This window comes from Rattus norvegicus, chromosome 1 (assembly GCF_021556685.1).
Source record: "Rattus norvegicus strain SHRSP/BbbUtx chromosome 1, alternate assembly SHRSP_T2T, whole genome shotgun sequence".
NCBI lineage: Eukaryota > Metazoa > Chordata > Mammalia > Rodentia > Muridae > Rattus > Rattus norvegicus.
The window spans coordinates 208,207,300-208,279,388 of record NC_141534.1 but is presented as its reverse complement, the minus strand read 5'-3'; the positions used below and the strand labels follow the sequence as shown (position 1 = coordinate 208,279,388).

Here is a 72,089-nt window from a genome sequence, read left to right as displayed (position 1 = left end):
TTCTTTATGTGGTTTAGGTATCAGCATAACTGTGGCTTTATAGAACGATCCTCATCTGATCTTGCTTTAGCTTTGGTAGATGACATATATCAAGAAAATAATTATTTTTTTATATTTTCCAGGTTTTGTGGGTACACATTTTTAAAAGTATGTTGTTATGATTATCTGGATTTTGTTGTTTGTCCTTTTCTAGTCTCTAAGTTTACTAAGTTTGATCTTCTACCTCCACCTTTTAGTCATATTTGTGAAGGGTTTATTAATAGTTGATTTTCCTTTAAGATTCAAGTCTTTGTTTCATTGATTCTTTGCAGTTTTTGTTTCATTTCATTGATTTCAGCCCTAAGTTTGATTTTGATTATTTATTGTCATGTACTCCCTTTGCGTGTTATTATTTTCTTTTAGCTATAGGGCTTTCACTCTCTGTTTGCCTTTAAGTTGGTAGTAGGAGATCTCTCCATTTTTTTGATGTAGGTGATTAGTGCTATACACTTACCTTTGATTCTTCCTTTATTGTGTCCCATAGGCTTGGTCAGGTTGAGTTCTCATTTTCATTCAATTCTTAACACTTTTAAATGTTCATCTTAATTTCTGTCTTGACCCAATTTTCATCAGTATTGAGTTATTCATTTTCCATGAGTTTGTTCCTTTATGTTGTTGCTGTTGCTGTTGACATTCAGCTTTAATCCACAGTGATCAGAAAGGATGCTGAGTATCTTTCAGTGTTCTTGTACCTGTTGAAATGTGCTTTATATCTGAATATGTGGCCAATTTTGGAGAAAGTTTCATGAGCTTCTGAGAAAAGGGTATTATTGATTCTTGTTTATGTGAAATGTTTTATAAATATCTGCTAGGTTGATGTGATTCATAATATCATTTAGCTCCAGCACTTCTGTTTAATTTTAGTATAAATGACCTGTCTATTAGAGAGTTGGATATTTAATTTAGTGGGTATTACTGTTCAAGAGTCAATGTGTGATTGTAGTTACAGTGCGGTTTCTTGTACTAACATGGGTGCCCTTGCCCTTGGTACACAAATGTTTAGAATTGCAATATCTTCTTGTTAGATTTTTTCTCTCAGTGGACACATATTGTCCTTCAACATGCCTTCTAATTAGTTTTGGTTTGAATCTATTTTGTCAGATATTAAAATGGCTAGCCCAGCTTGAGTCTTAGTTACATTTGATTGCAATAACTCTTGTTATCCTCTTAATGAGAAGTGGTATCTATTTTTGATATTAAAATGTGTTTCTTTATGGAGAAAAAGGATGGATTCTGTTTTCAAATATGATCAATTAGCCTGTGTCTCTTTGGGGGGGATCATTGAGACTATTGATTGATGGTGAGAGTTATTAATGAACAGAGGTTTCAATCCTGCTTATCTTTCTTGCATGAGTTTCCCCACCTGTTTTGATTTGTACTGTGAGATCATTTATCCCTTGTATGTTCTCAAGTGTGTTCAATCTCTTCATGCTGAAGTTTTCATTCTAATGCCCATTCTCAAAGTGGATTTGTAGATAGATACTACTTAACTTTAGGGTCATTGCTATACCATATTGGATGTTGTAGATAATATTAACATGCCATAAAGGCATATCCCACTATTATGGAATCTAATACTGCAGGAAAAAGGGCTACCCACTCAATTCAGATTATAAATTAGCCAAATTTATTAAAACTGCTATCAGGGTCTCAGTCTCTAACCCAAACCAGAGACACACAGCCTAGAGGCAGGTGAATGAAAGGCTTTTAAAGCTAAAAACCACAAGAAGTCATTGAATATCTGTACAGGCAAGTGACAGAAGCAAAAGAGCTGCTCAGTTCTACAAAGATTAAGCGATCACAGAGACCTTAAAATAGTCCTTGGACATCTGCATAAGCAGTTACAGAAGCCAAAATTTATCAGTAAACCATGATAACAAACAGATGATTACAATTGTAGATTTCTGAGTAGGGATCGAGGAGTCAGAGATATTGAAACTTATCTTCTAGGAACCTGAGTCAGAGACAAATGGCTATTAGGTGCCAGGATGGATGCCTAGCACAAAATGGAGGTTTTTTTTAGCCATTTTACCACCATGATGAGAATTTCCAAATGATGTATTTATGAGATATGCACATGTATATGTATTTAGAACTATTTGTATACTTAGTGTTTGGATAGTTATCAGTTGTTCTATAGGTTATAGTCATGAGATGAATAAAAGAAGAAATGGTACAAAACATGACTTAACAACGAAGCAAATAGTGTCAAAGAAACCAACAGATGAAAAGACCCAGGTAAAAGATTCACAGATGTTACTCTTTATTGTCACCACAACTAAATTAAAAATTACCTAGGAGATCAGAGAGACACCTCTTCCCATGCACATCAGAGTGTTTTTAGAAAGGATTCACTGCAATAGGTGATCCATTCTATGAAGGCAGCACCACCTCAAGGATTGGGGACTAGAAAGCAGCTAGTCAAGGACTGGCTAAAGGTAAAAGGAGAAAGTCAATTGAGCACAGATGTCTTCTTTTTTATGTGTTCTGGGCTGCTATAGTAAGAGGAATCTTTTCTGCCATATACTTCTACTGTCATGAGGCCTTGCCTCATTATAGGCCAAAACAAATAGTCCAAGTGGCTATGAACTGAAGTTTCCAAAACCAAGAGAAAGAAAAAAGTGTTTTGAAAAGATATTTTGGTCCTAAGGACAAAAAAACTAATTAATACAACATACCTGATTTGATTTGATTAACAAGTCCTGGTGTGGTACACCATTTAAGATGAATAAGGAAGTAAGTTGATGAAGAATGGATTTAGTCTGAAAAAGGTACAGAATTCTTTTGGCAACACTTGCTAGATATTCTGACTTTTTTCCATGTAGTTCTCTTTCTATGAATATGTTAGCAGAGGTTGCCAATACACTTCCCATTCCTCTTTACGCCCTTCCTACTTTATTTCTGTTCTCAGAGACTTTTATGAGTCTACCCAGAAGTAATTGGTCAATGCAAAATGGACTTCATTGTGTGTGTATGTGTGATATTTTATTTGTTTTGGTACATCTTTTTGGTCTTTATCTGTTTGAATTCCTTGTAGTTTTGTACTTTGAGAGAGAGAGAAATGGAAAGAGAGAGACAGAAGCACAGAGAGACAGAGACCTGATCGGGTGGGTAGGTAAGTAGGTAGGTGGGCTCTGGAAGGAATTGTGAGGAAGGAGAAAGAATATGATGTATGAATATAATGTATCCTAGCATTTTTGTCTATTTTCTCTTTTTTGATGATTTTTATTTATAATGTGATGTAAGACTTCTACTTTGCTCTTGACAAGTAGACATTTGCCAGGGGCCATCTAGAAGAGTGATTCTGTGTTTCTGCCCCACAACTAGAGTGTCAGGATGCTGCTTGGGAGGTAAAACCCATCCTAAGATAGGGGCCAAATCCCATGTTTCTCTGGGTGAGAAATGTCAAGGGCAAAGGCAGATGCAGAGGCTGTGGTTCTCAAATTCCTGGGTATGCAAAAACCACTGGGAACCTCACAGAGTTGAGAAGAGGGGCAGGCTTGAGATGAGCCCAAGCAGTGGGGGGTGCAGAATCCAGCTTAGCTCAGGGTGATTGCCAGGGATGCAGAGGAACCTTCTGTGGGACACTTAGGTGTGGCTATATATGATGAAGGCTCTCCCTCCTACCACCCGGTGCTCTTTAATGAAGGAGACAGTGCTTGCTTGTCCAAATGGTTTATTTGTGGCAGGAAGGATGTCTGAGAAGGGAACCTTATTGGCTAAACTCTCAAGGTGCATCTAGAAACCTTATTAACATGAGAACTCTGGGTTTCTATGCTACGTGACCAGTTATCATGGTCTTCTTAGTGGTATGTTGTGGTCACATGCTCCAGGATAGGAAACTGGTTGAGAGTGGATTCAAATGTCTACTGTTTTGAATTATGAGGATTGCTGAATTTCCTTAATCTGCTTGACCTTACCAGGTTTTCTGTCTGGTGAGTGTTCCATTTGCTTCACATAGGAGAAGCGATAAACTAGCAGGTCATCTTCCTGAAATGGTTCAACTATGGACTCTAAAGTTATGACAGAATCACTTCTTTAAGCAAGGCTGAGGAGCTTACATGAGAGGAAAGATTCGTGCTATTAATAAGACTTTCATGTTATAATTAAATTTATATAACAATCACTAGATATTTTCCCACCCTTTTGAGCAGATTTCTGCAGAACAATGAAGATGTACTGTCTTGTGTGATGCTATAGACAAATAAATAATTTCTTAATTCTTAATGGTGATCCTATAAGAGGTCCTAAAATTATATTTGTAATTTTTAAGATCTTTTATAATAGGACTTTTATAATAAGTCTTTTTGATATCAAACTTGCAATGAGAGCTCTTCCAGTCTTCCAATGTCATGAGTCATTTGCATCTGAGATGGAAAGTAGGCATTAATAACTTAGAGCACCTAAACCACACCAAGAATGGACAAAAAAGGAAACTTCAGACCAACTTATGAATATCAATGCAAAAATCCTCAAAAAAATTCTTCCAAACAAATCCAAGAACACATCAAAATGATCATCCATCATGATCAAGTAGGCTTCATCCCAGGGATGCAGGGACGGTTCAATAAATGGAATCCATCAATGTACTCCACTATATAAACAAACTCATAGAAAAAAAACACATGATATTTCATTAGATGCTGAGGAAACATTTGACAAAATTAAACACCCCTTCATTTAAAAGTCTTAAAAAGATCAGGAATTCAAAATTTACATAAACATAGTAAAAGCAATATACAGTAAACTAGTAGCCAACATCAAACTAAATGGAGAGAAACTTGAAGCAGCCCCATTCAAACCAGGAACTAGACAAGGCTGCCCACTCTCTCCCTACTTATTCAATATAGTACTTGAATCCTAGCCAGAGCAATCAGAAAACAAAAGGAGGTCAAAGGGATACGAAATTGGAAAGGAAGAAGTCAAAATATCACTATTTGCAGATGATCTGATAGTATAGTTAAGTGACCTCAACAATTCCATCAGAGAACTCCTAAACCTGATAAATAACTTAAGCAGAGTGGATAGATATAAAACTAATACAAACAATTCAGTAGCCTTACTCTACTCAAAGGATAAACAGGTTGAGAAAGAAATGAGAGAAATGACACCCTTCACAATAGTCACAAATAATATAAAATACCTTGGTGTGACTCTAACCAAGCAAGTGTTATGTCTGGATGACAAGAACTCCAGCTGCATATGTAGCAGAGGATGGCATTGTTAGACACCAGTAGGAGGAGAAGCCCTTGGTCCTGTCAAGGCTCGATCCCTCAGTGTAAGGGAATGTCAGAGCAGGAAGGTGGGAAGGGTTGGTTGGATGGGTAGGAGGAACACCCTCATACAAGAAGGGGGAGAGGATGGGATAGAAGGTTTATGGACAGGAAACTGGGAAAGGGGACAGCATTTGAAATGTAAATAAAAATATCCAATAAAATATTTATGTAAAAAATTAAGGAAAGGTCATAAAAAGGGAAGTAATGATTTACTATAGGTGCAAGGACAGAAGATTTAAAAAAAGTTGACTGAGTTTATCTATATAAAACTGCAGGAGTAACTAAGACACAAAAATTATGGTTTATAACTTTCAATAGACCTGTGAGCTTGTGACAGAAAATAAATGTTTAGCTAGATAATTACTCTTAATGGATATGCATGTAAACATTCTATGCTGTAAACTTATTCAATCTATGGTTTTAATTTATGCATAAACTTGTGGTGAACTTTTTACCATGTGATCATGTATTCTGAAAAATGTCCAAGTGTTGAGAGAAAAGGGGGAAAGGAGAACCTGAGAATTTTAGCTGAGCAGTTCCTGTGGAGATAAAACAAATGTGACTTTATTTAATCTTCCCCACCTCCACTGCTATTAAGCTACAGGTATCAATCATCTAAGTAGGCAATTTTTAACCCTCAGAATGAGCAAGAAAGTTGTTATGACTTGTTAGAAATTATCAACAAGCATTCAGTATTGTCAAAGAGTTAGAACAGCCAGAGACTGAGCCCAACTCTGTGTTCCACTTCGACCCATTCCAGGCCAGGCAGGCTCCCAGTGAACATTCATTTAGTTTTCCCAAAGCTACTTGTTGGAAAAATATAATCTTTCCAATATTTGATTGTCATCATTTTCTTAAGCAAGTTGGACTCACATATGTGAATAAATCTTTGAAACATAAATTCTATCTCTGCTCCATAGATTACCTCTTTCTCCATGCCAGCTTTGACTGCCACGGCTTAGTAGGAAGCTATGAAATGGTGAAACTGAGTCACTAAACTTTGGACTTCTCAAGATACTGTGTCCATTCCACCCTACAAATTCCTTTATAAAGTATATATTTATTAGCCATAGTCCTAGAATAAAGTCCTATGTTGTTTTCATGGTGGCATTGGTTAAAAACACTTTGTTTTACATAAATCACCACGTCACCCACTAAAAACTTTTGTAGTCCTGTTATGTAGAATTTTCATTTAGATAAACTTGACTTTTGAAATGGTTTGTGCTTGTCAGAAAAAATCCTTGTTGCTTTTTTCATATTTTACATCTGAAGAATTTTGTTGCTCTGGAGGTTGCAGTAAGTGAAAATGTCCAGACCTTGAATCAGAGAATAGTTTTCTAAAGCAACAGTAGATACAACCCTTCTATGTAGCTGCTCTCAGAAAACATGTTTAGGAACAGCCCAAGCCAGGAGAACAGAATGTACATCTCCACTTAATGGGAGAAAGATGGCAAGAGTTTGCCTAGGGCAATCTTGACATCCTTGTTCCTCAGTGTATAGATAAGGGGGTTTAGGGTTGGGCTGAGGAGTGAGTACAGCACCGAGGAAACCTTGCTTCTTTCTGGGCTGTAGCTGGAAGCAGGACTGATATAGGCACAGAACACAGATGAATAGTACACAGAGACTACAATGAGGTGGGATGAGCAGGTAGAAAATGCCTTCCTCTTGCCCTCAGCAGAACGCATGCGCAGGATACTGGCAATGATGTAGCCATAGGATAACAATGTTAGAACAAAATTGATGCCTCCATAAAAGGCATCTGCCACAAGAGTCATAATGCTATTAACATATGTGGGGCTACAGGAGAGCAGGAGGAGTGGGGGTATCTCACAGAAGAAGTGGATGATGACCTTAGGGCCACAGAATGTCAGCTGTGTCATCAGACCAGTGTTGATAGATGCATTCAGTGCGCAGACGGACCATACACCCATGGCCAGTATCCCACACAGCTGTGGGCTCATCCTAGAGCTGTAGTGGAGGGGACAGCAGATGGCCACATAACGGTCATAGGCCATAACTGTGAGCAGCAGCAGCTCAGACGATGCAGACCACACAAGGAAGAAGAGTTGGGCCATACATCCCTTGAAGGAGATGGTGTTTTCCTCAGACAGTAGACCAACCAGGGCTTTGGGAATCACAGAGGACATGCACATAATATCCATGGTAGCCAGGTTGCACAGGAAAAAGTACATGGGTCTGTGGAGCCCAGTGCTAAAGGTGACCAAAGCAATGATCACAATGTTGCCCATTAGAGCCATTGTATAGAGAGATAGGAAGCAGCCTGTCAGGAACAGTCTTAGACCAGGGTGCTCTGAGAACCCCTGCAGCACAAACTCTGTAACCACTGTCTGGTTGGGACTCAACATCCTCATGGAAACTATCGGGTCCCCTTATATGTCTTTTAGCTTCTGGCACAGCTCGCCACTTCAAAATCTGGTTTCCAAATAAGATTATCTCAAACTTCTCTGTTGCCAGAAAGAGAAGAAGTGGATGTATTTCCTTCATAGACACACATTTTTCTTATTATTTGTATCACACATCTGAAAAAACATACTTTTTTTAGTTTTAGTTGCCCACCTAGCAACTTTCACCTTGTAGAATCAAAAGTAATGTCTTTCCCTCCTTGTGGAATGAGTACAGCCTCCCTCACTCAGTACCTGCCTTTACTTTCTTTCTTTATTACATGAAAATACTGTTCTCTGTTGACAGTGTTGGAATCAATGCTGTATCTCTCCCTAATCACAGCATGTATTTTCCATTGATGGCAAGTTTTGTGTGGGCACACACTCTTGTGCTTACCTGGTCTACTGGCTTCTCAGTCACCTTCTTCCTCTCATCTTTGGAGCAGGGAGTCTTCCACCCATTTCAACTTTGTAGTTGACATCTCTAGGGCCAAGCAGGCATGCATTTTCTGCATTTTATTTACTATAATCTTTTGAATTTTCCTGTGGTTGAAACTGTCCTGACTCTAACAGACTTCAAACCTATCAACCCAGAGAGCATTTCTCAAAACCTTAGCCTATAGATATAATGCACCTCTGTGACTTTCTATCTCAACAAACCATAATAACATCAATGTCAACATACCCACAACTAAAATCATTCCCATTATCTACAGATGGTCCCGTGTGCTTTCAATGGCCATGAATAGAAACTTAGCATCACCTCCCTAGTGTGTCAGGCTGCTTAGTTTATAAAGCACAGTTTCTCTTACCTCTCTCGTCCAACAAGATAGCAACAAACATTTAGGAATCATGTTAACCCTATTTCCCTTTAGTAGAAAAACAGTCATTAGTTTTCATCTATGACTTACCATCTATCTAGCCACAGGTTCCTGGCCATTTTAAGAGTTGTAAGTGTGAGTTCTACACACTGAAGTGAGCTCATCCAGTCCTCAAACTCTGAAACTGTAGATTTCTAAACATAATAATTCATGTTCTGTGTCTTCAGCTGTTTCATAATTTTTTACTTCTTTTCATTTCCAAAATTTCCCTTTTTCTCCTCTATCACCTAAGGACTACAAACTACTATGGCATTTTTATGATAAAAGACCCTCGTTCCCTAGCCCAAATTTACTATGTCTCTCCACAGCCTTTTAGCAAATCACAGGCTTGCTTGATAAAAAAGACACATCTGGCATTACCCATTAGCATTTCCCATAGGTTCCTTCCTGTGTCCATATGTGAACACATTATTTCCCTATCTAAAAACTTGTTAGTGGCAATTATTTGTACTTCTCTGCAAATTCTTTGCTTTTCATCTTCATTTCCCAAGATAGAAGGATGCTATCCCTTTATGGCCAAGCGCATTCACATTAGTCACTGAAGTGTGTTCCTCTTACTGAATTGAGTGGATCTTACCACTTGTACTCTTTGCCCTACATCCATCTTCTAACACTTTATTTTTATAAGTCATATTTTATCTACTATATCTTCTCTATAGTATGGCTTACAGCCTACATTTTTCTCATCTGAGTAGGAAATGTTGAATTTCAAACATTATAGCTGTCTCCATTTCAAACTAGAAATACGCAAATGTTGTATTTACCCTTTGGAACTATGTGGACAATGTCACATCTGACAATCTTTCAAACCCACCAAATCTGACAAACGCACCAGCGAATGTCAACATATCATTTGGTATTGTAATTTGTTCTCCATAATCAGAATTACCAAAGAAATTCCTCAAATGATCTTGGTAGTTTCTGGATCTTGGTACCTTAGATTGTAAAATATCTTCTGATAGAACTAATAATATATTGATGATATTAAATCCCAGTCCTCAAGATTCACTTCCCTCAGAGTGCAAAGAGTGTTAATATTGACCCTAGGTTCACCTACCAGGGAAGATTTAAAAATTATTGAAACCGTAAGAAATTGCTGTTTGATAGAATTATCCTTTATCTATACCACATCAATAGACATCTAATTACACAGATAATAATTGATTTCAAAGTGACATACATGAGAAGAAATGACAGATTACTATAAATAATATGGTAATTTGAGGACCGAAACAAATGTCCACCCACCTAAGACCACATGACCTATTACAAAGAAGTAAACACACACACACACACACACACACACACACACACACACCCCACATTAGAAAAAAATGCCATCTTCAACAAATGGTGCTAGTCAACCTTGACAGTTTCATGTAAAATAATGAAACAATATCCTGTACAAAATTAAACTCTAAGTAGATCAAGGACAACAGTATATGACACAAACATTTATATGACAGAGAAGAAAGTATGGAATATCCTTGAGCTCATTGTTATAGGAAAGAACTTTCTAAGCAGGACCATTGTATGACACGAATTAAGATTATTAGTTGACAAACAGATAAAATGAAACAATAAAGCTTCTGTACAGCAAAAAGCATCATCATTTGAATGGAAAAACAGTTTACAGATTTGCAAAAATATTGCCAACTATACAAATGACAGAAGGCTAATATTTAGAATATAAAAATGATTTAAAAATTAAACTTGAGAGGAAAAATTGCTATTGATCTCACCCTGCTCAGAATAATATGAACTACAACAATAACCTGCTTGACGAGATAGTGGTTCAAATGCTATGGGGTAACCAACCACTTTTACTAAATATAAGCCTCACCTCACTTTCTGGAACCCATACATGTAACTCTTCACAAGGCCAAGTATGTGTGGCTAGATAGGTCATAGCCCACGATGAAAACCTACTAATGTTTTATGCTAAATAGACATGTCAATAACATGACTACTAATTATTTATTGCTATAACCATAGATCAGTACATCATTCAAGTCACATTAGAGAAGCTTCTTCTTGTAATATATGACAATTAACACAAGCATCTACATGTGGTCAGTGTGAACAGATTAAGAAAATTTGTAGTGTGCAGATCTAAATGGAAAATCACACACCTTTTCTAGAGATCAAGAGTTCTTCATGGAAGAGGGAGAGAAACAGAGATTGTAGGAACCAGAGGTGCCATATGACTTCCAAAAAAGAATATTTCCTAGCACCAATGGGGCAGATACACATATGAACTTACAACTATTTTATAGCATACATAAAATCTGTGCAAGGCAGACAAAATCCCAGCATTGAGGAGGAGGTAGGCACATAGCTTCGCTCTTAGTTGAGGAACTGTTGGCATTTGATAGCTCCTGGGGAAGGCAGAATCAGTTTTATTTAATGATATGATCTCTCTATATAAGCCACACTCCAAAGTTAGACCACACACTGAAGAGTAGTTGGTCAATAAAACTGGATCCAACAACTTTTAAAAAAGAAAAATGTTTTTTAAAAATGAGAGAGAAGGTGATGTTTCTAAGAGATGTTGGGAAAAAAGTGAACCTGATTGAAATACAGTGTATGGAATTCTTAAAGAATTAATAAAAATATTATTTTAAAATGACATTATTTAAATATACCGGTCATGTTGGCAATATACCTTTAACCCCAGCTGTTAGGAGAAAAGGACAAAGCCAGGCTAGTGTAAAAAATGACTTCCAAATTGACCATAAGCAACATAGTGAGACATTGTTTCAAAAAGCAGGAAAGTATTTCTCAAAGAAATAATAAGAACACATCAGAGTGATACAAATACTCCCTTGTAGAGATGTAGTCACACTGGCAAATATGCAGAATATGCCTAGGCATCTGTCTAGAGAAGAGGAAATGAAGAACATGTGTCATATATGCTAAAAGTAATATTATTTAACCATTGAAAAAGCACAATACCTTTAATGTATATTAAGATGAATGGAAATGGAGAACAAACTGTGAAGAAAAATAAGCCAGGCACAGAAAGAGATCTATATCTCACATTCAGAAACTAGAAAACTCAATCATAGTAGAATAATGATGTGTAGACATGGCAAAGATGAGAAAGTGTTAAGCAAGAGACATCATTAAGAATCAAATACATTTAGACAGAAAAATAAATTCTTGGGTTCTGCATGTGGAGTGACAACAGTCTGCAATCATCTCTTGAGTATGTACAAATAAAATAAAGAAATGAACTCAGAGCTTTATAAAAGAGAGATGACAAAGTCACAGAAACAAACATTTGCTTAGAATATGTGTTAACATATTGAAATTTCAACCTTTGTCTGCTCAACATATGCAATGGCCTTCTGTTTCAACTAGTGGCAATGGCTAACACCATTAATTTCAGATATTGGTATTCATAATGCAAATTCAGGAGAATATAGAATAGAAAAGCCAGATAAAAACAGACAGCAATATGGACAGAGCCTAAAGTTTAAGATGTGCAAAATAACTGTTAACAATGAAGTTGTATATGTTCATGTGGAGAGAAATGACCTTCAAAGTTGATCTGTAGAAGAAGTTGCACATCTGTGCTAACTTTTAATTACTGTTACTGTTAATGCAGAAGGGTGTATGGTACTTCTAGAATTATGAAGATGTGCTGCATCTTCATGGAAATGGACTACATGAAAGCATTCCAGAAAATGCACAAAAATGTGAAAACCTGTGAAAAAAGATTACTTTCACTTTTAAAGTTTCTTTTAATCAAAGCCTTGACATCTATCTTGAAAATGTTTTAAGTGTGTTAGACCAGAGTTCTGCCAGCCTTGATCTGCAGCAGACAGGGCACGACTAACACCAGCAGGGCTGGGCTGGTGTTTTTAACTCCATGGAAGGTGCAGAACATTATTCATATTTCCACAGTGGACTCTAGATGATAGAATATGGAAATCTCTCTGTGGCATCTACTCCCCTCCTCTGTGAAATGCATGTCCAAAAAAAGCATGTATTTTCCAGCTACTCATCAATATAGATCTTAGATTAATTTAAGTCTGTTGGTTTCATTTTAAAATTAGTATGAGTACTGTGTGTGATGTTGTTTTGATATAAGGAAGAATCATACATAATAAATTCTGTAATTGTGTTAGAAGTTAGACATTCTGTTGTTCATACAATATAACATGGAATTCAACCTTTCTGTCATAATCTGTTCCCTGACCCATTGATCTTTAAACTCAGGACTCATTGAGGACATAATTATGCTGTTTTTGTCTCTGCAGTGATATCCAAACACTTGGACAAATGTCACTTTTATAGTGACACTTTTGCTTTGGAGCTCCACTGTTAGCCAGAAAAGTCACACAGTGGAAGATTAGCATTTACTCACCTTTCCACGTCACAGAGAAGTCAGATGACAGATGGATTCCACAAAAGTGCACACCGAACTGCCCATTTCCCTGAAAGCAGCAAGTCTTTAGTGTCTCTTGGAAGCTCTGTCTCCTTTTTTTGTAGAAGTCATTGGCCTTAGGAATAACTTATGTGTCTGAGACCAAGGACAAATGCTTGTCCTGCTGCCTCCTGGGATAGAAACTCAAGGAGAAAGCTCTTAGGATCAATTAAAGAGGACTCATGGATGCATGACCCAAGCTCCCTATTGGCTGGTAAGGAGGACTGTGGTCAGAGGAGTCACATACCGTGGACAGGAGCATTTTCCTCTCAATACCTTCCCTCTGCCAACCTTGTACATACAAACCCAGAACGACTGGGATTCTCAAATCCTGTGTGGAAGGTCTCATCATGGTATAAATGGACTCCTCTACATTCTGCTGTGATAGCTTCATTTGACTCAGACTTACACGCAATGGGTTTATTCTAAGAACCTTGTACTCTCTACCTCTCCCTTACTATACTCAAGCCTTTCCATATAGAGTTATGAATTAATGTTGCTTCAGCACTTTCATTTTATTTGTTACATTTTTAAGCATTTAAAATATTTATTCAGCCCCATATCATTATACAGACTTAATGGGTTATATTTATTACTATAGATTTACATAAATATATACATGCCATAACAATTGGTAATAACAAAGAGGTCATGCATTTGGATGAGAGTAATTCAAAGCATATGAGAAAGGTCAGAATGACATGTGATCAAATTATAACCTCAAGAATTAAAGACCAAGAGTCACGCTCTGGCATGACAAATACAGAGATGGATGCTCACATTCAACCATTGAACTGAGAACAGGGTCCCAATTGGAGGAGTTAAAGAACATAAGAACAGCAATACCAACCAAACAGAGCTCCCAGTGACTAAACCATCATGTAAAGAATACACATGGACAGACCCATGGCTCAAGCTGCATATGTAGCAGAAGATGGCTTTGGTGGGCATCAATGGGAAAAGAAGCCCTTGGTCCTGCCAAAATTCAATGGTCCAGTGTAGGGGAATGTCAGGGTGGGGAGGCAGGAAGGGGTGGGTGGGGGAACACACTCATAGAAGAATGGAGAGGGGGGATGAGATAGGGGGTTTATGAATGGAAACTGGGAAAGGTGATAACATTTGAAATGTAAATAAAAAATAGTCAATAAAAAAAGAAACTATGCTAAAGTTCAAAGGACACATTGCACCTCACACAATAATAGGTGGAGACTTCCACACTCCACTCTCATCAATGGACAGATCATGGAAACATAAAATAAACAGAGACACAGTGAAACTAACAGAAGTAGTGAAACAAATGAATTTAACAAATATGTTTAGAACATTTCATTCTAAAACAAAATATTATACCTTCTTCTCAGCACCTCATGTTACTTTCTCCAAAATTGACCTTATAATCAGTCACAAAACAAGCTTCAACAGATACAAGAAGATTGAAACAATCCTATGTGTTTTATCAAACCATCACAGATTAAGGCTGGTCTTCAATAGCAACAAAAACAACAGAAAGCCCACACACATGGAAGCTGAACAACTCACTAGTCAAGGATAATTGGGTCAGGGAAAAATAAAGAAAGAAATTAAAGACTTTTAAGAATTTAATGAAAATGAAGACACAACATTTCCAAACCTGTGAGACACAATGAAAGCAGTGCTAAGAGGAAAACTCATAGCTCTCGGTTTCTCCATAAAGAAATTGAAGAAAGTATGCACTAGAAGATAATAGCACACCTGAAAGCTCTAGAGCATAAAAAACAAATATACTGAAGATGAGTAGACAGCAAGAAACAGTCAAAATCAGGGCTGAATTCAACCCAGTAAAAACAAAGAGAACTATACAAAGAATCCATAAAACCAGGAGCTGGTTCTTTGAACAAATTAGCAGGATAGATAAACCCTTAGCCAGACTAGCCAGAAAAAAACAGAGACAGTATCAAAATTAACAAAATCAGAAATGAAAAGGGAGACAGAACAACAGAAACTGAGGAAATTCAAAAAAACTCAGATCCTACTACAAAAGCTTATACTCAACAAAACTGAAAAATCTGGATGAAATGGATAATTTTCCAGACAGATAAAAGGCATCAAAGTTAAATCAGGATCAGATAAACTATCTGAACTGTCCTCTAAAGCAATAGAATCAGTCATTTCAAGTCTCTCAACCAAGAAAAGCCCAGAAACAGATGGGTTTAGTGCAGAGTTCTATAGGATCTTCATGGAAAACCTAATACCAATACAATTCTAACTATCCCATAAAGTAGAAACAGAAGGAACACTACCCAATTCCTTCCATGAAGTCACAATTATGCTTATATCAAAACCACACAAAGATCCAACAAAGAAAGAGAACTTCAGACCAATTTCCCTTATGGATATCAACACAAAAATACTCAAAAAAATTCTCACAAACCAAATCCAAGAACACATCCTAATGAGGATCCGTCATGATCGAGTGGGCTTCATCCCAGAGATGCAGGGATGGTTCAATATATGGAAATCCATCAAGGTAATCTACTATATTAAATAACTGCCCTTCAACAGAGGAATTCAAAAATGGATTAAAAAATGCAGTACATCTACACAACGGAGTACTACACAGCTATCAAAAACAATGACTTCATGAAATTCATAGGCAAATGGAATGAACTAGAAAATATCCTGAGTGAGGTAACCCAATCACAGAAAAACATACTTGGCATGCACTCACTGATAAGTGGATATTAGCCCAAAAGCTCGAATTACCTAAGATGCAATCCACAGACCACAGGAAGCTCAAGAAGAAGTATGACCAAAATTCGGATGCTCCCACTCCTTCTTGAAAGGGGAAAAAATCCACAGGAGGAGATATGGAAGCAAAGATTAGAGCAGAGACTGAAGGACAGAGCCTGCCCTACATGTGGCCCATGCATATACAGCCAACAGAAGTAGATAAGATTGATGAAGCTAAAAAGTGCATGCTGAAAAGGACCAGATATAGATTGCTCATGAGAGACACATCCAAAGCCTGTCCAATACAGAGGTTAATGCTAGCAACAAACCACTGAACTGAGAACAGGACCCCCTTGGGAAGAATTAGAGGAAGGACTGAAAAAATTGAAGGAGCTTGCAAACCCATAAGAACAAAAATGCCAACCAACCAGAGCTTCCAGGGACTAAACCACTACCAAAAGACTATACATGGAATGACCCAGGGCTCCTACTGCATATGTAGCAGAGAATAGCCTTGTTGGGGCACCAGTGGAAGGGGAAGCCCTTGGTTCTGCCAAGGTTGGACCCCCAGTGCAGGGGAATATCAGGGGATGGGCGGTGAGGGGGATGGATGGGGGGAATGCCTGAATGGGGGAGGGAGAAGAGGTAGGGGCTTATGGACAGGAAACCAGGAAAGGGAATAACATTTTAAATGTAAGTAAAGAAATATATCTAATAAAAAGTATATGTTAAAAAATAAAATAAAAAGGAAAAAAAGAAGGCAAATGCCAGCAGCAAACCACTGAACTGAGAACAGGACCCCCGTTGAAGGAATCAGAGAAAGGACTGGAAGAGCTTGAAGGGGTTCGAGACCCCATATGTACAACAATGCCAAGCAACCAGAGCTTCCAGGGACTAAGCCACTACCTAAAGACTATACATGGACTGACCCTGGACTCTGACCTCATAGGTAGCAATGAATATCCTAGTAAGAGCACCAGTGGAAGGGGAAGCCCTGGGTCCTGCTAAGACTGAACCCCCAGTGAACTAGACTGTTGGGGGGAGGGCGGCAATGGGGGGAGGGTTGGGAGGGGAACACCCATAAGGAAGGGGAGGGGGGAGGGGGATGTTTGCCCGGAAACCAGGAAAGGGAATAACACTCGAAATGTATATAAGAAATACTCAAGTTAATAAAAAAAAAGACTAAATGGCAATCAAAATACTGGGAAAAGATCTCTATCAGGTATACATCTGATAGAGGGCTAATATCCAAAATATACAAAGAACTCAAGAAGTTAGACTCCAAAGAGCCAAATAACCCTATTAAAATGGGGTACAGAGCTAAACAAATAATGCTCAGCTGAGGAATATTGAATGGCTGAGAATTACCTAAAGAAATGCTCAACATCCTTAGTCATCTGGGAAATACAAATCAAAAGAACCCTGAGATTCCACCAGTCAGAATGGCCAAGATCAAAAACTCAGGTGACAGCAAATGCTGGTGAGGATGTGGAGAAAGAGGAACACTCCTCCATTGTTGGTGGGATTGCAGACTGGTACAACCATTCTGGAAGTCAGTCTGGAGGTTTCTTAGAAAATTCAACTTTGCACTACCTGATGACCCAGCTATACCTCTCTTGGGCATATACCCAAAAGATGCCCCAACATATAACAAAGACACATGCTCCACTATGTTCATAGCAGCCTTATTTATAATAGCCAAAAGCTGGAAAGAACCCAGATGCCCTTCAACAGAGGAATGGATACAGAAAATGTGGCACATCTACACAATGGAATATTACTCAGTTAGCAAAAACAATGACTTTATGAAATTCATAGGCAAATGGATGGAACTGGATAATATCATCCTAAGTGAGGAAATCCAATCACAGAAAAACACACATGGAGTGCACTCACTGATAAGTGAATATTAGTCCAAAATCTCAGATTACCCAAGATATAATCAGATCACATGAAGCTCAAGAAGACAGACAACCAAAGTGTGGATGCTTCATCCTTCTTAAAAGGGACAACAAAAATATTCATAGGAGGGGATATGGAGGCAAAGTTTAAAGCAGAAACATGTGGCATATATATAAATAATCTCTACCAAAACTAGATAAGATTATGAAGCTAAGTAGTACATGCTGACAGGAGCCAGATATAGATGTCTCCTGAGAGGCATAGCCAGAACATGTCAAATACAGTGGAAAATGCTAGCAGCAAAACATTCAACTGAGAACAGGACGCCTGTTGGAGGAGTTAGAGAAAGGATTGAAGGAGCTGAAGGGGTTTGCAACCCCATATGAACAACAATGCCAACCACACAGAGATTCCAGGGACTAAACCACTACCCAAAGACTATACATGGGCAGAACCATGGCTCCAGCTGCATATGTAGCAGGGAATGGCCTTGTTAGGCACCAATGGAAGGAGAAGCCCTTGGTCCTGCCAATGTTGAACCCCCAAGTGCAGTGTAATATGGGGGGAGGGGGCAGGAGCGGGAGTGGATTCGGAGGGGAACACCCTTATATATGAAGGGGAGTGGGATGAGAAAGGGGGCTTATGTCTGGGAAACCCAGAAAGGGAAATGTAATTTTACATTTGAAATGTAAATTAAAAAAATCCAATGAAAGAAAAAAGAGAGTCAATAAAAAACCCTAAAGCAAAATAAAATAAAATAAAATAAAATAAAATAAAATAAAATAAAATAAAAAGGAAAAAAAGGAGTTGAAGGGGTTTGCAATAATACCAAACAACCAGAGCTCCCAGGGACTAAACCACCATCCAAAGAGTACACATGGACAGACCTATGGCTCCAACTGCATATGTGCCAGAGGATTGCTTTGTTGGGTGCCAGAGGGAGGGGAACCTTTGGTCCTGCCAACGCTGGACCCCCCAGTGTAGAGGAATGTCAGGGCAGAGAGGCAGGAAGATGTGGGTGGTTGGGTGAGGGAAAGGAAATAACATTTGAAATGTAAATAAAAGATCTAACAAAAAAGAAACAGAAAAAGAAAAAATATTTAAATAGGAAAATTTAGCCACATTTGGGGTAGCAGTGACTGAAGAAGTTGAAGAGAAAAAAAACAAACAACAACAAAAAACCCACATTGCTTGTGTTTAACATGTGGCCCGTATATATATACAGCCAGGAACTAGATAAGATTGATGAAACTAAAAAATGCATGCTGAAAGGGACCAGATATAGATCTCTACTGAGAGACACATCCAGAGCATGCCCAATACAGAGGTTAATTCTATCAGCAAACCACTGAACTGGGAACAGGACCCCCTTGGGGAGAATTAGAGGAAGGACTGAAAGAGTTGAAGGAGCTTGCAACCCCATAAGAACAAAAATGGCAACCAACCAGAGCTTCCAGGGACTAAATCACTACTGAAAGACTACATGGACTGACCCAGGGATCCAACTGCATATGTAGCAGAGAATAGCCTTGCTGGGGTACCAGTGGAAGGGGAAGCCCTTGATCTTGCCAAGGTTGGACCTCCAGTACAATGGAATATGGGAGGGGAGTAGTAAAGGGGATTGATGGGGGAAATACCCATATGTGGGAGGGGGAGAGGATGAGGGATTATGGACAGGAAACCAGGAAAGGGAATAACATTTGAAATGTAAGTAAAGGAATATATCTATTAAAAAATGAAAAGAAATAGATATGAAATTCTCTCAGCAGAATACAGAAGAGTCAATTTGCATCATGATGAGAACTTGTGTACAGGGTATGAAAACACTAAAGACATTCTGAGACATTCATGAAGAGGTTTGACAGGGGGAGGTACAGAGAAGGAACTGCTCCTGCAAACTGTATGCAACTCCCTAACCACCCTCCTACACACAAGTCTACAGGGAGCTTGGGTCATTTGGTCACGAGTCTCCTTTAATTGATCCTAAGAGCTTTCTTCTTGAGTTTCTTTTCCCAGGAGGCACCAGGACATATACTTGCCCTGGTCTCAGAAATGACAGGTATTTCTGAAGGTCAGTGACCTCTATCCAAAGGAAGACAGAGCTTCAGAGGGACACTAAAGACTTGCTTTTTGCAAGAAAGGATAGTCTGGGCCCAGTACAGTGTGCACTTTGTGGAAGTCATCTGCCACCTCAATTGACTGTGACAGGAAAAGGTGAGTGAAAAGTAAAATTTCATTTACGTGACTCATTTGGCTAACAATGGAGCTGCAAAGCAAAAGTCTCATAAAAGTGACATTTTCGCCAGCATGGAGGGATATTGATTTATAATTTCTTAACTCTATTGAATAGTCCTGGGGCAAAGGGCAGAAGATAATAGAAATATTTGGTTTTCTATTCCACTGTATAAACATCAAAATATATAGCTTCTAGTCATGATCAGTTTTTCATATCTGACATTTTTGCCTTATGTTCATAATTAGCTTTACTCATTCCCCATCCACAATGCTCACACTAGTTTTGATATGAAGCCAACATATTTAGATGATTCTAGGTTATACATAGATGACTAGATAGGGAATGAATACTGTCTTTTCTTGCCTTATTGCCACAGACCACCACAGCCAGGTGTTGGGTTACCTGGGACATGGGTCCTTGAAGACTAGGTGGGTAAGGATTCGGTGGTGACAAACAGAAACAAACAGAGAGGCAGTTTGAATCTGAGTGTATTTTGCAGCTTACAAATAGGGCCTTTTATGCAGGAGAAACAGGTATTACATTTCTAAAAGATGTGTTCACTGAAGCAACTACAAAGAACAATTATCGTAATCATCCAACACAAGGAAAAATAAAATAATTCAGGTATTAAAATTTCCAAAGGATGGGTTCAAAGAATCAATTACAAATGAAATAAATAATATCATTATCACTTAACAGAACAAAGTACAAAAAAATCACTTATAGTTAATAGCAAACTTCCACAAGTGGGTTCGAAATTTCTTCAGGGACACTTGGCTATGACCCCAAGGTACTGAACAAGTTAATAAATTTCCATGGGTAATCTATCTAACATCTAACTTCTGTCTTACTAAAAATCCTCAAAGTTCAGTTTAAAACCATACTTAAAAACAATACTTTCTCTACCAAAATGTCAGAGCCCACCTCAATTACACACATAGCCATACAAGTTCATACATTGTTGAGAGGATTTTCATCAAAGTATTATTTTGTAATTATATAAATGATTATGAAGCAAAGCACTGGATCTCTTGGAGACAAGGTCATGGCCAGTAACCCCATCTCAAGGGGTGGCTTCCTATCCAATTTTCTTGCTTAAAATCTCAGTCCAGGCTATCAGGAACATCTTGTAAATAAAGAAAAGGAATAGAAGAAGAAAACTCAGACAAACTGCCAATACAGCCCAATATTTTCTCTAGCTAGAGAGTTCCACAATCACTTCCAGAAGACCTCCTCCCTTTGGAGTAAAATGCCTCACTGTGCAACTTGTCACACAGAATCTACTGGGGTTGGTGTGACTCCTTATCACCCAAAGAAGATGATGAGAAAATACAAACGAAGAGAATGTCCATTGTTGAAGTAGAGAAAATGGCCTTCACCTTCCTTTAAGTTAAAATACCAGCCAAGCTTTGATGGTGTTAGCCTTTCACCAGTGGATGCAGATCTGGGATGGTGTGACTGGGGGTCACCTGAATAAATAATTACAGATGTCTATATTAGTGTCGATAAAATGGCAGATAATGAGGGTTCTGTGGTAACAGGACTGAAGATGTGGATGCTTCCTTTATCTCTTTTGTCTTGAAAGACTGTGACAGCTTCAGACACTCCAGTTTATGAGTATGGTGAGGGTCCTCAGCAGCTTTGCTCCTGGTTGAGGCTCAGATTCTGAAGGTTTGTAACTGAGCCTTGTTGGGATCTGGCTTACATGTAATCGTGAGAGGTTGTTGTGAATTTGTTCCTACAAACCTTCACCTGGATACTGGATGCTTGCATGTACTCCTAGGGAAAAATGAGTACCCTTGGAATATAAACTACATTCACAAAGAGAAGAAGAGAACTATGGGAAAGGGTTCAAGTATATGCATATCATCTGACTGCTTCACATTTATTCATGGGTGAGCAATTGTAAACTATTATTTTTTTCTTCAACATAGCACATCATATCTTATCATATCTGAGTAAGATGGTATTACATATCCCTGCTAGATTCTTAGGAGTGACAGGCATCAAAATAATGTTGTTAAGCACAGTGTGTATTAACAGAATAAGTATTGATTTGTGGTTTTCTATAAATGCTATTCTACTTTCTGTCATGAATTCAAACTATAAAAGAGGGGGAAAACTGTGCATTAGTCTGTTGGGTATATATGGCATGCTGCTAGTGGCCAATACAGGCAAAATGGCAGCAACTAAGTGAGTTTTCTCCAAACTCTTCTATCTATAGTTTATCTTCTAAAATAGTTCAAATACTGAGGCTCCTACATGATATTGTGCAAGGATGCCTGGTTTGATTCTGACTAAAAGCAGTAAATGGTACTACTAGGATAAGTACACAGGGTGATAGTACTTTACCTGAGAAGCCAGCACATAGTCTGTAAGAAGCTAAGACTATATGGATGTTGTATGTAATAAATCAGCCTTTGTCCTTCAAGAGATGAACAGTCATGATGATCTTCTTATCTCTTTCCCACTTTTCTTCTTCCAGAAAAAAGTTCATCTCCAGTTTGCTAGTCAGTCTCAATGTGGACTTGAGAAGACTCCAATCTAGCACCTGTCTAATTTCACCAGTTACTCCTGTCCTAGAAGCTTTGGGGTTCACAAATCGAAGCCCCACATGATAACTCAGTCTCTTTTGTGGGTCCTTCTAATTAATAAAGATAGTAAAAGAGTTTACAGGTTGTCATTGCACTGTTGATGCCTTCGCACTGCATAAGCTCTTAATCCCTTTACTGAAAGATCAACTTCATCAGGCTTCAGACATTTATTGTAAATGTTCTATTCTTGTTTCTAAGTGTTTGAAGTGGACTGACGTAGAACATGTCGTTGATATTGATTTGTTCAGAAATGTTAGCACACCTGCTATGAATTCACTGATGTTTCCTTGTGTACATTCAGACCTGTTTGATACTGGGCACACACTCACAATCCATCTCTCACTGTTGTAGAGTAAATGCATGAGTGTAGGTGTAGCCATGGGATATGTAGAGTGGCAAAGGCAAAGGCATTGCATTATGGTGTTCACAAGATAGTCTCCATATGATCTCTCTAGTAGTGATGCAATGTCAGGGATGTTGCACCCTCCCTTTCTCATTGGTGTTGCCCCCCTCCACTTTAAGAGATGTGGCTCCCATTACCCTTAATATAGTTTCCATTTTCTCTAACACGCTGAACAACTTTGAAAATGAAGAGGAAAGTTTTAATTAAAGGAAAATTAGCAAGTGATGTAATCTTTGTAATTTTCAAGGTAAACTTAAGGAAGAGGATTCTATTTTTTATCATGTGATATCTTTTACACAGTGCTTCCTTCATGTAGCACAGATTCATGGAGATGTAGGACATTTTCAGGATCCCAGAATTTGTCTACTTCCTCTTGTTCAGGTCATAATAATGAGTAGGTAACACAGATGTGTATGTACCTCTCTGAGTCTGGTTTTGAGGTCACTTCTCTATGCATGAAAACATACAAACATATAAGATACACTCAAACTAATTGAAGAAAAAGTGGGGAAGAGTTTCAAACACATGAGTACTGGGGACAGTTTTCTGAACAGAACATGAATGGCTTACGCTCTAAAATCAAGAACTGACGAATGGGACCTCATACAACTGCACAGTTTCTCTAAGGCAAAGGACACTATCATTAGGACAAAACCACAACCAACAGATGGGGAAAAGTTCTCTACCAATCCTACTTCTGATAGAGGGCTAATATCCAATATATACAAAGAACTCAAAAAGTTAGACTCCAGAGAGCCAAATAACCCTATTAAAATGGTTTACAGAGCTAAAGAATGAATTCTCAGCTGAAGAATATGAAATGACTGAGAAGTACCAAAGAAATGTTCAACATCTTTATCATCATGGAAATGCCAATCAAAACATCCCTGATATTCCAGCTCACACCACTTTAGAAGAATGTTGGGGGATTGAAGGGGAGAGTTGGGGAGGTGGATTCGATAGGGAGCTTATGACTGAGAAACCAGGAAAGGGAATAACACTTGAAATGTAAATTAAAAATATCCAATAAAAAAGGTACATATAATTAAAAAAAGAGAGAATTGACAAATGGGACTTCATATAATTGCAAAGCTTCTTTAAGGCAAAAACACTGTGATTAGGACAAAATGGCAACCAACAGATTGGGAAAAGATCTTTACCAATCCTACATCTGGTAGAGGGCTAACATCCAATATATACAAAGAATTCAAGAAGTTAGACTCCAGAGAATCAAATAACTATTCAAAAATTGGAAAGAAAACTAAAAAAAGAATTCTCAGCTGAAGAATATAGAATGCCTGAGAAGTACCTAAAGAAATGTTCAACATCCTTAATCATCAGGGAAATGCAAATCAAAACAACACCAAGATTCCACCTCACAGCAGTCAGAATTTCTAAGACTAAAACTCAGGTGATGACCCAGGAGTGCAGACATCCTGAAACCACAGGACAGACTGACTCCTCTGCACACCTCTGCCCACACCCCTGGTCCAAGGGGAAACTGCACAGTGCCTCTGGACACAGGGATATAGGAACAGACAGCCACAGTACCCATGGTTCTGATCTGCACCCAGGACTGAACTGAACTGTCCAAACAGCTCCCTGCATCCAAATTCCATGGGGGAGAGAGCTGGACCCTCAGAAGTGTGGACTATCCTGAGAAGTCAGAGGAGACTACCCTCTGCCCACAGTCATTACCCAAGAGGGAATTGCCTAGTACCAATTGTGCCCCCTGGCTGCAAGGACATAGGAACAATCAGGGGCAGGATCCTTTGATTCCTGCCCATGCCTAGAGCTGAAAGACAGTCTCCAGGAGCACCAACACACCTGAAATCAGAGCACCTTTACTCAGAAAAGGTTGAAAGAAAACAGGAAAACAGTTCTATAGGAATACTGACACAGAGGCCTACAGCAGGGTCAAGTCACTCTCAGAAACAGCAAGACAAGCAAACACCAGAGACAACCCAATGGCTAGAGGCAAGCACAGGAACCTAAGCAACAGAAGCCAATCAGAGCCCAGTTCTCCCACCAAAGAAAATACTGTATAGCCAAACACACCAGAAAAGCAAGATTTAGACTTAAAGTCACATTTTTGATAATGATGGAAGACTTTAAGAAAGGCATAAAGAACTCCCTTAAAGAAATGCAGGAAAACACAGATAAACAAGTAGAAACCCTCAAAGAGGAAACTGGAAAAATCCCTGAAAGAATTACAGGAAAACACCACCAAACATGTGAATGAATTGCTAATGGAAATAGAAACAATAAAGAAAGCACAAAGGGGTCATTTCATGGATGCCACGGGACCAAGAGCATCTGTGCAAACAGTGTCAGTGGGAAGCAGGTGGGTCTGTTGGAGCGTTAGAATTTGAGCTTGGGCCTTTTGAATCCAGGAGCTCAAAATGTGTCGTGATTCCTGTCCCTTGGACTGTGTATGTAGGTAATCTTGGAAATAATGGAAACAAGATTGAATTTGAGTGGGCTTTTGGCTATTATGGACCACTCCAAACTGCATGGGTTGCTCAAAACTCTCCTGGATTTGCTTTCTTTGAATTTGAGGATTCCTGAGATGCTGCTGATGCTGTCCGAAGCTAAATGGAAGAATACTATGTGACTGCTGCATAAGATTGGAACTGTCGAATATTGAAAAGTGAAGTTGGAATCATGGCCTGCCTCCCTCTTGGGGTCATTGTCCTCGAGATGATTACTGCAGGAGGAGACCTCCATCTCAGCACAGATCCCCAAGAAGGAGAAGCTTTTCCCAAAGCCAGAGCAGGTCACTTTCTATATATAGGAGAAGGGAAAGGAGATAAGCTGTCTCGATCCTTCTCTAGGTCTCATAGCCGATCTAGGTCAAATGAAAGGAAATAGAAGACCAGTTTGCAAAAGTGGTGTACAGGAAATAACTTCATTTGACAGGAGTATGTACAGGAAATTAAAGTTTTGTATGAGACTTCATAAGCTTGGTGCATTTTTCCAGATATTTTAGTTGTTCAAATTCGTTTTGTCTCTTGGAACAGTGACACAAAACAATGCAATTCTCTATGATTTCAAAAGTATCATATGAGGCATGTGATATCAAGAATTGTTACTTTTTAATGTTCCCTTAAGCAAGATTGAATTTTCTTTGAATTTTAGTTTTCCATAGACTGAAATAAACCTAGATCCTTCCAAGTTTTAAGTGTGATGTACTGATAATATCAAGCAACTGATGGAAATTGACTAAAGCTGAAGTTCCTCTAGTAGCTGAGACACAGTGTGGCACTGTGGGTGAAATGGTAAGCAGTGTTTAAAAGCTGCTGTGAACACATCCAACAGATAAAGAGTAAGAATCACACTGTAAAGGATTTCAAAGTGGTTCTTTCCTGATTGCTATATGGGGATGCAGAGCTGTTGTAAGGTCTTATTTGGAAATGTAAAACTAAGATAACAGTGTCCTATCAGGTACATTTTAGAGCTGAAATTTTCAGTTACTGTGCAAGTTTTTTATGCTGTCATTTGTAATATGTTTGTGAGAATCTGTGGGATTAAAGTTTTGGTTGCAAATTGTTTAACTTGAAAGCCTGGTTTTTCTTGCACACTCAAAATCTGTGAGCTTGGTATCAAGTCCAGGTACAACATTCCTATTGGAAGCCATATTTAAATTTCCTTGTAAAGTGATTTTGAAATAATAAAATACTAACATAAAAGAAGAAAGCACAAAGAGAGACAACCCTGGATATAGAAAACCTAAGGAAGAGACAAGGAGCCTTAGATACAAACATCATAAATAGAATAAAAGTGATAGAAGAGAGAATCTCAGGGGCAGAAGACACCATAGAAAAGAGCTAAACAACCATCAAAGATAACATAAAATAGAAAAATCTCTGAGACCAAAATATCCAGGAAATCCAGGACATAATGAGAAGATCAAGCATTAGGATAATAGGTATAGAAGAGAGTGAAGACTCCCAACTTGAAGAGCCAGTAAATTTATTCAACAAAATTATAGAAAATTATAGAAGTTAAAATACAAAATGCACAAAACAAGGAAAGAATATTAAAAGGAGTAAAGGAAAAACGTCAAGTGACATATAAAGGCAGACCTAGAAGAATTACACCAGACTTCTCACCAGAGACTATGAAAGCCAGGAGATCCTGAACAGATGTCATACAGACCCTAAGAGAACACAAATGCCAGCCCAGGTTACTGTATCCAGCAAAACTCTCAATTAACATAGATGGAGGAACCAAGGTATTCCATGAAAAAACCAAATTTACACAACATCTTTCTATAAATCCAGACCTACAAGGATAATAAATGGAAAACTCCAACACAAGGAGAGAAACTACACCATACAGAAAGCAAGAATATAATTTCCTTGCAATGAAATCTTAAGAGAGACAAACAAATATAATTTCACCTCTAACAACAAAAAGAACAGGAAGAAACAATCACTATTCCTTAATATCTCTCAACATCAATGGACTCAATTCCCCCAATAAAAAAGACATAGACTAATACACTGGATACATAAAGAGGACCCAGCTTTTTGCTGCATAGAGGAAACACACCTCAGAGAAAAAGACAGACACTACCTCAGAGTAAATGGCTGGAAAAAAGGTTTCCAAGCAAGGGCCTGAAGAAAGAAGCTGGGGTTGCCATTCTATTACCAAATAAAATTGAATTTCAACCAAAACTCATTTAAAAAGATAAGGCAGGACACTTCATCAAAGGAAAAATCCACCAAAATGAACTTTCAATCCTAAATATCTATGCTCCAAATGCAAGGGCACCTATATTCATAAAAGAAACCTCACTAAAGCTCAAAGTACATATTGCACCTCACACAATAATAGTAGGAGATTTCAATACCATACTCTCATCAGGTGACAGATCATGGAAACAGAAATTAAACAGAGACTGGAGCTGCAGGTCCCCTGCGCTCCACACACCACCCGGACCTGAAGGGACCGGATCAACAGTTCTCTGCATCCAAATCATGTGGGAGGGAGAGCTAAACCTTCAGAGGGGCAGACATGCCTGGGAAGCCAGAAGAGACTACACTCTGCCCACATTCCTGACTCCAGAGAAAAACACTTAATGCCATCTGGGACCCCAGTGCACAGGGGCTCACAGAAAAGGCTGCACAGGCCCTCCTGGTTGCCACCCTCATGGAGAGTTCAAAAGCAGCCCCCCACAAGGAACTCGAGCTGCGGGACCACAGGTAAGACCAACTTTTCTGCTCCAAGCAACCTGCCTGGTGCCCACAGGAACAGTTGAAAACCTGTAGACAGGAAAAACTACACGCCCAAAAGCAGAATGCTCTGTTCCCATAACTGGCTGAAAGAAAACAGGAAAACAGATCTACAGCACTCCTGACACACAGGCCTATAGGACAGTCTAGCCACTGTCAGAAATAGCAGAACAAAGTAACATCAGAGATAATCTGATGGCAAGAGGCAAGCACAGGAACCTAAGCAACGGAAACCAAGACTACATGGCATCATCGGAGCCCAATTCTCCCACCAAAGCAAACACTGAATATCCAAACACACCAGAAAAGCAAGATCTAGGTTTAAAATCACATTTGATCGTGATGCTGGAGGACTTCAAGAAAGACATGAAGAACTCCCTTAGAGAAACTCAGGAAACCATAAATAAACAAGTAGAAGCCTATAGACAGGACTCACAAAAATCCCTGAAAGAATTCTAGGAAAACAGTAGAAGGAGTTAAAAATGGAAATAGAAGCAATGAAGAAAGAACACAGGGAAACAACCCTAGATGTAGAAAACCAAAGGAAGAGACAAGGAACCGTAGATAAAAGCATCACCAACAGAATACAAGAGATAGAAGAGAGAATCTCAGGAGCAGAAGTTTCCATAGAAATCATGGACACAACGGTCAAAGATAATGTAAAACAGAAAAAGTTACTGGTCCAAAACATACAGGAAATCCAGGACTCAATGAGAAGATCAAACCTAAGGATAATAGGTATAGAAGAGAGTGAAGACTCCCAGCTCAAAGGACCAGTAAATATCTTAAACAAAATCATAGAAGAAAATTTCCCTAACCTAAAGAAAGAGATGCCCATAATCATACAAGAAGCCTACAGAACTCCAAATAGATTGGACCAGAAAAGAAACTCCTCCTGTCACATAATAGTCAAAACACCAAACGCACAAAATAAAGAAAGAATATTAAAAGCAGTAAGGGAAAAAGGTCAAGTAACATATAAAGGCAGACCTATCAGAATCACACCAGACATCTCACCAGAGACTATGAAAGCCAGAAGATCCTGGACAGATGTCATACAGACCCTAAGAGAACACAAATGCCAGCCCAGGTAACTCTATCCTGCAAATTTCTCAATTAACATAGATGGAGAAACCAAGATATTCCAAATTTACACAGTATCTTTCTACAATCCAGCACCACAAAGGATAATAAAGGGTAAAGCCCTACATAAGGAGGCAAGCTATACCATAGAAAAAGCAAGAAACAAATCATCTTGGCAACAAAACAAAGAGAAGACAAGCACACAAACATAATCTCACATCCAAACATGAATATAAGAGGAAGCAACAATCACTCTTACTTAATGTCTCTTAATATCAATGGACTCAATTCCCAAATAAAAAGATTAACAAACTGGATACCCAATGAGGACCCAACATTTTGCTGCCTACAGGAAACACACCTCAGAGACAAAGACAGATACTATCGCAGAATAAAAGACTGGAGAACAATTTTCCAAGCAAATGGCCTGAAGAAGCAAACTGGAGTAGTCATTCCAATATTAAATAAAATCAATTTCCAACTAAAAGTCATCAAAAAAAGATAAGGAAGGATACTTCTTATGCATCAAAAGAAAAATCCACCAAGATGAACTCTCAATCCTAAATATCTATGCTCCAAATACAAGGGCACCTACATACATAAAAGAAACCTTACTAAAGCTCAAAGCACACATTGCACCTCACACAATAATAGTAGGAGAGTTCAAAACTCCACTCTCATCAATGGACAGATCATGGAATCAGACATTAGACAGAGACATAGACAGACTAAGAGAAGTCATGAACCAAATGGACTTAACAGATATTTATAGAACATTCTATGCTAAAACAAAAGGATATACCTTCTTCTCAGCTCCTCATGGTACTTTCTCCAAAACTGACCATATAATTGGTCATAAAATAGGCCTCAACAGATACAAAAAGATAAAAATAATCTCATGCGTCCTATCACAATATCATGGGCTATATCTGGTCTTCCATTACAATAAGGAAAGAATGCCCACATATAAATGGAAGTTGAACAATGCTCTACTCAATGATAACCCGGTCAAGGAAGAAATAAAGAAAGAAATTAAAGACTTTTTAGAATTTAATGAAAATGAAGGTACAACATACCCAAACTTATGGGACACAATGAAAGCTGTGCTAAGAGCAAAACTCATAGCTCTGAGTGCCTGCAGAAAGAAACAGGAGAGAACATATGTCAGCAGCTTGACAGCACACCTAAAAGCTCTAGAACAAAAAGAAGCAAATGTATCCAGGAGGAGTAGAAGGCAGGAAATAATCAAACTCAGAGCTGAAATCAACCAAGTAGAAACAAAAAGGACCATAGAAAGAATCAACAGAACCAAAAGTTAATTCTTTGAGAATATCAACAAGATAGATAAACCCTTAAGCAGACAACCGAGAGGACACAGAGAATGTGTACGAATTAACAAAATCAGAAATGAAAAGGAAGACATAACTACAGAATCAGAGAAAATACAAAAATCATCAGACCCTACTACAAAAGCCTATATTCAAGAAAACTTGAAAATCTGCAGGAAATGGACAATTTCCTAGACAGATATCAGGTACCGAAGTTAAATCAGGAACAGATGAACCATTTAAAAACCCCATAACTCCTAAGGAAATAGAAGCACTCATTAAAGTTCTCCCAAGCAAAAAGAGCCCAGGTCTGGCGAGTTTAGGGCAGAATTCTATCAGACCTTCATAGAAGACCTCATACCAATACTATCCAAACTATTCCACAAAATTGAAACAGATCGAATACTACCAAATTCTTTCTATGAAACCACAATTACTCTTATACCTAAACCACACAAAGACTCAACAAAGAAAGAGTACATCAGACCAATTTCCCTTACGAATATTGACGCAAAGATACTCAATAAAATTCTTGCAAACCAAATCCAAGAGTACATCAAAACAACCATCCATCATGATCAAGTAAGCTTCATTCCAGGGATGCAGGGATGGTTTAATATACAGAAAACCATCAATGTAACCCACTATACAAACAACTGAAAGATAAAAACCACAAGATTATTTCATTAGATGCTGAGAAAGCATTTGACAAATTTCAACACCCTTCATTATAAAAGTCCTGGAAAGAACAGGAATTCAAGGCCCATACCTAAACATAGTAAAAGCCATAAACAGCAAACCAGTAGCTAATATTAAACTAAATGGAGAGAAACTTGAAGCAATCCCACTAAAATCAGGGACTAGACAAGGCTACCCACTCTCTCCCTACTTATTCAATGTAGTTCTCGAAGTCCTAGCCAGAGCATTCAGACAACAAAAGGAGATCAAAGGGATACAGATTGGAAAGGAATAAGTCAAAATATCATATTTGCAAAACATATGATTGTATATTTAAGTGATCACAAAAGTTCCACCAGAGAACTACTGAACCTGATAAACACCCCCAGCAAAGTGGCTGGGTATAAAATTAACTCAAATAAATCAGTAGCCTTCCTCTACACAAAAGAGAAAGAAATTAGGGAAATGACCCCCTTCATAATAGACCCAAATAATATAAAACACCTTGGTGTGACTTTAACTAAGCAAGTGAAAGATCAGGAATCGGATGTAGATCTCTCCTGAGAGACACAGCCAGAATACAGCAAATACATAGGCGAATGCCATCATTAAACCACTGAACTGAGAACGGGACTCTCGTTGAAGGAATCTTAGAAAGGACTGAAAGAGCTTGAAGGGGCTTGAGACTCCATATGAACGGCAATGCCAACCAACCAGGGCTTCCAAGAACTAGTCCACTACCCAAGGACTATACATGGACTGACCCTGGACTCCAACTGCATACATAACAATGAATGGTCTAGTAAGAGCACTGGTGGTGGGGGAAGCCCTTGGTCCTTCCAAGACTGAACCACCAGTGAACGTGATTGTTGGGGGGAGGGTGGTAATGGGGAGAGGATGGGGGGGGAACACCTTTGGAGAAGAGGAGGGGGAGGAGTTAGGGGGATGTTGGCCTGGAAACCGGGAAGGGGAATAACAATTGAAATGTAAATAAGAGGCCTAGAGAGATGGCTCAGTGGTTAAGAGCGCCCAGCCCCGACTGCTCTTCCAAAGTCCTGAGTTCAATTCCTAGAATCCTAGGTTGCTCATAACCATCTGTAATGGGATATGATGCCCTCTTCTTGTGTGTCTGAAGACAGTGACAAGTGTTCTCACATAAAAATAAATAAATCTTTAAAAAAAAGAAATGTAAATAAGAAATACTCAAGTTAATAAAGATAAAAAAAACCTCAAAAAAAGTTTGTGAAATTATTAAAAACTCATAAAAAAAAAAAACGAACTTCAATGCACTCAAGCGGCAGGTCCCCTGCTGTCCAGACACTGCCCAGATCTGAAGGGACCAGATCAAAAGCTCCCTGCACTCAAATCCAGTGGGAGGGAGAACTAAACCTTTAGAGGAGCAGACAAGGAGAAATTAATCCTATTAAAAAATGGAGTTCAGAGCTAAACAAAGAATTCACAGCTGAGGAATGCCGAATGGCTGGGAAACACCTAAAGAAATGTTCAACATCTTTAGTCATAAGGGAAAAGCAAATCAAAACAACCCTGAGATTTCACCTCACACCAGTGAGAATGGCTAAGATCAAAAACTCAGGTGACAGCAAATGCTGGCAAGGATGTGGAGAAAAATGAACACTCCTCCATTGTTGGTGAGATTGCAGACTGGTACAACCATTCTGAAAATCAGTCTGGAGGTTCCTCAGAAAATTGGACATTGAACTGCCTGAGGACTCAGCTATACCTCTCTTGGGCATATACCCAAAAGATGCCCCAACATATAACAAAGACACGTGCTCCACTATGTTCATAGCAACCTTATTTATAATAGGCAGAAGCTGGAAAGAACCCAGATGCCCTTCAACAGAGGAATGGATACAGAAAATGTGGTACATCTACACAATGGAATATTACTCAGCTATCAAAAACAATGACTATGAATTCATAGGTAAATGGGGAGAACTGGAAAATATCATCCTGAGTTAGGTAACCCAATCACACAAAAACACACATGGTATGCACCCATTGATACGTGGCTATTAACCCAAATGCTTGAATTACCCTAGATGCACAGAACACATGAAACCCAAGAAGGATGACCAAAATGTGAATGCTTCACTCCTTCTTTAAAAAGGGAACAAGAATACCCTTGGGAGGGAATAGGGAGGCAAAGTTTAGAACAGAGGCAGAAGGAACACCCATTCTGAGCCTGCCCCACATGTGGCCCATACATACGCAGCCACCAAACTAGATGAGATGGATGAAGCAAAGAAGTGCAGGCCATCAGGAACCAGATGTAGATCTCTCCTGAGAGACACAACCAGAATACAGCAAATACATAGGCAAATGAACTGAACTGAGAATGGGACCCCCATTGAAGGAATCAGAGAAAGAACTGAAAGAGCTTGAAGGGGCTTGAGACCCCATATAAACAACAGTGCCAACCAACCAGAGCTTCCAGGGACTAAGCCATTGCCCAAAGACTATACATGGACTGACCCTGGGCTCCAACCTCATAGGTAGCAATGAACAGCCTACTAAAAGCACCAATGGAAGGGGAAGCCCTTGGTCCTGCCATGACTGAATCCCCAGTGAACGTGATTGTTAGGGGGCATGCAGTAATGGGGGGAGGTTGGTGAGGGGAACACCCATAGAGAAGGGGAGTGGGAGGGGTTAGGGGGATGTTGGCCAGGAAACCGGGAAAGGGAATAACATGTAAATAAGAGATACCCAAGTTAATAAAGATGAAAAAAAAAGAAAAAAGAAAAACACCACCTCTTTCCAGGCATATATGGTTAAGCACTTTTTTCCTTGTGTGATCCATACTTTCTGAGCTTCTTCTACTGTTCATGGTCATGGCTTATGAGCATCATGTGGGCATCTGCTTTCCTCTGCACTATAGCTCTAGAATTACCCCACTCATATGGGGGAGCTGACAATAAGCATGTGGTTTGTCTTTACTCTAAATTATTCCACCATTGCTGCTCTGATGAGATGTCTGTCATTCTGTGACTCCACGGACTCCCACTTCTGTCAGATTTGCCAGTTCTTGTTGCTCTTTTGCAGACCTTCAGTTGTAAACTCCTGGTGGCTGATGACTTTTTCAGAGGCATCATTTCCTGCCTGCCTACTGTTTTATGGCTTTGTCAGCAGCAGCATCTAGCATATATGCTCAGCTGAGTGGAATCAGAGGGCCTTCTGCTCATCCCATTTCATTGTGATCTCTATTACTCATCCAAGTTTTGTGCCTGCTTCCAACTGCAGTCCAGAGAAAAGATATTCGTTTGCCTGAAGTAATTTAGCAGGCTCTGAATCCCACTCTCAACCTTATACACTGATGAACAAGAATGACAAACATGCTTTGAAGAGACTTTTACCCCTTCTCAGTGTTAGATGGAAATATGAAGGCCATTCTGACAGTGTAAGGCCATTTCCCACCTGCATTGCTAAGAACATCTTCATGGCTATGTGGTTTGGCTATGGCCATTATAGAAAAGCGCCTTCAAACTCATAACCTGCACATATACTTCTTTCTGTGTTTGTTGTTTTTGATCAATCCACGATCATCTAGGTGCACCAAATAAAAGCTTAATCCACATCACTACCACCCCAAGTCCTGACAAATGCTCTTCTTTCACAGAGAAAGTCATTTTGCCTTCCCAAAGGACACAAGAGAGCCTTGCTTCTCTGAACTATGTCCTTCCTTATTAGCTACTATTATTTTCATTAAATAATTCTTTAGAGAAAGGGCCTCTGTCTATATGTGTACAACACTATCCCAATATGAATATTGGTAAATAAATGGTCTGTTTTCAGTGTGTTCTTCCTACTTGATATGTGGTCAAGTGCTTTATATGTGGTCTTCAGCTGTACAGATATTATCCCTAACTCTCCCTTTACTAGACAATTGTGGCATGTCATTGAATGCAGATTATCAAAGCAATAGAATGCATGTTGTAAATGCTTTTGTATCGAAGCAATTGGGAAACAATTGTGGTAAATATTAAAAACTGGCTAAACCTTTTATCCCACACTAGCACTGGCACTCATAGGACCACATGACACCGCAGGGTATCTTTATCGCAGCAGCTCCCTGCTGTCCCCAAGTACTCTCTGACCCAGGTGGCCTGTGGTCCATTCCAGCATGGCAAGGTGCCTTAGAATCAGTTCCAGCACCAGTGGGCCATATGGAACTAACTATAATTTGTCTCTGGTTAGTATCTTTCCTGGCAGCTCTCTGCTAGCTGCGTACTCTCTGGTTACAGCTACCTAGTAAAATTGGGCTCTAGAAGTCCAGCATGGGCTACCCTATTGCAGCTCCCTGCCATGGACTCTGCACACACTCCCAACAACTGTTCCCTGGTAGTTAAAGTATAAACTCCCAAATACCCTGTGAAATCATGACTCAATACGCTGTAACTCAACAATCAGATTTATATGTTAAATTCTCAATCCACAATACATTCACACAATAAACTCACAACCAATTGATGAAGATATAAACTGCCCACTTATATAAGATAAAAGTGCCCCGCAGTGCTATGCGGCCCTACATTTGCTGGCACTAGCATAGAATAAAATTTAATATTTTAATATTAATTGCTTTTAATATTTACTGCAACAGGAAACCAAGAATTTTTTATTCTTCTCTCATACATTACATCCCACCTTCAGTTTCCTTTTTCTCCACTCCTCCAGGTTCACCCCCTGCCTCCTCTTTCTGCCACATGCATTCCTTATCCATTTCCTTTCAGAAAAGGACTCTAAGAGATATCAGCCGAACAAGGCATAACAAGTTACACTTGATTTTCCTTTTGCTTTGTTCCATGCTTGCCTCTCCCCAGGGCATGTGGCTACCACTACTCAATGAATCCTCTTTGGAAACAGTTTACAGATAATTTTGGAAATATATCTTAGCATTATTATTGGAGACCAATTTAATCCAAAAAACCATGAGTATATAAATCATCACGCCACGATTCATTGACATGGTCTTATTTACCATCTAATTTTCTCCGTTTTATTTACCTAATTTGCTAATCATGTTTTTTGACATGGCTTCTGTATTAGTCACATGACTCTACTTAACATACAGATGAGCACCACAGTACATGAAATGGTTAAAGTATACATGATCAGACTAACATGAATGCTTTTGATAAGCTTTTTATTTCTGAGTTCCTGTCACACTAGAATAGACCTCATGTCAGGTTAACATTACATACAACAGGAAGTGTTAAATAATAGTAAACTTTGTGCCATGCTACACAAAACTCATCCAGGGAGGAGAATGATGAGGTACAAGTTAGAGTCCTGAGTTAGCAGAACTTTGTAATGACATGGGGTCTGAGAAGAGGCCACTAGACCAATATCTGAGTCTGGTCTGACATCTATGAATGTTGGGATACGAGGCATTTCAATAAAGGATCAGTTGCTCTCAGATACAGCCCCCAATGCAGGTCTTCCATGGGAATCTCCTTCCCTCAAATTGTTCAATAAACCAAGCAACAGGAAAAACAATGAAATAATAATATGAAAGATGAAAGCAGTCAAATCAGGCCAGAAAATATCCATAGCGTGTGTGTGTGTGTGTGTGTGTGTGTGTGTGTGTGTGTGTGTGTCTGTGTGTCTGTGTGTCTGTGTGTCTGTGTGTCTGTGTGTCTGTGTGTCTGTGCTTTAGGGGTGGAGGGTAGTAATGTTCCTTTGCCTCTTTTACCATTTACTTGTGGCCATTGCAACAGAAGATCAGGAAATATTAAATAGGATCACTAAAAGAACTATACTCAATATTTAACAAGATTGATTTGTTTAGTCATAGAAATAACTTACCATTTAATAGCACTGAACTTATAAGCATGCATTGCTAAGTATGAAGTAGAAATGGCAGAACTATCTAAAACATTCAAAAGGAGTAGAACTCTGTTATTATCTTGTAGACAGTATGACATAGACAATACAAACTTTGGAGAATTAACCCAGGCTATAACTTTGCCTGTGTCCCCTGGGTCAGTGGATGCATAACAGGTCTTGGGTGACCTTTTTTGCTCCTTGCCCACTGCTTTCAGATTTCATCTCCAAGCTCAAAGTTCTCAATTGGGAAATAAGAGTTTTTTAAAGGATGTTTTGAATTCCTTGTTTCTCAGGGTATAGATGAGTGGGTTCAGAGATGGGGTCACAGTGGTATACAGAACAGCAATGACTTTGTCCAGGAGCCCAGAAGTTCCTAGGGCTGGCCGGACATAAGTATATAGAACAGTAGAATAATAAAGGGTGACCACAACCAGGTGGGCAGAGCAGGTAGAGAAGGCACGCTTCTTGCCCTCAGCAGAGCGGATGCGCAGGATGCTGGCAATGATAAAGCCATAGGATGTCATAGTCAATAGGAAGTTCAGGCCTGTAAGGAACATGTCTGCAATGACAGTCATGATGTCATTGATAAAGGTGGGGCTGCAGGACAGCATCAACACAGAAGGGATCTCACAGAAGAAGTGTGTGATGAGATTGGGACCACAGAAGGACAGTGGCAACACCAGACAAGTGAGCACCAAGGAATTGAGAGCTCCAGTGAACCACACAAAGGTTGCAAGGGCTATGCAGACCCTGCCACTCATGAGGGTACCATAGTGCAATGGCCGGCAGATTGCAAGGTAGCGGTCGTAGGCCATGGCAGAGAAAAGCAGAAGCTCAGAGCCCAGAACCCAGGAGAAGACAAACATCTGTGTGAGACATCCCCCATAAGAAATGGCGTTCTCTGCCACCAGGCTCTGCAGGACTTTGGGCAACACTGTCACAGTGCAAATCACATCCATGAGGGAAAGATTGACTAGGAAGAAGTACATGGGAGTGTGGAGGTTGGCACTGCTGTGAATGACTGTGATAATCAGGCCATTGCCAGCTATGGCTGCCACGAACAAGGCAAAGAAAAAGCAAAAGAGAACATTCTGGATCCAGGGATCATCAACAAAGTTTTGCAGGAAGAACATGGTCACAACTGACTGGTTTATTGGAGCCATGGGAAGCACTTTCTAGACTAACAGTGAGAATTGCACCTTGCACCTCTGGCACAAGTAGTGATCTTTATTCTGATGAACTAAAAATCATTTTAAAGCAGAGGTAACAATTCTATGTAATGAAGAATGTGTTCTGATAAGAAAAAGTGTTTTAGATTTATTCTCATGGCTCACAGACTAAAGAAAATAGGTCAAAGATACACCCCACACAGACTAAGTCTGTTAACATGGGTGGACCCTGAATAAGGATTTCTGAGCAAATTGCTTCATACATGCTGCAGATCATCCATCAAGGCTGGAGAGATTGTCACGCTTGTGTGAGCCAACCAGGACATAGTTACTGGAGATTGTCTTATGGATGCTGGGGAGATATAAGTAATCAGTTAGAAATGTTTACCCTGGTGCTTACAGTAGTCTGAGAGTGTGGGTAATAACACACAGAGCATTAAGAATGTTTCTGGAGACAGAACATATATGGTCTTTGTGAAAATGTGGCTTCTCATCCAAATGAAAGCAATGAACCCAGAATTTTCTAACTTGGAACTCTCTTCCACTTGCACATAAAGCTAGAGGATAACAATGCTCATATACAACCTGTGAAGGAAATTTGGGTTTCCTGTGGGTCCCTAGGGTGTCTTTCAACCCCTTGCGCCATAGGAACTCAGCTGGTCCCAACCCCAGCTCCTCCAAGGTTACTCAGAGAGCCACCTAAACAAATTAAACAATCCCTGTAGGACTTCACATTGCCTGTCCCTATACAGCATGTATCTAAAATATATAGCCCCCAAATGTTGAGAAAGGAACCTTCTATTGATAAGAGAGGGAGCTGTGGTCACTAAAATTGAGGACCTCTGGACTATGTGTGCCTTGGTCACTTGTCACTTCTCACTACTAGACTCTGCCAATTGTGCTATAGTGAAGGATAAGTACCTGAGTGTATGAACCAGAAGCAGCTAAGGCCAGGCTGAAGGGGACAGGGGACAAGACCTTCCAATTGGGAGTGTTACATGAAGTGTACACAGAATGATCAGGCTACTTTCATCTAGCTTTCAGATGCAGCATGAAAAGACATTTCAGGTTCCTGAGTAAAGGATTTACATACTTCTAGAAAAGACTGTTCTAAACCATAAAATAGACTTGGACATACATTTATTGGAGCTCCAAACACTATGTGTCACCTCTATTGCTCCATCCCACATTGCTCCAGTGGGATTTGCAGGGAGAGGGGTGTGGGTGACTATGCTGTACTGGCCCTGTTCTTACCTTCCATCCAGCAAACCAAACTCAATGTAATTAATAACAGTACAGTCTGGGCGCCTGGGAAAATTTTCCTGGGGTTGACCTTAATTCTTTGCTTCTGAACGGCCTCAGATCACGCTTCATGTGACCAGTTTCCCTTCTGTTTCACAAAGAGTTTTACTAGTCACTGGATAGTCCGTGGGATGTACACATGGTGTAACTGAACACCAAGAATTACAGACCCAGTGCTGGGTCTCACAGACAAACTACAGGAAGCTGAAATAAACAAAAGCACCCTTACAAAAACAGGTCTAAAATACTCCCTAGAAAATTATGGCTCTAAATAAGACTTGTTAATTAATCAAACACAGTTTGATCTGAACTTCTTTATTTTTTTTCTGTCCACTGAAGTCCATCTAACTCCATACATTCCTCTCCTTATGAGTCTTTGAGGCCAGCAGCAATTGAGGATGCCACTGAGTCTGGATTCACATATCTGAGAGATGAACCGCTGTGTCAAACAGCATGAGAATGTGCTCCCTACCCCAAACTTACCTCCAATATTTGCCTTACCGTTTCCTATGCAGAGAGATCAGGAGTAGTTTGCTACCTTTTCTGTCTAGGCAGCCTGACAAGAGAAGAAAAGAATGAAGTTGAGGACAATGTGACCTCTTCAGGCTGTCCCACTAGAATGAAAGTGAAACACCCATGGCAATGGGTGCTCCACAGAGGCTACAGAGTTTGATGCAGGAACTGCTGCTGTATTACACCCACACGACCCCCACATCAGTCCTCTACTTCTTATTTGAAAGATGGAAACTTATTTCCAAATTACAACCAGCACATTTCTGCCATGTCTTTGTGTAGCTGTGAGTGAGAAAGATGAAATCTATATGGGAAGAAACTATTTCCATTTGCAAAAGTCTGGAAAAGTGACATGGATATGAAACCTACCTGTATATCAAAAGATGTGTGTCTGAGTGTCCAGCAGAGTCTGTGGAAAGGAACCTGAGAAGTGAGAGGACAGGAAAGGAGAGGAGAAGAGACCAGAGGAGAGGTGAGGAGAGACTGTGATTGCACTATTACCCATTATTTCCCCCCTCTATCCCTTCAGCTTACTTCTCCATGACAGCTCTTGGACCTGTTGATTCTCTTTTGACATCAGAGAGCCTGTATTCCTAACACACACACGCACACACACACACACACACACACACACACACACACAGAGAGAGAGAGAGAGAGAGAGAGAGAGAGAGAGAGAGAGAGAGAGAGAGAAACTCTATAAATACATCTCCTGATTCAACGGCTGACAGGAAAGAAGAGAAATAGCCAACTTAAGAAGCAATACATATTAAGGGTTTTTTAAAACTAAGGATCTTTTTCCAAATGAGTCCCCAGGACTTTGATGTAGGGTTGGTGACTCCTGCCTAGAAAGATGCATCTGGACCCTATAAAGGAGGGCTAGCAAGGTCATATCCTCACCACACCATTTGGGTTGCAGGGATGCCTTGGTTCTAGGAGTACAGAGGTGTCTGTATGCTTCACGTAATCCTGGCTTTAAATCTTGATAGCTTTGGCTGTATGATGCAACCTAAGGCAGCCATGGCCCCATGGGAGGCCTGCTCCAAGTCCCTGGTTGAGGTAGCCTTGCAACTATCTGTCAAGTGGAAAGTGAAGGTGAAGAGTGGCTGGCCCCAAGGACAGATGGGAAGGACAGGCTTCTGCTTGGTGTGACAGGAGCTCAGAGGCTTTCCCAGCTGGAACTCACTTCTCATTCAAGTCACTGTTGAAAACACAGCAGGGGAGGGCACAGGGTCAGGTGCTCTCTGCTAAAGTTGTCCAGAAAAGCATCTCAGAGTTCTCCAGTGTCATGGGCCATCACTGTCTGTATTTCAGGCTGTGACGACAAAGTTTGTGTGGAAAAGGGACAACCTAGACATTGTATTCTGACCTTGACAGACAGAGCTGAGTCACATTGTGAACTGGAGCAGGCAGGAATCCAAGATTCCAGGCTGTTCTGTTGCATGTCTCAGCACCTCAGGTGCTCTGAGGTGTTGCACATTCATGCAACTGTTGATATGAAAGCCTTGCTCCTCACAAAGGTGCGAGCCATGTCACCACAAATGGACGCACTTCTCCAGAGCATGTTTTAACATTTGTTTTGCAAGACAAAGATTTTGCCATGTTTCATGTCTTCAGTTCCACTGGATACACAAACAGAATATAGTTGGAAATGGTATTCAAGGTTTAGGAAAAGTCTTGTTTTTTATTTAAAATTCAGAAGCCATGTAACTATTTTTATTTTAGCTTTCTGGTCTATATTCACTCATATTTATAATACAAATACTTTAAGACTGTGTTTCTCTTTATTTTATATGTTGTTCCTCTTGTTGAGTGCCACAAACTCCTTACTATTGTCTTAAATCCTTATTGGAAACAATGTTTTGAGAGAATTCTAGACGTACAAAGGATCTGGAAAAAATACTAGAAGGTTCTTCCACCATTCATCCAGCCTCTGCCCATCCCTTTGTGTCAGTCACAGACACCTATAAACACCCACTATCTGGAACCCCCGATGGCTACACCAGGCTGGCACTGAGGTAGGTGATTCTCACTCTAACTCCTGTCACCCATACAGATTCTTCATTCTCATCTCCAGCCCTGTAGCAGCCTGGGTAAAGGGGCCTGTCCTCCAATTACACATCCAATCTTGGAGAACTCTGCCAAACTTTGGAGTCAACCCAGCTGATTCTTCTATAGACCCTTTCATCCCCCTTCCTCCTCATGTAGCATCCTCATTCATTCCTGTCAACTCCTAGTACTCAGAAATGCTTTCTACCCAGACTCTCAGTGAGTATACCTGGTAGGATTCCAGTGGGTGAGCTATACAACCATTCAGTCACAACACTTTTCTAATATCTAGAGTGCACAGAGATCAAGGAATGGAATACTCACCCAACTCAGACGAGAAATCAACAACTGGAGTCACTTCATTCATCCCATAACAGATACGTAGGAACTGGCACAAAAACACAGCTCTAAATGTCAAGACAGTATGCCTTTACTAGAACCAGGTCACACGAGTATAGTATCTGAAGACATGTAATACAGCTGAAGTGCAAAAGTGACTCAAACAGTAATTATGAATATGTTGAAGGACCTTACATGGAATATGAATAAATTCCTTAATGAAATATGAAAATACAAACAGTAAAGTGAATATATTGGCAATTCATGACATAAAAGAAAGTTTGACAAAGAAGAAAAAGAAAAGAAAAGAAAAGCACTAAAGAACTCTGGAACTGAAATAAATCTGGAAATAAGTTTAGAAAGTGAAACAAAGTGGTTTCTGCCTGTGCCTGGAACTGAACTCGCCCCACAGCTTTCTGTACCCAAATCCCATGGGGGAGAGAGCTGGACTCTCAGAAGTGTGGACAATCCAGAGAACTCAGGGGAGACCACCACTTCTGCTCACATTGCTGGCCAAGAGAAACCCACCCAGTGCCCTTTGGGCATAGGAACCTAGGAACAGTCAGGGGCAAGACACTTCCAGTTTCTGCCTGCACGCAGAGCTAAAAGCTAGTGACCCAGAGTGCTGACACACCTGAGAGGAGAGGTACAAAACCAACTCTTCTGTTCCAAGTTATCAGTCTTGAGCCTTCAGGACATACAAACCTAGGAGCAGTCTGGGACCCTTCTGGTTTCTGCCTTCCCCCCAGAGACATGGTCTCACAGACCTCTGTACCCAGAGCCAGCTAATAGAAAATAGGAGTACGGGCACACAGGCTTACAGGAGAGTCAAGTCACAGTCAGAGACAGCAAGACAAGCTAACACCAGAGACAAACTGATGGCAAGAGGCAAGCACAGGAACCTAAACAACAGAAACCAAGACTATTTGGCATAACCAGAGTTCAGTTCTTCTACCAAAGCAAATACTGGATATCCCAGCCCATCAGACAAGCAAGATTTGGATTTAAAATCACATCTAATGATGATGATAGATGACTTTAAGGAGGACATAAATAACTGCCTTAAAGAAATACAGGACAACACAGATAAACACATAAAAGCTCTTTAAGAAGAAACACAAAAATCCCTTAAAGAATTACAGGGAAATACAACCAAATAGGTGAAGGAATTGGAAAAAATCCGGAATTTAAAAATGGAAATAGAAACAATAAAGGAATCACAATGGGAGACAACCTTGGAGATAGAAAACCTGGGAAAGAGATCGGGAGTCATAGATGCAAGCATCACCAAGAAGATGAGAGAATCTCAGGGGCAGAAGATACCATAGAAAACAATGAAAGAAGCCATAACAGATAAAAGGAGTATATAGAAAAATAATCAGACTCCAGCTGAAATCAATAAAATGGAAGTAACAATAACAAGAAAATGTACAAAGAATCAATGGAATGAAGAGATTTTCTTTAAGGAACTCCATGAGATTGATGAACCTTTAGCCAAATTAGTTAAATGACACACAGAGAGAAGATCCAAATTTTAAAAAGACATGTAGAAAAAGGAAAGCAGAACAGACACTGAAGAAATTCAGAAAGTCAAAAGGACATACATTAAAATCCTGTACTTTACCAAACTGGAAAAAATCTAAAAGAAATAGATACATTTCTGAATACCTATGAACTATGAATACCTATGAACTATGAATACCTATGAACTATGAATACCTATGAACTATGAATACCTATGAACTATGAAGCAATTTAAACAAATTCCCTAATACTAAGTGAAATCTCTTAACAGAAAACAAAAGCCTAGAGCCAGATTGTTACCAAACAGAATTCTACAAAACTGTCAAAGAAGAATTAACACCACTACTTCTCAATTATTACACAAAAATAGAAACTTAAGGAACGCTTGCTAATTCTTTTCCTGAGGCCATGATTACCAAAATGCCTAAAATATATATGCAACAAAGGAAAATGTAAATCATTTTCTCTTATGAACATAAATGTAAAAATTTCAATAAAATATTTGCAAACCAAATCTAAGAAGACATCTAAAATATCATCTACCATGATTAAGTAGTCTCCATTCATGGTTAAACACAAATAGATCAATAAATGTAATATATCACATTAACAATCCAAAAAACAAAAATTATATAACCATCTAATATTCCTCCATAATAAAAGTACTAGAAAGACTAGGAATATTAGGCATATACCTTAACTTTTTAAAAAAGGGAGCTGATTTAAGCAAGCCTACAGCCAACATCAACCTAAATGGAGAACAAAGCATTTCAGTACCTCTGGAAGAGCAGTCAGTGCTCTTAACCACTGAGCCATCGCTCCAGCCCTCAAAGCATTTTAAAACAAGGCAAGAATGTCTGTTCTTTTCATACCTATTCAATATAGTACTTGAATTCTTAGAACAATAAGCCTACTGAAGGAGACCAAGGGAGTACAAATTGGAAAGGAGGAAGTCAAAGTATCACTATTTGCAAGTTATATGATTTTATACATAAATGATACTAAGAATTCTACCAGGAACCTTATCAACTCTCAGCAAAGTAGCAGGATACAAAACAACATTCAAAAAACAGTAACCTTCTTATATACTAATGACAAACATAATAAGAAAAAGCCACAAAAATTATATCTTTCATAAGAGTCTCAAAATAAAAAAAATTTAAAAATTAAAAAGAAGAGTCTCAAAATATCATGGGCTAAATCTAACCAAGCAAATGAAAGAATTATATAATAAAAATTTTAAAACATTGAAGAGAGCAGTTTCTATGAGTTTGTATATTTTCTGGTGTTTCAGTTGGTGTTGATACCTAGTTGGTGGCTACACCTGGAGCCCTAGTTCAGAGTCTTTCTCAGGGTCCATATTTAATTAAGGAAACCACATCCTGGCTGGAGAGAACCAGGGTCCCTTTGCAAGTACTGCAAAATAAGCTGAGACTTACAAAAGCCATACGCAATTAGCAAAAATAGGTCAGGTCAATCTTTGCCAAAAGACCACATCCTTGAGTTGTTTTTCTTCCTGGAACTGTTTTTCAGTCCCTCCTTACTGATACTTTTCTCAACAAAATAAAATTCACTGAAGGTAGCAAAATGGAATCACCATAGTTAACTTATACCCCTTGTCACAGTTTGTGAGAGTCAGAGGTGATGGATGACTCCAAAGAGACATTGCTTCCCAGACAGAGGAGGACTGAAACACAGATAAACTCAGAGACTGTGATATCTCACACAAGTCCTGGACAAGCAAAATGGAGTCTTATGCTGAGACATAAGAAGTGGACAAGCGCTCCCACTCCTAAGTAAGAAGCTACCTGCAAATTACTACTTGCTAGAGTTTTCTCCTACAGAGCCTCACTGGGTGTATTAACCATACTTCTGGTAGACCCCATGCCCAGGAGTTGTTAAACAACACAAAAGGAACTCAGTAGAAATTATATAGATGTTTTGTCTCATGTTGTGTCCTTTAGGAATTTTTTGTCTTTTGCTTGTATATTCTTGTTGCTATTTTTTTGTTTGTTTTTTTTATTTTGTTTTGGTTTTTTTATTAACTTGAGAATTTCTTATTTACATTTTGATTGTTATTCCCTTTCCCGGTTTCCGGAACAACATCCCCCTAACCCTTCCCCTCCCCTTCTATATGGGTGTTCCCTTCCCATCCTCCCCCTATTACCGCCCTCCTCCCAACAATCGCATTCACTGGGGGTTCAATCTTAGCAGGACCAAGGGCTTCCCCTTCCATTGGTGATCTTACTAGGCTAATCATTGCTACCTATGAGGTTGGAGCCCAGGGTCAGTCCATGTATAGTCTTTGGGTAGTGGCTTAGTACCGGGAAGCTCTGGTTGCTTGGCATTGTTGTTCATATGGGGTCTCGAACCCCTTCAAGCTCTTCCAGTCCTTTCTCTGATTCCTTCAAAGGGGGTCCCGTTCTCAGTTCAGTGGTTTGCTGCTGGCATTCGCCTATATATTTGCTGTATTCTGGCTGTGTCTCTCAGGAGAGATCTACATCTTGTTCCTGTCGGCCTGCACTTCTTTGCTTCATCCACCTTATCTAATTTGGTGGCTGTATATGTATGGGCCACATGTGGGGCAGGTTCTGAATGGGTGTTCCTTCTGCTTCTGTTTTAATCTTTGCCTCCCTATTTCCTCCCAAGGGTATTCTTGTTCCCCCTTTTAAAGAAGGAATGAAGCATTCGCATTTTGGTCATCCGTCTTGAGTTTTCATGTGTTCTGTGCATCTAGGGTAATTCAAGCATTTGGGCTAATAGCATGAGTGCATACCATGTGTGTTTTTCTTTGATTGGGTTAGTTCACTCAGGATGATATTTTCCAGTTCCCTCCATTTGCCTATGAATTTCATAAAGTCATTGTTTTTGATAGCTGAGTAATATTCCATTGTGTAGATGTACCACATTTTCTGTATCCATTCCTCTGTTGAAGGGCATCTGGGTTCTTTCCAGCTTCTGGCTATTATAAATAAGGTTGCTATGAACATAGTGGAGTTATTTTTCTTTTATTTTTCCTTTTCCCTTTTATTATAGGATATTTTGTGTATTTACATTTCAAAGGTTATCCCCTTTCCTCCCTCCCATACTACTTCTCCCCTCCCCTTGATTCTATGAAGATGTTCCAACTCCCACCCACCCACTCCCGCCCACTCACTCCCACCTCAACACTCTGCCATTCCCCATACTCTGGGGAAACAAGTCTTCACAGGACCAAGGGCTTCTCCTCCCATTGATGCCAGACAATTCCATCCTCTACTACATATGCTACTAGAATCATGGGTCCCTCCTTGTGTATTCTTTGGTTGGTGGTTTAGTCCCCCGGAGCTCTGGGGGTAGGGAGTCTGGTTGATTGGTATTGTTTTTCATCCTATGGAGTTGCAAACCTCTTCAGCTCCTACAGCCATTTTTCTAACTCCTCCATTAGTGACTCTGTTCTCAGTTTGACAGTTGGCTGCAAGCATCACTTCTTTATTTGTCAGGCTCTGGCAGAGCCTCTCAGGAGGCATATATATCAGGCTCCTGTCAGCATCCACTTCTTGACATCTGAAATATTGTCTGGGATTGGTGTCTGTATATGGGATGGAACCCCCAGGTGGGGCAGTCTCTGGATGGCCTTTCCTTCAGTCTCTGCTCCACATGTTGCCTTATTATTTTCTCCTGTGAGTATTTTTATTTCCCCTTCTAAGAAGATCTGAAGCAGCCACACTTTGGTCATCCTTCTTTTTGAGTTTCATGTGATTTGTTAATTGTATCTTGGGTATTCTGAGTGTTTTTTTTTTTTTGGTTTTTTTTTCCGGAGCTGGGGACCGAACCCACTGAGTGTTTTTCTTAATATCCACTTACCAGTAAGTGCATACCATGTGTGTTCTTTTCTGATTGGGTTGCCTCACTCAGGATGATATTTTCAGGTTCTATCCATTTGCCTAAAAATTGCATGAAGTCATTGTTTTTAATAGCTGAGTAGTACTCCATTGTGTAAATGGGCCACAACTTCTGCCCTATGTTGAAGGGCATCTGGGTTCTTTCTAGATTCTAGCTATAATAAATAAGGCTGCTGGGAGCAGAGTGGAGTGTGTGTCCTTGTTATATGTTGGAGCATCTTTTGGGTATATGTCCAGGAGTGGTATAGCTGGGTCCTCAGGTAGTACGATGTCCAATTTTCTGGGAAATAGTCAGACTGATTTCCAGAGTGGTTGTATCAGCTTGCAATCTCACCAACAATGGAGGAGTGCTCCTCTTTCTCCACATCCCCAGCAGAATCTGCTATCACCTGAGTTTTTAATCTTAGCCATTTGACTTGTGTGAGGTGGAATCTCAGGGTTGTTTTGATTTGCATTTCCCTGATGACTAAGGATGTTGAACATTTCTTTAGGTGCTTCTTGGCCATTAGATATTCCTCAGTTGAGAATTCTTTGTTTAGCCCTGTACCCCATTTTAAATATGATTATTTGGTTCTCTGGAGGGTAAACTTCTTGAGTTATTTATATATATTAGATATCAGCCCTCTAACAGATGCAGGTTTGGTAAAGATCATTTCCCAATCTGTTAGTTGCTGTTTTGTACTGTTGACAGTATCCTTTGCCTTAAAGAAGCTTTGCAATTTTAAGAGGTCCCATTTGTCAATACTTAATCTCTGAGCATAAATCACTGGTGTTCTGTTCAGGAAATTTTCCTCTGTACCTATGTGCCCAAGCTCTTCCCCACATTCTCTTCTATTAGTTTGAGTGTATCTGGTATTATGTGGATGTCTGGAGCTTTGTACAAGGAGATAAGAATGGTTTGATTTGCATTCTTCTATATGCTGACCTCCAGTTGAACCAGCACCATTTACAGAAAATGCTGTCATTTTTCCACTAAATGGTTTTATTTCCTTTGTCAAAGATCAAATGACCATAAATGTGTGGGTTCATTTCTGGGTCTTCAATTTATTCCACTGATCTACCTGCCTGTCTCTGTACCAATACCATATAGTTTTTATCACTATTGCTTTGTAATACAGCTTGAAGTCAGGGATGATGGTTCCCACAGAAGTTCTTTTACTGTTGAGAATAGTTTTCACTATCCTGGGTTTCTTTGTGTGTGTGTGTGTGTGTGTGTGTGTGTGTGTGTGTGTGTGTGTGTGTTTCCAAATGAATTTGCAAATTGCTCTTTCTAAGCCTATGAAGAATGGAGCTGAAATTTTGATGAAGATTGCATTGAATCTGTAGACTGCTTTTTGTCAAAATGGCCATTTTTACTATATTAATCCTGCCAACCCATGGGCATGGGAGATCTTTCTATCTACTAAGATCTTCTTTGACTTCTTTGTTCAGAGACTTTAAGTTCTTCTCATCCAGATCTTTCAGTTGCTTGGTTAGAGTCACATCAGGTATTACATTTATATCTAAAGTACACAATAATCCAACAAAGAAAGAGAACTTCAGAACAATTTCCCTTATGAATATCGATGCAAAAATACTCAATAAAATTCTCACAAACTGAATCCAAGAATACATCAAAATGATCATCCATCACAATCAAGTAGGCTTCATCCCAGGGATGCAGGGGTAGTTCAATATATGGAAATCTATCAATATAATCCACTATATAAATAAGCTGAAAGAAAAAACACATGATCATCTCATTAGATGCTGAGAAAACATTTGACAAAATTCAACAACCTTTCATGGGAAAGTCTTTGAAAAGATCAGGAATTCAAAGCCCATACCTAAAGATTTTAAAAGCAATATATAGCAAACCAGTAGCCAACCTCAAACTAAGTGGAGAGAAACTGGAAGTAATACCACTAAAATCAGGGACTAGAGAAGGCTGCCCAATGTCTCCCTACTTATTCAATATAGAACTTGAAGACCTAGCCAGAGAAATCAGACAACAAAAGGAGGTCAAGCGAATACAAATTGGAAAGGAAGAAGCCAAAATATCACTATTTGCAGGTGATATGATAGATGCTTAAGTGACCCCAAAAATTCTACCAGGGAACTTTTAAACCTGACAACTTCAGCAAAGTGGCTGGATATAAAATTAACTCAAACAAATTAGTATCCTTCCCTTACTCAAAGGATAAACAGGCTGAAAAAGAAATTAGGGAAACACACCCTTCACCATAGGCACATTTTTTACATATGTGTACAGGGGCTAAGTCAGTCGCGTGAGTGCACTCTGGTTGGTGGTCTAGTCTCTGTAAGCTTCTATGGTCCCAGGTTAGTTGATTCTGTAGGAATTTTGATTTGTGTGTGTGGGGGGGATGCTCCTTGTTTTTGTTTTTTTGTTTTGCTTATTTATTTTTTAAAGAAGGAAAGAGATAGGACACGAAATTGGGTCAATCGGCATAGGGGAAAGTATGATCAAAATATATAGTATAAAAAGTTTTTTTCCAATAAGAAAATAACAATCTCTTCAAGTCTACACCTTCGCCCAGGGCAGATCACCAGCTTGTTTGCCCCTCTGAAGACCCCACAGTCTGAACATCTCCCAGGAGATCTGTTGCACTCAGGACAACAGGTAAGAAACCCTCCCAAATAACTTCAGCAGACCCAGGACCCATCTTCTCCACTCAAACTTCACCTCCCTTCCTTCCAGGGCAGATCATCAGCTTATCTGCCCCTCTGAAAACTTCACACTCTGAAAGTGTCTCAGGAGATCTGCTGCAGCCAGGGCCTCAGGCCTACCAGAAAACCTGCAGCAACCCATGGACACAGGAGGGAGGCTCCAGACAGAGACACGCAGGATAGTTAACACCAGATATAATCAGAGGGCAAGAATAAAGTGCAAGATCATAAGCAACAGAAGCCATTATACTTTGGCACCATCAGAACACAGTTTTCCCACTACATCAAGCCCTGAATACACCAATACATTTGAAAAGGATAAAGCTGACCTAAAATCCTATCTCATGGAGATAATAGAGCCCTTTAAGGAGGATATAAATAACTCACTGAAATAAATATAGGAAAACACAGGTAAACAGATAGAAGCCCCTAAAGAGGAAACAGATAAATCCCTTATAGAAATACAGGAAACCACAATCAAACAATGAAGGAACTAAACAAAGTAGTTCGAGACCTAAAAATGGAAGTAGAAACAATAAAGAAATAATAAATGGAGGCAACCCTGGAAACGGAAAACCTAGGAAAAAGTTCAGGAACTACAGATGCAAGCATCAACAACAGAATACAAGAGATAGAAGAGAGAATTTTAGGTATGGATGATACCATAGAAGATATTGACACAATAGTCAAAGAAAATAGAAAACATAAAAAACTCCTAATCCAAAACACCCAGAAAATTTGGAATACAATGAAAAGAACAAACCCAAGAATAATAGGAACAGAAAAGAGAAAAGATTCCCAGCTCAAAGAACCAGAAAACATCTCTAACAAAATCATAGACAAAAACTTTCCCAAACTAAAGAAAGAGATAAATGTACAAGAAGCCCACAGAACACCAAATAGATTTACCAGAAAAGAAAATCCTCTTGTCACAAAATAAACACTAAATGCACAGAACAATGAAAGAATATTAAAAACTGTAAGAGAAAAAAGTCATGCAACATATAAAGGCATATCAGAATTATACTGGGCTTCTCAACAGAGACCCTAAAAGCCAGAAGATACTGAACAGAGGTCATGCATACTCTAAGAGAACACATATGCCAGCCCAGGCTAGGAAACTCTTCAAAACACTAAATCATCATAGGTAAACTAAAATATTCCATGACAAAACCAAATTTAAACAATATCTACCTACCAATCCAGCCCTACAGAGGATTCTCGAAGGATTACAACACAAGGAGAGTACCTACATAAAGAAAACACAAGCTATTAATCATCTCACAACAAACCAGAAGGAGAGAATCACGTACATATAATGCCACCGACCACAGAAAACAAAACAGGAACTAACAATCATTTGCCTTTAATTTCTCAATATCAGTGGATTCAATTCCCCCATAAAAAGACATAAGCTAACAGACTGGATATGCAAGTTGGGTCAAACATTTTTCTGCATACAAGAAACACACCTCAATTACAAACTGACACTACCTCAGATTAAAATGCTGGAAAAAAGTCTTCCAATTGGTCAATCCCAAGAAACAAGAAGGAGTTGTCATTCTAATATTCAATAAAATAGACTTTCAACCAAAAATTACGAAATAAACTAGAGAAGGACACTTCATATTCATCAAAGGAAAAATCCAAGAGAAAGTCTCAATGCTGAACATCTATGCTCCAAATGCAAGGGACCCACATTCATAAAAACCACTTTACTAAAGCTCAAAACACACATTGGACCCCACACAATAATAGGGGAGACTTCAACACTCCACTCTCACCAAGAAATAGGTCATTGAAACAGAAACAAAACAGAGACACAATGAAACTATTAGAAGTTATAAACCAAATGAATTTAACAGATATATACAGAACATTTCACCCTAAAATGAAAGAATATAAATTCTTCTCAGAAACTCATGGTATCTTCTCCAAAACTGACCATATAATCAGTCACAAAACAAACCTCAACAGATACAAGAAAATTGAAACAATCCCATGTGTCCTATCAGATTACCATGCACTAAAGCCTTGTCTTCAATAACAACAAACAAAACAGGAATCCCACATACTCATGGAAACTGAATATCTCTCAATGATAATTGGTCAGGGAAGAAATGAAGTAAATAATTAAAAACTTTTTAGAATTTAATGAAAATAAATACACAACATACCCAATCTTATGGGACATGATGAAAGCAGTGTTAAGAGGAAAACTTAGGGGTTGGGGATTTAGCTCAGTGGTAGAGCGCTTGCCTAGGAAGCGCAAGGCCCTGGGTTCAGTCCCCAGCTCCGAAAAAAAAAAAGAAAAAAAGAAAAAAAAAAGAGGAAAACTCATAGGTCTGAGTGCCTCCATAATGAAACTGAAGAGAGCATACACTAGCAGCTTAACAGCACACCTGAAAGCCCTAGAACAAAAAGAAGCAAGCATGCCCAGAGGAGTAAGAAAGCTGAAACTGGTCAAACTCAGGGCTCTAATCAAACAAACAGAAACAAAGAGAACAATACAAAGAATAACAAAACCAAAAGCTGGTTCTTTGAGAAAATCAACAGGATGGATAAACCCTTAGGCAAACTAAGGAAGGGGCAGAGAGATAGTATGCAAATTAACAAAATCAGAAATGAAAAGGGAGGCACAACAGAAACTGAAGAAATTTAAAAAAGGTCATGAGATCCTACTATAAAAGGCTATACTCAACAAAACTGGAAAATCTAGATGAAGTGAGTAATTTCCTAGATTGATAACAGGTCTCAAAGTTAAATCAAGATCAGATAAACCATCTAAACAGTCCCATTACCCCTAAGATAATAGAAGCAGTCATTAGAAGTAAGTCTCCCCTTTAAAAAACAACAGTAAATGAATGTATTTAAAGGAATAATGACTTTTCTTTTGCCTTACAAAATGAATGATATGTCCTCTAAACAGAACCCTAAAACTTCTGCTTTTGTGTCCCCTTTAGCTTGCAAGCAATGACACTGACCTCCCCAAATTACAAAGCTCGGAGATTGTATCAAATGATTTTGTTGAACACTTGGTTTGTTATGCAATAAAAAACGTGCTTAAATCTGCCCAAAAAAAAAAAAAAGAATTAAGTCTCCCAATCAAAAAAGGTCCAGGATCAGATGGCTTTGGTGCAGAAGTCTATCAGATTACAAAGAAGACTTAATACCAATATGTCTCAAAGTATTTCACAAAATAAAAACAGAAGAAAAACTACCTAATTCATTCTATGAAGCCACAATTATGCTGATAACTAAATCACACAAGAACCCAACACAAAAAGAGAACTTCAGACCCATTTTAATTATAAATATAGATGCAAAAACCCTAAATAAAATTCTTGCAAACAGAACCCAAGAACCCATCAAAATCATCAACAACAATCAAGTAGGCTTCATCTCATGGATGCAAGGTTGGTTCAATATATGAAAATCTATTAAAATAATCTATTACATAAACAAACTCAAAGAAAAAACTCACATGATCATCTTATTAGATGCTGAAATAGCCTTTGATCAAATACAACACCCATTCATTTTAAAAGTATTGGAGAGATCAGGAATTCAAGGCCCATACCTAAACTTATAATGTACATATGTATTTTGTTTTTATTGTTTGTATGGTTTCAAGGCTAACTATTTGCATCAGGCAGGTAATAAGAGGACACACCTGGGTGAGGCTAATTCTCCTCCTAGCAGTCAATAGTTGCTTGTAGTTCTTTGTCTAGGGAAAGAATACTTAAAAATTTTCCCCCAACATATTAATGTATTCATTGATACTGCTATTATTTGATGTTTTTTATACAGCTGTATATAGGATAGATTGCTTACAGAAGACTTCTTTGTATTTTGGTTCTTATCTTACTATCTTCCTGCTCCCTCTTTCTCAATGTTCCCTGAGCCATAGATTCAAGAACACATGTATCTATTGGGGTTGGACTACACACAATCCATTGACATCTGCATTATGTCCAGTTGTGGTTTTCTGTGATGATGTTCATTTGATGTAAAAACAGAAGTCTCTTTGATGAGGGGTCATAGCTACATTTATCTGTTGGTATAAGGATAAGAATTTGAATATAGTAGAGACTTAGCTGGTCTAGCAAGGTAGCAGTAGCATAGTCTTTTCTAAGACCCATAATCTCACTAGCCCCAAGAGGTTGGTTAGGTTTCCAGTTCCAGGTGATTAAGTTCAGGTGTCTATTGCTGTGGATAAACACCATGACCAAGGCTACTCTTATAAATGAAAACATTGAATTAGGAACTTGGTGACATTTTCAGAGGGTTAGTCCATTATCATCATTACAGAGAGCATGGTAGAAGCATGGCAGCATACATTGCATTGCAGTGGTAGCTGAAAGTTACATCTTGATCCAGAGATAGGGGAAGAGGGAGAAGGGGAGGAAAAAAGAGTGAGAAAAAATATGCATACACACATACACACACACACACACACACACACACACACACATACACACACACACACGGAGAGAGAGGGAGAGACAGCGATTGGGCCTGGTGAGAGCCCTTTGAAACCTCTAAGACTACTCCTATGACACACTTTCTTCAACAAGGCCACACCTTCTTATCCTTCTCATATAATGCCACTGACTGGTGACTAAGTATTCAAATATATGAGCCTATCAGGGCCATTCTTATTCAAACCACCATAATAGGCATGGTTGATATGTAGCCTACCTAAAGCCTTAACTCTTATGGAATAGTATTCACGGTATTAGAAGATAGACTGTACTACTAAAGGAGAAGGGTAAATACCAGTCCAGCTACAAACACTTTAGTTTACAAGAATGACCTGCCTGCAAAAATAATAGTGGTGCAAGGATTTTGGTAGTAACCATCCAATACCAGCTCTAAGGCCTACTCCATGATATGAAACCCTTACTCGATGCTGCTTGGGTGGCTAAGAACCTGACACTAGACAGGTAGGGACCAAGGGGAAAATAAAGTACTACTGCTCTACTGAAGGAACTTAGTTATAAGTGACTCCTAACAATAGTCTACTATTCTCAGAAATTAGATCAGTGCCTTGCCCAGCCATCATCAGAAACTCTTCCTCCTTTAGCAGATGGGACAAATACAGAGACCCAACAGTGAGACATTATACAGAGAAAGGGACATTGGAACACTTACCTCTAAAAAGAATGACTCCAGTAAGTCCTTCTCCTTAGAGCTCAGAAAACTCTGTGGTAGAGAAGGTGGCAAGAATGTAAGAGATAGAAGGATGGAGTCCGCCAAAGCATCAAGGTACAACAGGGCTGGCACACATAAAACTCACAGAGACTGAGACACCTGCATGGATCTGGACCAGATGGAGTCCTGGAGGTAAAAGGGAAAGTGGACACAAACCCTCATCCCTAACAGAGAAGCTATGTCCAATTGATAGCCACTTTCAAATGAAAAATTTGTTTTCTCCAAGGGACTCTCACCAGGGAAACAGACCACACTGATGGGCCTTATGGCTAGCAGTAGATGGCTAACAGGAAATGAACTTGCCATCTGTTCTTCATTAGTAAACGTTCAGAAGAAATGAAGAATGAAGATTGACCTCAGGAGCAGGTTCCCAGAGCTTCCAGCCCAACCTATACCATTATTGTATTGATCTTGGTTTGCTGGATAGAATTGGGAACAGAGACAGTACAGCATAGTCACCCACACCCCTATCCCTGTAAACCCTTCTGGAGCACTGTGGGATGGAGTAAGCAAGGTGGTACATAGTGTGTTTGGAGTGCCAATAAATATATGTCAAGGACTGTTTTCTGTTTTAGAACATTCTCTGGAAATATGTAAAATTCAGGAACCTGAAATGTCTTTTCATGCTGCATTTGAAAGCTGGATGAGAATGGCCTGATAATACTGTGTACCCTTCATTATGGCACTCCCCATTGGAAGGACATGTCCCCTGTTACTGTCAGCCTGGCCCTCAGCTTCTGATTCATAAATCACACTCAGAAACTTATCCTTCACCACACCTCAATTGGCAGAGTATGTAGTGGGAAGTAACAAGAGCCCAGTACACACATAGTCCAGATGTCCTCAACATTAATGACCATAGCTCCATCTCCTATCAACAGGAGGCCACTTTCTCAGCTTTGGGGTCCTGAAGTTACTTACAAGAACATGAAGGAGAGATTATCTACAGAAATGTGGAGAAATGGTTACTTACAGGAGACCGAAAGTATTCAAAGACTGTATCACCAAAGTCAACTGCATCTTGGGTGACAGTTCACAACATTTGGGAACCTGGAGCATATTGCACAGTCTGCAGGCAGCTAGGGAAGTTGGACAGTATTCTTTCCAAGGGACTCAGTTAGTCTAAATCTATCTCAGGAAGTTGGAATCGCTGCTTCTTCTTCTTCTTCTTCTTCTTCTTCTTCTTCTTCTTCTTCTTCTTCTTCTTCTTCTTCTTCTTCTTCTTCTTCTTCTTCTTCTTCTTCTTCTTCTTCTTCTTCCAGACAGTTGGTCTTGTAGCTTGGCTTGTCTGAAAGTGACTCTCAGAAGTCTGTATTATTTATTCTTGAATAGGAGGAACATAGTGAATCTGATTAGTTTTAGGGACTTACTGAAGCTTTTTTTATTTTGTTTGTTTGGCCTTCTGGCATAAACTGCTTAATTCAAGGTGAAATGTTTCAATCTAGGAGGAAACTGCAATGATATCAGCCCACAATGGCTCTGAGTAAGAATGACTTGTGTCATTCAACATATGGAGTGGTGGCTCTGAGTACATTCTTTCATGTTTAGTGGGCAACAATGCTCCTGGATTGACAGAAGGCATGTCCTGTATTGTGAAGAGAAATGTTTGCAGATATGACAGATGGGAAAAGCCACAGTGAACAGGGCCCATGGCTAAGGCTGAGCCAATGGGAAGCATGGGTTTGATGCAGGCAAGGTGAGCCAATGGGAAACATTGCTGAGGTTTGATTTTCTACCAAATGGTACATATGCCACTGATGCTCCATTCTCCAGTGGAGAGCATTCTCATTATCTGAATGTTTCTTCTCTGTTGTTGTGATTAGTACATAGGGAGAACATAGCAGAGTCTCTTTTGGGTTGACAGTTCTAGAAGGATCAGTGTCTATGTATTCTTGATGTATAGCAGCAAGAAGCAGGCATGGTGGCAAGTGGCTGGAGCAGGAAGCTGAAAGATTATATATTCAGCCATGAACATAAAGCAAAGAGAGGAAACTGGAGGCATGGCAAGGTTATAAAACACCAGAGCTCACCTTCAGTGATGTAATTCCACCAGCAAGGTCACACATCCTAAACCGTGACATCACTAGCAGCCAACTGTTCAATTACCTGAGTTATGGGAGTCATTTGTTTTTCAAATCAACACACATCTGTCCCTGCCCATTGTCAGGAAAGACCAGCTTCCTCTAGGTTTCAAGGTTACAATTGACACTACTAGCCTTTCAGTAGCTTCCTTGAAGTAACATTTGGCTTTTTGTTTCCCAGAAATTTCTACCAGAAACTATTGGCCTCAGTGATGCAGATGAAGGAGAAAGGATTAGTTTTATTTTGATATAAGCTAGATGCACTTGCTGGACACTCAGGCCAGTGAGGAGAAAATAGTAAGGCTAGCACAGTTTACACATGGGAAGCCATTCAGGAATGACGTATTTAGAGTAAATGGTTGTGTGAGACAAACACACATTTGCACAGAAGCTAGTGATTTTGTAACACACTTACTCTTGTGATGTCTTTGTTAATGTTTTCCTTATCTTCAAGCAAATACAAACTTATGAATATGCTGGGGTCTAGCCTTGACACAGGATCAGAGTTCTCAACTGGAAGCAGGGGTATCTGGAAGGCGCATAATAAATATACACAGACTACTCTTTGGGTACAAACTGACAGGTAATTTCAAGGCTTAGAGTCTCTCTCTCTCTCTCTCTCTCTCTCTCTCTCTCTCTCTCTCTCTCTCTCTCTCTCTCCTTGAGGCTGCACACTCTGCATTCTCTTGTGCACTCTGCTTTTTTTCTTGCAGTTTTCTTTTCTCAAACTCCCACACTCATGCACACCTCTGTTCATTACCCTTTCATTCTCACACACACTCTTCATACACACCTCACACATAATCTCACACACACCACATGCACTCTCCTTTCACTCACACACACAATCTTCGTACACCTCACATTCTCTCTTCACTCACTCTTTTCATTGTCTTCTCATGCTCTCTCTCATGCTCTCTCACTCGCTCTCACATCTCAGACTCGCTCTCTTATTCGCTCCCTCATGCAGTCTCTCATTCATCCTTCACATTCTCTCTTCACTTACTCTTCACATGCTCTTCTCATGCTCTCCAGCCTTTCTCTTGTCCCTTGTTCAAAAGTAGGTAGAAAAAAGACATTGTATAATCATTGCCAAATCAAATTCAAAAGAATAACCACATCCCACAAAGAACTAAGAATTACAATTGTTCCTCCAAAGTTTCAAGCTTCCCCTATTCCCAGGCCTGTGACCAAAATAATAACTGTATACTTATCATTATTTAAACTTTAACTTTTAAATTATTATACTTCAGAGCTCAAAGCTCTGAGGTCAGCTACTTGCGTTTTCCTGTGAAGCTCTAATGATAAATGACATGGGCAAAGCTGCCAGGCAATGGCCAGAAAGAATCAAGTTAAACCTTAACTCAGTAGTTCCGCTAGCTTTCTGTTCCTTGCACACACAGTGACTCTCATCAGAGTTCCAGTATTTTGACTTAGTTTACTAGTATATAGTTTTATATATTCTATACTTCCTTATCCAGGAATCACTCTCAAATGTTATATAAAACTTAATTCCTAACTTCAATAACTTTTTCCTTTCTTAGGGTCCCAATATTGGCTCTAATTGATTTTCTTTTTTTTTCTTTTTTTTCGGAGCTGGGGACCGAACCCAGGACCTTGCGCTTGCTAGGTAAGCGCTCTACCACTGAGTCAAATCCCCAACCCCTCTAATTGGTTTTCTAATAATTTCTTTAAAGTTTCTTTGCAAGTCAAGCATTAATCTGGAACTACTATTGTGCAATTATTACATTGTTTCCAAGACGAGAATACACAGCATGCACCTGGGCCATTAGGGCTGTGCTGTGCTGTGCCCCTATGCCTCAATTTCCAATTGTTTAAGAATCATAACATCAATGAACATCTAGTTCCACAGAACTCACCAGAGCAGAAGGAGAAAGAAGTAGGAAAGTCAGATATAATAAAATAATTATGTACACCAAGGCCAACTGAAAGGCAGTTACGCACAAATGAAAGCTATGCAGCCGTTGTCCAGGGCTAAGGTTAGGAGAAATGGGAACAACCAATTTTTAAAAAGAGCTGTTGTGGGCTTTTGAGATGTCTCCATCCTGGCCTACTGCTGGCAGTTCCTGTCCCTGTCATTGTATGCTGTCCCCAGTATAGATAAATCAGGTACTGTGGGGCATACCAATAATCCCAGCATGCAGAAGCTATGCAGAAAGGATCTGGAGTTAAAGACCAATCTGAACTACCATAGTAAGGCTGTCTTGATAAACACAAGACAAACACAAAAACAAGTCTACAACTAGAATCACAGAGAGCATCTCAGGCTGAGTGGAGCTGGCTAGACTCAGAGGGAGAAATAAGGCTTCCCTGGAAAGGGATCTTATGGGAGGGAGCCCAGGATTTTGTCCATATGGGATGGCCTCCTAGCCCAATGTAAGTGACAAGCTATTAGAGTTGCATATAGTGGGTAGCACTGTACAGGATGCCAAGATTTGGGTGCTCCAATACATTTTAAAATAGGATGGGCTCCAAATGGTCGGAACTGGAAAATATCATCCTGAGTGAGGTAACCCAATCACAGAAAAACACACATGGTAAGTGGCTATTAGCCCAAATGCTTGAATTACCCTAGATGCCTAGAACAAATGAAACTCAAGACGGATGATCAAAATGTGAATGCTTCACTCCTTCTTTAAAAGGTGAACAAGAATACCCTTGGCAGGGAGTAGAGAGGCAAAGATTAAAACAGACACAGAAGGAACACCCATTCAGAGCCTGCCCCACATGTGGCCCATACATATACAGCCATCCAATTAGACAAGATGGATGAAGCAAAGAAGTGCAGGCCGACAGGAGCCGGATGTGGATCGCTCCTGAGAGACATAGCCAGAATACAGCAAATACAGAGGCGAATGCCAGCAGCAAACCACTGAACTGAGAATAGGTCCCCTATTGAAGGAATCAGAGAAAGAACTGGAAGAGCTTGAAGGGGCTCGAGACCCCAAAAGTACAACAATGTCAAGCAACCAGAGCTTCCAGGGACTAAGCCACTAACTAAAGACTATACATGGACTGACCCTGGACTCTGACCCCATAGGTAGCAATGAATATCCTAGTAAGAGCACCAGTGGAAGGGGAAGCCCTGCCTGCTAAGACTGAACCCCCCCAGTGAACTAGATTGTTGGGGGGAGGGCAACAAGGGGGGAGGATGGGGAGGGGAACACCCATAAAAAGGGGAGGGGGGAAGGGGGAGAGGGATGTTTGCCCGGAAACCGGGAAAGGGAATAACACTCGAAATGTATATAAGAAATACTCAAGTTAATAAAAAAAAAAATAGGATGGGCTCTGGAGACAGCCATGCTTGGGTATTGGGTTGCCTTTCTACTTTTCATAAGTAACTATGGCCCAGATCTGATGCCTATTCCTCTGGAGCTCAAGGAGTAATTCATCTAATGTTGGATCACTGTAGGCATGTGAAGCTATAGATATATTCGTCTTCAGAGATTATAACTAAATGTAGTCCCAGGAGCTCTTTATGTCCAAACTACTGCATGAGACAGCGCCACTACAAAGGGAACAAATTGGCCTCCAGTGACTGAAACCTGGCATTGAACAGCCCCCTGTGTACCAGCCCCAAGGTAACTCCAGGACGTCAACAAGTGGAGTTCCTGTATACCACAAGCAAAGAGAAAAGCCAAAGTCTGACCACCCCATCCTACTGAACAAGGATGGCCCAAGGTCATCTACAAATCATTTCTAGTTTAATTTAATTCTCATGAGAAGGCAGTCACTGAGATAATCTAAGAACTGTTCTCCTTAGACATAGCCCAGAGAAGTCTACCTAACTCCATGATGGATGTTTATGCATCCAATTACCTAAAGGGATAGTGAGCAGGGGCTCCTACATTACTACATGCAAGGTCAGTCCTTATAATGCACTGGTTGTTTTATGGATAAGGAAATGTTGCCGTGTGTTCTCCATTGAATGTCATCAGAAGTTGCTTTCATAGAGCCTTCATGACCAGTTTCCATTAGCTTTCCTCTTCTGAGCCCCCTTTTCTGTTTGGGATCAGAGAGGAAACAATCTTATAGTTACATCCTAAATAAAAATGACACATTTGGGCTTGAATTTTGTGCAAGGTGACGAAAAATGGATTTCATTTTTCTACATACTGACTGCCAGTTAGGCCAGCACTATTTACAGAAGATGCTTTCTCTTTTCCATTGTATATTTTTGGTTTCTTTGTCAAACATAAAGTGCCTATACGTGTGCAGGTTTATTTCTGGGTTTTCAATTCTATTCCATTGATCAACTCATCTCTGTAGCAATACCATGAAGTTTTTATCACTAATGGTCTGTAATACAACATGAGGTCATGGATGATCATTCCTGGTTAAGTTCTTTTATTATAAAGATTTGTTTTCGCTATCTTGGGATTTTTGTTTTTCATATGAAATTGAAAATTGCTCTTTCCGTGTCTTTGAAAAATTGTGTTGGAATTTGATGGGAGTTGCCTTGAATCTGTAGTAGATTGCTTTTGGTAGGATGGCCATCTTTACTATGTTAATCCTACCAATCCATAAGCATGGGAGAGCTCTCTATTTTCTGAGGTCTTCTTCAATTTCTCTTTTGAGAGACTTGAAGTTTTTGTCATACAGTTCTTTCAGTTGCTTGGTTAGAGTTACCCACAATATTTTATATTATTTGTGACTATTGTGAAGGGTGTTATTTTCCCGTTTTCTTTCTCAGCCCATTTATCATTTGAATAAAGGAAAGTTACTGATTTGTTTGAGTTAATTTTATATCAGGCCAATTTGCTAAATAAAAATGAAAAATGTAGCTCACTGTACCTTTTGATCTTAGGAGTCAAAGTCTCCTGTATTCTGTGCTGTTATACCTGAGCTGAAGTGGTGGTAGGTACTGCTTCAAGGAGCAGAGTACAGGGCAGATGCAGGGCTGACCAGCTCATTCAAGTTCTAGACCCTACTGTTCCTCCCTGCTGATTAGCTTTTAGCTTTTCATTGCATGTGGCCATTCCAGCAGCCAAACCACCACATTTGTCCAGTGAGAAGACAAAATCCTCACCAGCCCTGTGTGTAGTTGTTAGGTCTGTGGCCACCCTACCACATTTCATTGCTGGACTGTGTGGGTACACTGCTCTGTGGAGGACTGCTGTCCCAGGTCAGTGAGGGGCAGAAGAACATCAATTTTCCATGAACTAATTAGCCCCAGTTTTGAGGCTTATATGCTATAAACATGTTGACTTATTTTGGACCATGCTTTATCCTTAAACTAGGTTTACAACCTTTGAATATTTATTAGTTTTATAACTCAGTTTCATCTCTTTATGGCAAGTTGACTGACCCCAATGGAGGAGTTAGAGAAAGGAATGAAGGAGCTGAAAGGGTTTGCAACCCCATAGGGAGAACAAACATAACCAATCAGACCCCACTCCCCCGCAGAGCTACCAGGGACTAAACCACCAACCAAAGAGTACATACACATGGAGGGGCCCATGGCTTCAGCTACATATGTAGCAGAGGGTGACATTGTCTAGCATCAATAGGAGGAGAAGCCCTGGGTCCTGTGAAGGTTCCTTTCTCCAATGTAGGGGAATGGTCTAGGAATTGCTCAAATCTTTAGTTGTGCTTCAAGTGTTGCATTTATTTTTATGTCAAGTGTGTGACATTTTGAGAGAGATTGAGAATGTGTATATTGACAGAGTTCAAGGACTTTGGAGGTTTTGGAACTTAAGGTGGCCAGTGGTCATTTGGTTTGTGATGTTTGGATTATTTTAGCTCCTTTCAGTTTTTGTAATGACTGATTCTGAATGAGTTACTTTCTGCACTGTTCTCCTCTGCTATGTGTCTTCTGGCTACTCAGGGAAGCCAATGTGCTGCTAAGGGTTCATGCCACAGAACATGGTGGACAAGTCCTGGACATCAGTGCTGACTCTCACATCCACAGTCTTCACACACTCTGTCATCAGAGGAGGATTTTAAAACTGCAGTGAAAAGTTGCATCCATTCAGGTTCAACCTCAACTGTGATTTAACACAGTGACTACTCACTTCCCAGGCAATGCATGAGAGTGGCCCATGCTTTCTCTCCCCATACAGTGATGAACTAATCAGTATTGGTTTATTGATAGGACTATGTCATACCAAGATGATGTAGTGATGCAATGATGTAATGATAAAATGAGGTGAAGGAAACCCATAGACTATGCTGAGGACCTGTTTGTTAACAAGAAATATATTTTCCTATAGGAATCAAGGGTACATGACTCTCAGCCAAGTTATCTTGAAGGCATACCCAGGGGGAAAATCACCATAGGGGGAGGTCAGTGTCTTAGAGCTGTGCGTATGACCTCAAGCTTCTGCTCTCTCTATGCCTTAGGGTCCTTGGAAACTATGACCCACAGGGACTACTGTTTACTTCAATTTGGGTAATTGATCTCTGAGGGCCAGTTCCAAACAAACTCAGTGTCCATCCCAGGGGGACAGACCCTACATTAAGGTCAAAAGCAAACAAAAGAAACAAAGGGCTCTCTGTGCCACAATGTACATTCTTCCTGACATGTGTCAACATCTTGGGTTTAGATGGGGAGGCATGGATAGCTTCTACTTCCAAGTGAGTTTCTTCTTCCTCTATTCATTTCTTCTTTTTGTGCATCTGACTTCTCCCTCCTTCTTTCTTTCTTTCTCTCTCTCTCTCTCTCTCTCTCTCTCTCTCTCTCTCTCTTTCTTTCTTTCTCTTTCTTCTTTTTTGTTTTCTGTGATGGAGGGATGATTCTCAAAAGAGATTTGGGTTTGCTCTGATCTATTTTAGTGTATGAAAATGAAAACACAACTGTTACCAGAATCACCTTGCTTCATAATTTCAGTTTGAAACTTTAAATGCTTGCTTAGCTCTGTAAGTGTGCTCAGTGACCTATCTGGCTCATTTATCAGTGTGAACAGAATTCTTACTCTATGGCTTGGCTCTGAGGTAGATCTGGATCTCTAGAGAAGCATGATAGTTTCCTGTGTATCTGGTACACAGTTCAGGGTACAAAAATGTAGCCTGAAGAGTTACAGGCATACAAGTACTGAGGATGAGATGTAGACAGAGAGGATTTGGGGGTTCAGTTGAGAAGCACTGCCTTCCATATGAGGCCATTAGGTATGTGCAAGGAATGCTGACAGATCCATCTGTGCTTTTGTGGGGACAAGTATGGGTCCTGAAGGTTCTATGGGTAGCTAATATCTTCAGTGGGAGGAGACAGAACTATCAAAAGCTCAAGCCCTGCTCTCAAGTTCACCCTGTAGGACAAAGACCTTGATCTGTGCACTCACAGTGGAAGAATATCTTCCTTGTTCAGCATATACCCTGTGTGAGTTCTTTGTTCTCATGTATTCAACATCTCACTCATGGAGTCTCCAGGATGGGTCTGGGCCTGCTAACTACCATCAGATCCTAGAAAGGGGCAGAGCTCTTTTCTCTGCATGCTGATCAGTCAGAATTCTTCTCTGCCTAAGAGGCACATATGCTTGGAGAATCCTGGATGATTAGAGATATATATGTGTATGAGGTAAAGGAAAGACAGACTTGAAGCTGCACAGGAGTGATAGCCTAGACATTTAGGACCTGGTTTGAAGCTGGGTCCATGCCTTTCATGTTGTTTCCAGCCTTGGCACAGCCTGATTTTTTTTCTCTGACAGGCACACGCCTTCCTGGGGAAGTGAGTGATACCTGTTGGACTCACTGAGATTATCATACACAGGGAGTGACTTAGGGTGGCAGTGGAGAAATAGAAAGTGTAGTGTTCACAAAAGAGACACTATGGTATAACTTCTCCATATTCTAAACCACTCCATATCGCCAATCATGCTTGACCAAACTGTTTTCCTGCCTGCCTCTGAGAACGCTGGCCCACCCCTTGATAAGGATGGTTCTCTCTAGGTCCAAAAAGTCTATGCTGCTGAACAGACTGCTCCTTGGTATGCCTTGGCTGGCTGGTATACATGCTTAGCAAAGCTCCAGTTCTCAGGGCATCTTTGGACATGATCTATGTTAAAGCAAATAGAAGTGGTAGCAGGATACTGCCCATCAAAAGCAGGGTTTTTTTCTGTTCTGGGTGTACTATATTCAGATTGTAGAATTCATGCTCACATTGTCACACTATGTTGATAGATGATGTTATCATTTCTACAGCAACAGTACCCATGACAAGGATTCCTACTCACAGCTGGCTGGACCCTGTGTGAAATGATGGCTGCCCAATGCCCTGTGTCTCCTTGATCATCCCCAGCTGTGTAACTTCCAGGACTTACTTTCAAATGGCAGTAAGCAACTACACAACTGTGGTAGAGTTTGTCCTGCAGGGACTCTCTGGAGATCCCAGGCTCCAGGCTCTCTTCTTGGTCTTTTTCTCACTTCTTTACATCCTGGCTCTTGCAGGAAACACCCTCATTATCATAGCTATCACCCTCAACCCAAGTCTTCACACTCCCATGTATTTCCTCCTTGCAAACCTGGCTCTTTTGGACATTGTCTGTACATCCACTGTTCTTCCCAAGCTGCTGGAGGGTCTGGTGGGTAAGAGCAGCCACATTTCTTACAAGGGATGCTTGACCCAGATCTTCTTCATGACCTGGATTTTGGCAGCTGAGCTGCTGCTGCTCACTGTCATGGCCTATGACCGCTATGTGGCCATCTGCCATCCACTGCACTACAGCATGCTGATGAGCTGGCCAATCTGTGTCCTGCTTGCAGGCATTGTGTGGGTGATTGGCATAGCTAACACATCTGTGCACACTGGCCTGATGGCACGACTCAATTTCTGTGGCCCCAACCAAATTCGTAACGTTTTATGTGAAGTCCCAACACTGCTGCTTCTGTCTTGCAGCCCAACTACCCTCAACAACATTATGATAGTTCTTGCAGATGTTTATTTTGGTGTGGTCAACTTCGTGTTCACTATGATATCCTACAGCTTCATCATTGCCAGTATCCTGCGCATCCGCTCCACAGAGGGCAAGAAGCGCGCCTTCTCCACCTGCTCTGCCCACCTGGTGGTGGTCATCCTGTACTACTCCACTGTCATCTACACCTACTTGCAGCCTGGTTCTGGATCCTCCTTGGAGAATAGCAAGCTGGTTACCTTATTGTACACAGCAGTCAGCCCTACTCTGAACCCCGTCATTTATTCTCTGAGGAACAAGGATGTCAAAGTAGCCCTCAGAAAGTTATTTCCCTGTTTCCATTGAGCAGGCAGAAGGCACAAATGTGATTTGATTCAGCTGTTGATAAACTATTTGGGGTGTATGATGAGAATCTTATGTCATGTCAAAGAGTAGAAAGTTAATTTATGTGGCAGATGTACATGTACTGTGCTCCCTTTGGAGGACCCACTGGCCATTTCCTTAGGATGTGTGGCCATCCAGGTTTGAGGCTTACTGTGGGTTTATATTCTGGGTACCTATCTCTGATGTAGAGACTTTTGGTATCATGCATTGGAGAAAATTACACAGACCCCAATATTCGACGAACTCCTCTTAGCTTGGACTTGAGAACTGTGTCCAGTAGCACCATGGTCCTTACACCTCTGAGAGGAGAGAGAACAAGCAATCTGATTCTCATAGCAGCAATGCCCAGGGAGGTGTGGGTTGACTCACCTGTTCCTCTCCAGTTGGGATGCTTTGCCATCATAGTGGAGGATGCCAGCGTTTTCTTGGTTTGGACAGAAGCCTCGGCATCCTGAGTAGGAGGTCAGTCTCCCTCTGGCCTCTGAATGCCACTGTCCACAGCATCCTCCTAGACTCTCTTCCCTCCTCCACACAGTTTCCTCTAGGCTATGATAAACCTGGTGTTGTTTGATTCTGTTGCCATCAACTTCCCAATGCACACCTGCATCTGTGATTCTTCATCTCTGAATCTGCTGGTGTAGCTGCTTTTTGAAGACCTCGATTTCTTTGCTAATCACTTGCTCCAAGACACTTGTTTTGACCAACTCTCTGCCATGTCATGATTGTTTTATCTCCTCAAATATATACTCTTGATCTTGGAAAGCCACCATGAATGGTCCAATGCCCTCTACTCAGTCTACAAGCATGAGTGTACAGCTGCACCTGTCAATGTCATGGTGTCCGTGTTCTTCAGAGATCAGGTTACAGGAAATAGCTTTTTTTTCTAAGATGTGGGCTGTTAGAATTAAAAGCAGGTTATCAGTCTTTGCAATAAGACTGGAGATGTCTCACTGGTCCTACACATTTGGTCTTGAGATGTGTTTTCTACCCTGTATCCAGAGTTTAATGTCCACAGTGCCTTACTGAAAGAGGTCAAGCATAGTGAATTAGACAGGTTTTAGCTGGGCAGCTGTGTCCTTGTCCCCCTTCCTCTGTTGTTGAATTCTTGCTCTATAACCACTTCCTAATATATTTATCCACATGCCCTTCTGTTTCACTCATTTCAAAACAAGCTGCAATTATTAATTCAGTCTTCCTTAAATAGTTTCATATGCATATCAGAGGCAAGCATTTATTTATAGGTTTTTCTGGCCTGGGATTCTTAAGGAAAAAATTTAAGACAGTGAAATGGATGAGTCACGGTATCATTTCCTGAGTATTGGCAAATACATACAACTATATAATGCAAGTCTCTGCAGAGAGAGTGGCTTTCAATGTTGGACATTTTACCCAGGGCTGCTCAACCTGTGAGATCTGATGTTACCAGTGCCCTTTCTAGTAGTCATTGCTATCCTGATATTTCAGCTGCAGTTCGGTTTTGTGTGTTATAGAACTTTGTAAACATGGCATCATGCAACACACATTCTGACGTGTGTGCTCTTTAATAGCACAGTGCTTTTTATTTGTATGTATGAATGTTTTGACTGAATGTATGTATGTGTACCACAAGCATACCTGGTGGCCTTGGTGGTCAGGAAATGGTGTTAGATGCCCTGGAATGAAGTACCAGATGGCTGTGAGGCAACATTTCAGTGGGCAAATAGAGACTAGATCATTTGCAAGAGAAGTAAGTGTTCTTAACTGTTGAGCCATCTTTCCTGCTGTTTAACAATATTTAAAGATTCACTCCTGTTCTCTTGTGTAACCAGTACTTTGTTCTTTTCTATTTTGGTAAGCACCAGGTTCTATGGCTATAACACATTTTATTATCCAGCTTCCATAAATAATCATACCAATCCTCTACCATGCTTTTCTTTCCTTGTAATAAGTGACTCTGAGTGTCTTTGCTTGGTCTCAGGGTATGTGGATGTTGAGTTTCATAACACAGTTTTCATTGTGGTTTTACTCTTCATACTCTCAGCATCAGTTAATGTGATTTCTACAGGCTTTTACCACCCCTACATTCACTGATAGGAAGGGACTCAGAATTGAATCCTTATCATTCCTAACTCCTGCTCAGCTCCGGAGATGCCCCCTGCTGCTCCTTGAGTGACAGTGGCATTGGGGATGGCCTGCACTGTTTTCTTTACTGCAGAGGCAAAACCCTACAAACTACTCTAACTACTGCTTCACACATCTGTGCTGCCTCATGCTCATTAACATTCCCATTGATTTATTTGATGAGTTACTTAGGAAAGCATTACTTAACTTTTAAATACTTAATCTTTAAATTTTTAAATAATTTTTAAATGGGAAATTAGACATTTCCCAGCTTGTTTTGTCATTGATTGCAGGAATTATGGATTTTTCCTGGTCTAGCTTTCTTAGAGTCTATGGCTCCAGGGAACCCTGTGCCTTTCAGTTCCTGAGAAACTGAGGCATTCCCTCAGGCAGTGAAGCATTCAGGCTCTGTGTGCCCTAGAAGTCAGCAAAGCGTGTAGAAAATCGACAGGACGATTACTCTGAGGCATTAATATTAGATACTCTGTACAGCATGCAGACATTGTATCCTGGCAACTACAATTGTATTCTTCCTGGACAATTGCCTTTATATTCTGTTTCTGATAGGGGTATATAAAGTCTGATTGTTTGTAGTAAACCTGTCTCATCCTCAGTCTTACTGAGATCCTTTCACCCTGGTCTGGTTTTCATTTCTCACTGACTATATACATACATACATACATACATACATACATACATACATACATACATACACACACATATATAGATAGATAGATATAGATATAGATATAGATATAGATATAGATATAGATATAGATATAGATATAGATATAGATATAGATATAGATATAGATATAGATAGTCCTGGGCACTTTTCACACCGTAGAGATACTCCACTGTGACAAACCAGTTTACTTTGCCTTGTACATATATCAGTTTCTCTTCCTGTGTCTAATAGTTTTATTACTTGGGACAGAAGTGTTTTGGGTTCTTCTGTCACACTGTTTCTAACTTCATGATAAAGCTTTTATCAATAAATAATTTTCTGTATTTGTGCTATTAACCTCTGCTCTGAGATTAAGACTGTCTGATATTAAAACCCTTAGCTGCTCCGGGTTTTATTCGACTATTGGTATATATACCTTTTCATTATTTCACTTTCAGCCTAATTAAATTACTTACTTATTTATTTACATCCAAAATGTTTCTCAGCCAGTCCCTCACTCCAGAATCCTTCACCTTATCTCCCCTCTAAGAGGGTGCCCTTCCTGGGTATATCCCTTCTCTGGGACATGAAGTCTCTATAGGATTAGGCAAATCCTCTTTCACTAGGTCCCAACAAGGCAGTTAGTCCTCCACTTCAAATGTGCTAGGGACCTTGGACCAGCTCATGTATGCTCTTCGGTTGGCAGCTTAGTCTCTGGGAGCTCCTAGTTGACTCCATTGGTCTTGCTATAGGGTTGCCATCCCTGTCATTTCCTTCAATCCTTCCCCTAACCCTTACATTGAGGTCCAATGCTTGGCTGTGAATCTGTCTCAGTCAGCTGCTGGTAGAGCCTCTCAGAGGACAGCCATGGTAGGCTACTGTTTACTGTCAGTAGTAGTGTCCAGGTTTGGTGCCTGCCCATGGGATGGATCCCAAGTTGGGCCAGACACTGAGCACTCATTCCTTCAATCTCTGCTCTATTTTTGTCCTTGAATTTCTTTTGGACAGGAAAAATTTGGGTCAAAAATGCTGAAGGTGAGTTGGTGACTCCATCCTATCACTGAGGGGCTTGTTTAACTACTGGAGGGGAAACTTCAGGCTCCATCTCCCAACCGCTAGCCATTTTGGCTAAGGCTGCCATATCGAGTCCTGGGAACCTCTCACATCCTAGGTCTCTGGGATTTTCTACAGGTTCTCCCCAACACCCTACCCTCAGTGGCTACACATTTTCATCCATTCTCTTGGCCCTCAAGGCTTCTTTTTTATCTCACCCCCATATCTGGCCCCCTTTTTCTCACCCCCTCCCCTTTCCCACTCAGGTCTCTCCTTCCCTCTGCTTCCCATTATTATTTTGTTTCTCTTTCTAAGTGGGATTTAAGCACCCTATCTTGGGCCTTTCTGCTTGTTACACTTCTTATTGTCTGGGTTGTATCCTAGGTGTTCTGTATATTTTAGCTAATATCCAATTATCTGTGAATACATACCATGCATGTCCTTTTGGATCTGGGTTACCTCACTCAGGATGATATTTTCTACTTCCATCCATTTGCCTGAAAATTCATGATGTCCTCATTTTTAGTAACTCAATAGTATTCCATTGTGTAAATGTACCACATTTTCTGTACCAATTCTTTGGTTGAGGAATATCTGGGTTGTTTCCAGCTTATGGCTATTACAATTAAGGCTGATATGAACATAGTGGAGTTTCTATCCTCTCATGGGCTATAATTCCTCCTATTTTTTCATAAGAGTCCCCAGGCTACATCCACTGTTTGGTTGTGGGTGTCTGCCTCTGTCTGAGTCAGTTGGTGGGTTGGCTCTCTCAGAGGACAGCCATGCTAGACTCCTGTCTACAAGCATAACAAAGTATCATTAATAGTGACAGGCATTAGTGCTGGAACATGGGGATGGATCTCAAGTTGGGTCGGTTATTGGTTGGCCATTAACTGAAACTCTTTTCCATCCCTAATCTCTGCATTTCTTGTAGACAGTATAAATTTTGGGTCAAAAGTTTTGTGGGTGGGTTAGTGTCACTATTGCTCCACTGGGGTTCCTGCCTGGCCACAGGAGGCAGCCTTCCCAGGCTCCATGTACTCAATGCTGTGAGATGCAGCTAAGAACATCCCCATTGATTCCTGGGTGCCTCCCCTTTCTGAGGTCTCTGACTCTCATATCTTCCTGGAGATGCACCTGCCCCATTGACTTCAGATTTCTTTTCATTCTCATGGCCTGATCCTCCCTGCACCGACCTGATCCTGAACCCCTGCCCCCTTTCCTCT

The 72,089-nt window shown here is 40.0% G+C and overlaps 3 protein-coding genes and 2 pseudogenes across 3 annotated transcripts; 3 read left to right on the top strand and 2 right to left on the bottom strand.

Moving 5' to 3' along the window:
- Positions 1-6,748: 6,748 nt before the first annotated feature.
- On the bottom strand, positions 6,749-7,681 carry Or13a27b (olfactory receptor family 13 subfamily A member 27B). Its single transcript, NM_001000238.1, has one exon. The coding sequence runs from the start codon at positions 7,679-7,681 to the stop codon at positions 6,749-6,751; it is 933 nt and encodes a 310-aa protein (NP_001000238.1).
- Positions 7,682-25,276: 17,595 nt separating this feature from the next.
- Positions 25,277-25,745, top strand: LOC108349862 (serine/arginine-rich splicing factor 3 pseudogene; annotated as a pseudogene).
- Olr301-ps (olfactory receptor pseudogene 301) lies at positions 33,966-34,621 on the top strand (annotated as a pseudogene).
- Positions 37,287-38,210, bottom strand: Or12j4 (olfactory receptor family 12 subfamily J member 4). The gene has a single exon (NM_001000237.1). It carries the CDS (start codon positions 38,208-38,210, stop codon positions 37,287-37,289), a length of 924 nt encoding a protein of 307 aa, NP_001000237.1.
- A 27,864-nt stretch (positions 38,211-66,074) lies between these two features.
- On the top strand, positions 66,075-67,004 carry Or13a19c (olfactory receptor family 13 subfamily A member 19C). Its single transcript, NM_001000236.1, is given in 1 exon segment — positions 66,075-67,004. A coding segment is annotated over 1 exon segment (930 nt).
- The last annotated feature ends 5,085 nt before the right edge of the window (positions 67,005-72,089 follow it).

Excerpts from the sequence above, each read along its gene's own strand:
- Or13a27b (NM_001000238.1), bottom strand. The coding sequence starts at position 7,681 with ATGTTGAGTCCCAACCAGACAGTGGTTACAGAGTTTGTGCTGCAGGGG.
- Or12j4 (NM_001000237.1), bottom strand. The coding sequence starts at position 38,210 with ATGGCTCCAATAAACCAGTCAGTTGTGACCATGTTCTTCCTGCAAAAC.